Genomic DNA, 72089 nt, shown 5'->3' with positions numbered 1-72089 from the left:
GAAGCTCAATGAGGCTACACGAAAAGACCATTTCCCCCTTCCATTCATGGATCAAATGTTGGAAAGACTCACAGGGCATGCTTATTATTGTTTTCTCGACGGTTATTCAGGATATAACCAAATAGTGGTTAATCCCAGAGATCAAGAAAAAACCTCTTTCACTTGCCCATATGGAGTGTTTGCCTACAGGCGCATGCCATTTGGGCTATGTAATGCACCTGCGACGTTCCAACGCTGCATGCTTTCTATCTTTTCAGATATGATAGAAAAATTCATTGAAGTTTTTATGGATGATTTCTCGGTATTCGGAGATTCCTTTCCTAGTTGCCTACATCACCTCGCCTTGGTATTGAAAAGATGCCAAGAGACCAATCTGGTCTTGAATTGGGAGAAATGTCACTTTATGGTGACTGGAGGAATAGTCCTTGGTCACAAAGTTTCTAACCAAGGCATTGAGGTTGACAGAGCCAAAGTAGAACTTATTGAAAAACTGCCTCCACCTAGTGATGTCAGGGCAATTAGGAGCTTTTTGGGGCATGCTGATTTTTACAGAAGGTTTATTAAAGATTTTTCAAAAATAGCCAAGCCCTTAAGCAATCTCCTTGTATCTGATACACCATTTATCTTTGATGAAACATGCATGTTAGCCTTTGAAAATTTGAAAATGAGGTTGTCCTCTGCTCCTATCATTTCCCCACCTGATTGGAATTTACCGTTTGAATTGATGTGTGATGCATCTGATTTTGCAGTTGAGGCAGTGTTAGGACAGAGGAAAGACAACTTAGTCCATGTGATATACTATGCTAGCAAAGTCCTTAATGATACTCAAAGAAATTATACCACTACTGAAAAGGAGTTACTAGCAATAGTTTTTGCATTTGACAAATTTAGATCATACCTCATTGGTGCTAAAGTGATTGTTTTTACAGATCACACAGCACTTAAATATTTGTTTGCCAAGAAAGAATCAAAACCAAGACTAATAAGATGGATCTTATTGCTGCAGAAATTCAATATTGAAATCAGAGACAAGAAAGGAGTGGAGAACAAAGTGGCAGATCACCTATCCAGGATTCCTCATGATAAAGGTGGAACACCTGATACAAGTGTGAACGAGTTCTTCCCTGATGAGTAGTTGATGATAGTTCACAAAGCACCATGGTTCGCAGACATTGCCAACTTCAAGGCAACTGGGGCATTGCCTCCAGAGATCAATAAACATCAAAAAGGAAGCTCATGAATGATGCGAAGTACTTTGTCTGGGATGAGCCATATCTATTCAAGAAGTGTTCAGATGGAATCCTTAGAAGATGTGTTTCGGAAGAAGAAGGACGAGAGGTCCTATGGAATTGCCACGGCTCATGCTATGGAGGCCACTTTGGAGGGGATAAAACTGCAGCTAAGGTGTTGCAAAGCGGATTCTTTTGGCCCACCCTTTTCAAGGATGCCAAAGAACTAGTAAAAAGCTGCAACGAATGCCAAAGATCTGGAAACTTGCCCAAAAGAAATGAGATGCCACAAAATTTCATCTTGGAACTGGAATTGTTTGATGTGTGGGGAATTGATTTCATGGGACCATTCCCAACCTCATATGCAAACAAATACATCTTGGTAGCAGTCGATTATGTTTCCAAATGGGTAGAGGCTATTGCAACCCCAACGAATGATAACAGGGTAGTCATGAACTTCCTCAGGAAGAATATCTTTAGCCGGTTTGGAGTCCCACGAGCACTTATCAGTGATGGAGGGAGCCATTTTTGTAACAAACCACTAGAAGCTCTTCTCCTACGATATGGGGTAAAACACAAGTTAGCCACACCTTACCATCCCCAAACAAGTGGACAGACTGAGATATCCAACAGAGAGCTAAAGAGGATTCTGCAAAAGACTGTGGGCGCATCAAGAAAGGATTGGTCGAAGAAGCTGGATGATGCTCTTTAGGCATACAGAACAGCATTCAAAACACCACTTGGAATGTCCCCATATCAACTAGTGTATGGGAAAGCTTGTCATTTACCACTGGAGCTGGAACACAAAGCTCTCTGGGCTATCAAGATACTAAATTTTACAGCATTGCGGCTGGTGCAAAGAGGATCTTGCAACTGCAAGAGATGGAGGAATTCAGATCACAAGCCTATGAAAATACCAAGATGTATAAAGAGAAGGCAAAGAGAAGACATGACCTGCATCTTGCACCCAGGAGTTTCGAAAAGGGGCAGCAAGTACTCCTTTACAATTCCAAATTGAGACTATTCCCAGGAAAACTCAAATCAAGGTGGTCCGGACCTTTTCTTGTCACAAAAGTTTCGCCATATGGACACATCGAAATCATGGATGAAGGTTCAGAGAGGACTTTCACAGTGAATGGATAAAGATTCAAGCATTATCTGGGCAACATGGGGGAAAACCCCAGAGTAAATTACCATCTCAAGTAAAGGAGGAACCGTCGAGCTAGCGACGATAAAAGAGCGCTCTGTTGGGAGGCAACCCAACCTCAGGTAGTTTCCTTTTCATCTGTATTTCAATAAGGATCACAAGTTGTTTCCCCCTGTATTGTGAGGAGCTAAGTTTGGTGTTCTACACCAAAACAAGTCAAGAGTGAAAGTGTGATTCTAAGTTTGATGTTCCACCAAAGACATTAGTTAGAATTACACCCCACTCCCAAAACACATTGCTAGCTCCAACCAATCAAGGGAAACCACTTAGATGTAGTTAGACTTTAGTAATAATTGTTGTGTTAACAACAAGATACGAGGTTCTCTGCATATATGCAATGTTTTGTACTGGGCAAGGAACTAAGTTTGGTGTTCACACACCAAATTAAGTTCAAAAGCCACAAGCACACATGCAAGCTAACTATGTCTCAAGTGCTTTGGGAACAAGCAACTTCCAATAACTTTGCAGGAATCTTATGAGGAAATAGTGCACCTTCACCCAAGGAAGTGAAGTAGCAAGGACTAGGATGATGACAAAGAAGGAGGGCAACTAGAAATCATCACCCGAAGGTTGTATTGTCACTTAATTCCATTATACTCAGAATTGTTGAAAATTGGAAGTCCGAATGCACTTTTGATTAATAGTTACTCGTAGTTGGAACCTTTTTCAATTCTGTCTTTTAAGTTTTTGGTGTTGAAGAAAGTCTATGTTTGCTGGTCTCTATGTCACTGCATCCTTACCTTACTTACTTGTATGCCTGTCCCTTTAAATTAAATGAAAAGAGAATGAGTGTTTTTAAAGACCAGAGAGGAGCTCATACTATGGAGTAAGTTCATGAGTTTGTGGTATGGTCATAAGTTAGCTAAGTTGGTTCAACCATAAGGTGGGAAGACAACTATCTGTCAGGAATGCTATGCTTGAAACACACCCCATGAGACTAGCTAAATAAGAAGATCCTAATAAGAAAAAGGGAAAGAACAATCAAAGTTGAGGAATAAAAGAAAAAGAGTAAGCAATAAGGCTAGGCACCAATGGTTTTAATCTTGAGGCATGTGTCTGTGGTGTTCCTGTGTGAGGGATCTACTTGGATGAATAAGCTCTTAGGGGTGCCTTATCACTTGGTAACTTGGGTTAACTAACTCGGGATTATCAGCTGAAAGTCCACTATCAAGAGTAACCCTCACTACAGAGCATTTAGTAACCCAAAGAGGTGCTCGACACCAAGGTCTCAAGAAAAGAAAATAAATAAACTATATGCCTGTGGTGTGTATGTATGGGGGAAAGACTTGAGCAAGTAAGTCTTTAGGGGTGCTTCAACACCTAGCACCTTGAACCAACTGGTTCGGGAGTGTTGGCTGAAAGCTTATTTTAAAGAGTTGCCCCCTTACAGAACACTTAGCCTAAGAATACAAATAAGCCCTGAAATAACAACAAAAGGATGAATAAATAAAAGTTTCATGGGATGCAATCACAGTGAGTATTCTAGGACATGATAAAAGTCTGAAAGCCAGGAATGAACCTAAGTTGCTATGCATGAAACCACCATAAAACCAAGGACATGACTTCCACAAGAATGACTCATTTCTCTTGTCATTCCATTCATCATTCTCTTGTTCCAGTACTTACTTAGGGACAAGCAAGCTTTAAGTTTGGTGTTGTGATGCCAGGGCATTTTGGCCAGTTTCACTGACCTTTTCTTTACTGTTTTTAGGGTAGTTTCATGCATTTCCTTAGGAAATAAGCTAGTTTTGGGTAGATATTCACTTACATCTTGATTCAAGCATACATTGTGCACTTTACATGATTTCATGAGGATTTTGCATGAATTTAAGGACAAATTGGATGTTGCATTTCCCATGACTTGGACTAGAACTTTGATGCACTTTATTGCTTGATTTCAGGACAAAGGAAGCAAAGAAGAACCACATTAGTGGCTACGTTAGTTACACTAACGTTAACACTAACGTGGAATGGGAGTAACTTGCAAAGTTAATGAGAAAAGTGATTGCCAATAACGCTCTCGAAGCTATCATTTCCCACGATAAGAGTCATGTTAACTAAGTTAACGTGAACTCTAACGTGGAAAAAAGGAAATGGAGCCAACGTTAGTGACACTTAACATTATCACTAACGTTGGACCAAGCTCATGAGTGGCCACGTTAGTCACCACTTTAACTTAGTTAACGTGGACTCTAACGTTAAGAAGAAAGGGGGGAAGCTAACGTTAGTGATATTCAACATTATCACTAACGTTGGCCAAGTCACACTAGGCCACGTTAACTCCCACGTTAACCTAGTTAACGTGGAAGCTAACGTGAGGAAACAAGGTGGTCGACAACGTTAGTGCCACTAAACATTGTCACTAACGTTGGAAGGAACCCACACAAGCCCCAATGAGCCACGTTAACTCCCACATTAACTTAGTTAACGTGGAAGTTAACGTGAAGAAGGGAGGTGACGCCAACGCTAGTGACACCCAACATTATCACTAACATTGGAAGGAGTCCACACATGCCACCATGAGCCACGTTAACTCCCATGTTAACTTAGTTAACGTGGAAGCTAACGTGGATAAGGGAATGTTGAGCCAACGTTAGTGACACTCAACTTTGTCACTAACATTGGAGATGGCTAGCATGGCCACGTTAAAAGCCACGTTAACCTAGTTAACGTGGACTCTAACGTGGGAGCTAAGGGGCACATTAGAACGTTAGTGACAATGTTAAGTGTCACTAACGTTCTCGAAGGTTGGCAAGCCTCAATTAAAAGAGCCACGTTAACTAAGTTAACGTGGACTCTAACGTAAGGAAGGGGGAGGCTTCTCAATGTTATTGGGAAAGTTGAGTCCCAATAACGTGCGCGAAGGACAAAGAGGCAACGTTAGTGGCAACGTTTGTGCCACTAACGTTGAGGTTAACGTGGCTCTTACTTGGGTAAGGAACGTTAGTGAAAAAGTTGAATGTTACTAACGTTCTCGAACCCATATTTTCACTTAACGTTAACACCACTAACGTCCTGAGCAAAAGTCTCTGCCCACTTCACACTTTCTCTCTGCAAGTAAAGCCAAGCCCAATGAAGAAGATAACTGCTTCAAACTCAAGATCCAAAGGCCCAGACCCAAGACTTGAAGAACCAACTAGAAGAGTAGAAGAGTAGTATATATAGGAGTAGTTTTGAATTAATTAAGAGAGTTGGAAAATATAGGGAGCCTCTGGGCATAGAATTACTCTCTGTATTTACTTTCTCTGCACTTCTAGTTTTCATGATGTATTCTCCATCTTTGTTTTCATTTACCAGAGCTATGAACAACTAAACCCCTTTCATTGGGTTAGGGAGCTCTAATGTAATTTGATGGATCAATACAAGTTTTCATTATTCTTCTTCTATCTTTTCTCTTGATTTTACTTGAAAGCTTTCGATCTTCATCCAATTGGGTAGTTATCTTGGAAAAGAAGCTATTCATACTTGGATCTCTTCTGAACCTTGAAAGAGGAATGAAGAGATCAAGCTAGAAATGCTTTCTCATGCTGGACCAAATTGGGTTTGGATGGATATGTGACTATAATCCTCTCAACACTTGATTTGGGAAATGCATGTGGTATAATCAGTGACCATACTTCATCTCTTCTCATGAGCAATTGACCAAGGAATTGGCTATTGATCAAGATTTGAGAGATTGAATTACAAGAAATTGTAATTCAATCACTTAAGATTGCCAAGGAGATCAATGAGTGCATTGATTGAGGAAGAGATGAAAATAAAATTGATCTGGAGAATGAAACATCTCCTAAACCCAATGAACTCCCCATTTCTGATCTTACCCATTCTCTTTAATTTCTATTATTTACTCTTATGAGCAATTCCCCCATTCCCATTTACAATTCTGCAATTTACTTCAGTAATTCACTTTTAGTTCTTTAATTCTAGCATTTACTTTTTCTGTCATTTACCTTACCGCCATTTTATTTTCTGTAATTCTAAACTCAAATCCTGGATTCGCTCAACTAGAACATTCCTCTAATTAAAGTTGCTTGATCAATCAATCCTTGTGGGATTCGACCTCACTCTATTGTGAGTTTTTACTTGACGACAAATTCGGTACACTTGCCAAAGGAAATTTGTTAAGAGACAAGTTTTCCGTGCATCATGTCTCTGGCCTTTGGTGCCATAGATGGTTATGGAAAAACAAAAAGCAATGCTTTTACCACACCAAACTTAAAATGTTTGCTCGTCTCCGAGCAAGAGAAGAAAGAAAGTAGTAGAAGAAGAAGAAAATGGAGGAGATGGAGGTGCGTGAATGGTTCTGTCAAGGGGGTTTTAGGTGGTTATGATGTGTGAAAAGGAAGGAGTGATGGTTTGAATTTAATTGGGTGGGTGTAGGTGGGTTGTATGATGGTTTTGGAGGAGTAATGGAGGTGATTGGTGGAGGTTAATTGAGGAAGAATGTTATGAAAAGGTGTGAAGATGAGAGAAGAAGTGGTAAGGATCCTGTGGGGTCCACAGATCCAGTGGGGCCAAGGACTTAACATCCCTGCTCCAATTAGGCGTGTAAAACGCCCTTGCTATGCAATCCTGGCGTTTAATGCCATAATGCTGCCTGTTTCTGGCGTTAAACGCCCAAATGTAGCTTGTTTCTGGCGTTTAACGCTAGCTTGGTGCCTGTTTCTGGCGTTAAACGCCAGACAGATGCTTATTTCTAGCATTTAAACGCCAGACTGCTCTCCTCTAGGGTGTGCTGTTTTTTATTCTATTTTTCATTCTGTTTTTGATTTTTCAGTAGTTTTTGTGACTTCACATGATCATCAACCTAAAGAAAACATAAAATAACAATGGAAAATAAATAAATATAATTAGATAACATTGGGTTGCCTCCTAACAAGCGCTTCTTTAATGTCAATAGCTTGACAGTGAGCTCTCATGGAGCCTCACATATGTTCAGAGCATTGTTGGAACCTCCCAACACCAAACTTAGAGTTTGAATGTGGGGGTTCAACACCAAACTTAAAGTTTGGTTGTGGCCTCCCAACACCAAACTTAGAGTTTGACTGTGGGGGCTCTGGTTGATTCTGCAGTGAGAGAAGCTTTTCATGCTTCCTTTCCATGGTTACAGAAGGAGATCCTTGAGTTTTAAACACAAGGTTGTCCTCATTCAGTTGAAGGATTAATTCTCCTCTGTCCACATCAATCACAACTCTTGTTGTGGCTAGGAAGGGTCTTCCAAGGATGATGGATTCATCCTCATCCTTCCCAGTGTCTAGGATTATGAAATCAGCAGGGATGTAAAGGCCTTTAACCTTTACTAGCACGTCCTCTACTTGTCCATAAGCCTATTTTCTTGAGTTGTCTGCCATCTCTAATGAGATTCTGGCAGCTTGCACCTCAAAGATTCCCAGTTTCTCCAATACAGAGAGGGGCATGAGGTTTATCCCTGACCCAAGGTCACATAGAGCCTTCTCAAAGGTCATGGTGCCTATGGTACAAGGTATTAAGAACTTTCCAGGATCCTGTTTCTTCTGAGGCAATCTCAGTTGATCCAGATCACTCAGTTCATTGGTGAGCAAGGGAGGTTCATCTTCCCAAGTCTCATTACCAAATAATTTGGCATTCAACTTCATGATTGCACCAAGGTACTTGGCAACTTGCTCTTCAGTAACATCTTCATTTTCTTCAGAAGAAGAATATTCATCAGAGCTCATGAATCGCATAAGGAGGTTCAATGGAATCTCTATGGTCTCTAGATGAGCCTCAGATTCCTTTGGTTCCTCAGAGGGAAACTCCTTATTGATATCTGGACGTCCTAGGAGGTCTTCATTACTGGGGTTCACGTCCTCTCCCTCCCTTGCAGGTTCGGCCATGATGATCAATTCAATGGCCTTGCACTCTCATTTTGGATTTTCTTCTGTATTGCTTGGGAGAGTACTAGAAGGGGTTTCAGTGATCCTTTTACTCAGCTGGCCCACTTGTGCTTCCAGATTTCTAATGGAGGACCTTGTTTCATTCATGAAACTTACAGTGGCCTTAGATAGATCAGAGACTATATTTGCTAAGCTAGATAGATTCTGCTCAGAACTCTCTGTCTATTGTTGAATGGATGATGGAAAAGGCTTGCTATTGCTAAACCTGTTTCTTCCACCATTATTAAAGCCTTGTTGAGGCTTTTGTTGATTCTTCCATGAGAGATTTGGGTGATTTCTCCATGAGGGATTATAAGTGTTTCCATAGGGTTCACCCATGTAATTCACCTCTGCTATTGCAGGGTTCTCAAGATCATAAGCTTCTTCTTCAGAAGATGCCTCTTGAGTACTGTTGGATGCAGCTTGCATTCCATTCAGACTCTGAGAAATCGTATTGACTTGTTGAGTCAATATTTTGTTCTGAGCCAATATAGCATTCAGAGTATCAATTTCAAGAACTCTCTTCTTCTGAGGCGTCCCATTACTTACAGGATTCCTCTCAGAAGTTTACATAAACTGGTTATTTGCAACCATGTCAATGAGTTCTTGAGCTTCTGCAGGCGTTTTCTTTAGGTGAATGGATCCACCTGCAAAGTGGTCCAGTGACATCTTTGATAGCTCAGACAGACCATCATAGAATATATCCAGAATGGTCCATTCTGGAAGCATGTCTGAAGGACACTTTTTGGTCAGTTGCTTATATCTCTCCCAAGTTTCATAGAGGGATTCACCTTCTTTTTGTCTGAAGGTTTGAACATCCACTCTAAGCTTACTAAGCTTTTGAGGAGGAAAGAACTTGGCTAAGAAAGCCGTGACCAGCTTATCCCAAGAGTTCAGGCTATCTTTAGGTTGAGAGTCCAACCATACTCTAGCTTTGTCTCTTACAGCAAACGGGAAAAGCATAAGCCTGTAGACCTCGAGATCAACCCCATTGGTCTTAACAGTATCACAGATCTGCAAGAATTCAGTCAAGAACCGTAAAGGATCTTCAGATGGAACTCCATGAAATTTGCAGTTCTGTTGCATCAGAAAAACTAATTGAGGTTTAAGCTCAAAGTTGTTTGCTCCAATGGCAGGAATTGAGATGCTTCTTCCATGTAAATTGGAATTTGGTGCAGTAAAGTCACCAAGCATCTTCCTTGCATTGTTATTGTTTTCGGCCATGTTGTCTTCTTTTTAGAAAACTTCTGTCAGATTTTCTCCCGAGAGTTGTGCTTTAGCTTCCCTTAGCTTCCTCTTCAGAGTTCTTTCAAGTTCAGGATCAGCTTCAACAAGAATGTTCTTATCCTTGTTCCTGCTCATATGAAAAAGAAGAGAACAGAAAATAATAGGGATCCTCTTTGCCTCAGTAGAGAGGTTCCTTTTTATATGAGTAGAAGAACAAAAGAAGAGAAATTCGAGCACCAAGAGGAAGTGAGGGTTCGAATTTTGAGGTGAAGAGAAGTGTTAGTAAATAAATAAATAATTAGAAGGAGATGAGAGAGAGGGAATTTCGAAAATTAATTAAATTAAAAATAAAATTTAAAGTTAAATTTCAAAAATTAAAATTGAAATCAAATTAAATTAAAAATTAAAACAATTAGTTAATAAAAAGAAAGAATTTTGAAAAAGAGGGAAGGAATTTTCAAAAATTAGAAGGAGAGAGTTAGTTAGGTAGTTTTGAAAAAGATATGATTGAAACAAAAAGATAAGATTGATTGAAAAAGATTTGAAAATTATTTTTGAAAAAGATAAGAAGTTAGAAAAGATTTTGAAATTGATTTTGAAAAAGATATGATTGAGAGATATGATTGAAAATCATTTTGAAAAGGATTTGAAAAGGAAATTAAAAAGATTTGATTTTGAAAATTAAAGTTGATTACTTGACTAACAAGAAACTAAAAAGATATGATTTTAAAATTTAAAGATTGAACCTTTCTTACTAGGCAAGTAACAAACTTAACATTTTTGAATCAATCACATTAATTGTTAGTATTAATTTTGAAAATTTGAAATATAAATAAGAAAAAGATTTTTGAAAATTATTTTGGAATTTTTGAAAATTATGAAAGAAAAATGAAAAAGATTTGATTTTTGAAAAAGATTTGAAAAAGATGAAATTTTTAAAGTGAAAATTTGATTTGACTCATAAGAAACAACTAGATTTTAAAAATTTTTGAAAAAGTCAAGTCAAATTTTCGAAAATTTATGAGATAATAAGGGAAATATATTTTTTTTTATTTTTGAATTTTTAATGATGAAAGAGAAAAACACAAAATTGAAACAAATCATGAAAATTATGGATCAAAACACCTAATGCATGCAAGAACACTTTGAATGTCAAGATGAACACCAAGAACACTTTGAATATCAAGATGAACACCAAGAACTTATTTTTGAAAATTTTTAAGAAAAGAAAAACATGCAAGATACCAAACTTAAGATTTTTAATTTTTAGACACTAAGAATTCAAGAATGCATATGAAAAACAAGAAAAGACACAAAACAAGAAAATATAAAGATCAAACAAGAAGACTGGCCAAGAACAACTTGAAGATCATGAAGAATGCAATGCATGAAATTTTCGAAAATAATTTTTAGAAAATTAAAAAGATGCAATTGACACCAAACTTAAAACTTGACTCTAAACTCAAACAAGAAACACAAAAAATATTTTTGATTTTATGATTTTATAAATTTTTTTTATTTTTTGAAAATTAATTGGGAAAAACAAAAAAGAAAAAATTATAATTTTTTTTATTTTTCGAAAATAAGAAATAAAAAGCTTAAAATTAAAATAAAATTACCTAATCTGAGCAACAAGATGAACCGTCAGTTGTCCAAACTCGAACAATCCCCGGCAACGGCGCCAAAAACTTGGTGTGCGAAATCGTGATCATTCCTTCCTTGGTAACGGCGCTAAAAACTCAATACGCACGTTCATGTTCTTAATTCTGTTTCACAACTTCGTACAACTAACCAGCAAGTGCACTGGGTCGTCCAAGTAATAAACCTTACGTGAGTAAGGGTCGATCCCACGGAGATTGTCGGCTTGAAGCAAGCTATGGTCACCTTGTAAATCTCAGTCAGGCGGATTCAAATGTATTAAGAGATTATAGTATACTAAAAGATAATTAAAATAGGATAGAGATACTTATGTAATTCATTGGTGAGAATTTCAGATAAGCGTATAGAGATGCTTTCGACCCTCTGAACCTCTGCTTTCCTGCTGTCTTCATCCAATCCTTCCTACTCCTTTCCATGGCAAGCTGTATGTTGGGCATCACCGTTGTCAATGGCTACTTCCCGTCCTCTCAGTGAAAATGGTCCAAGATGCTCTGTCACGACACGGCTATTCATCTGTCAGTTCTCGATCATATTGGAATAGGATCCATTGATCCTTTTGCGTCTGTCACTACGCCCAGCACTCGCGAGTTTTAAGCTCGTCACAACCATCCCTTCCCAGATCCTACTCGGAATACCACAGACAAGGTTTAGACTTTTTGTATCTCAGGAATGGCCATCCATGGGTTCTAACTTATACCACGAAGACTCTAATATCTCGGACTCGGTCCCCTGTATTAGATATCCAAGAGATGTCCATTCAATCTAAGGTAGAACGGAAGTGGTTGTCAGTCACGCGTTCATAAGTTGAGAATGATGATGACTGTCACGATCATCACATCTATCATATTGAAGTGCGAATGAATATCTTAGAAGCGGAATAAGTTGAATTGAATAGAAAAACAGTAGTACTTTGCATTAATCTTTGAGGAACAGCAGAGCTCCACACCTTAATCTACGGTGTGTAGAAACTCTACCGTTGAAAATACATAAGTGATAAAGTTCAGGCATGGCTGAATGGCCAGCCCTCACAAAAGTCTAAGATAGCATAAAACTGATCAAAGATCTCTACAAAGATAGTAAAAAGTCCTATTTATACTAAACTAGTTACTAGGATTTGCAGAATTGAGTAAATGATGCAGAAATCCACTTCTGGGGCCCACTTGGTGTGTGCTTGGGCTGAGCATTGAGCTTTACATGTGTAGAGGTCTTTCTTGGAGTTGAATGCCAGTTTGTAACCTGTTTCTGGCGTTTAACTCCACTTTGTAACCTGTTTCTGGCGTTTGACTCCAGAATGCAGCATGGAACTGGCGTTCAACGCCAGTTTACATCCTTCTATCCTTAATCAAAGCATAGACTATTATATATTGCTGGAAAGCCCTGGATGTCTATTTTCCAACTCAATTGAGAGCGTGCCATTTGGAGTTCTGTAGCTCCAGAAAATCCACTTTGAGTGCAGGGAGGTCAGAATCCAACAGCATCTGCAGTCCTTCTTCAACCTCTGAATCTGATTTTTGCTCAAGTCCCTCAATTTCAGTCAGAAATTACCTAAAATCACAGAAAAACACACAAACTCAGTAAAATTCAGAAATGTAATTTTTAATTAAAAACTAATAAAAATATACAAAAATCTATGTAAAAACAATGCCAAAAAGTGTATAAATTATCCGCTCATCAGTTATCTAATTATATTTATTTATTTTCTATTGTTATTTTATGTTTTCTTTAGGTTGATGATCATGTGAAGTCACAAAAACTACTAAAAAATCAAAAACAGAATGAAAAATAGCATTAAAAACAGCACACCCTGGAGGAGAGCAGTCTGGCGTTTAAACGCCAGAAACAAGCATCTGTCTGGCGTTTAATGCCAGAAACAAGCACCAAGCTGGCGTTTAACGCCAGAACCAAGCATCTACCTGGCGTTAAATGCCAGAAACAAGCTACATTTGGGTGTTTAACGCCAGAAACAGGCAGCAGTCTGGCGTTAAACGCCAGGATTGCACAGCAAGGGCGTTTTACACGCCTAATTGGGGCTGGGATGTCAAGTCCTTGACCCCACTTGATCTGTGGACCCCACAGGATCCCCACAGGATCCCTACCACTTCTTCTCTCATCTTCACACCTTTTCATAACATTCTTCCTCAATTAACCTCCACCAATCACCTCCATTACTCCTCCAAAACCATCATACAACCCACCTACACCCACCCACTTAAATTCAAACCATCACTTCTTCCTTTTCACACATCATAACCACCTAAAACCCCTTTGACCGAACCATTCACACACCTCCATCTCCTCTATTTTCTTCTTCTTCTACTCATTTCTTTCTTCTTTTGCTAGAGGACGAGCAAACCTTCTAAGTTTGGTGTGGTAAAAACATTACTTTTTGTTTTTCCATAACCATCTATGGCACCTAAGGCCAGAGATATCCTCATTGAAGAGGACAAGCCCATCACTAAGAAAAGGATGGAGCAAACAAGAGATTATGGACCTCAACATGAGCATGAGGAGATTCCTCACCATGAAATCCCTGAGATGCTTCCCTCCACAAAACTATTGGGAACAAATCAACACTTCCCTAGGAGAATTAAGTTCCAACATGGGACAACTAAGGGTGGAGCACCAAGAGCACTCCATCATCCTCCATGAAATTAGAGAAGATCAAAGAGCTATGAGGGAGGAGCAAGAAAGACAAGGAAGAGACATAGAGGAGCTCAAGAGCACCATTGGTTCTTCAAGAAGAGGAAGACGCCACCCTCACTAAGGTGGGCTCATTCCTTAATCTCCTTGTTTATTTATTTTCCTGTTTTTCGATTTTTAAGCTTTATGTTTATTTATATTTGTGTCTTATTACATGATCATTAGTGTCTAAGTGTGGTGCACGAATTGTGAATCACACTTTTCACACTCGTACCACTAACCAGCAAGTGCACTGGGTCGTCCAAGTAATACCTTACGTGAGTAAGGGTCGAATCCCACGGAGATTGTTGGTTTGAAGCAATCTATGGCTATCTTGCTATTCTTAGTCAGGAAGTCAATTATATTTATCAGTTGAGTTGCGAATAAACAAGAGACCATGTATTAAAGGTTAGTTGTTATGCAGTAATGGATAATATGTTGGAGTTTTGGAGATGCTTTGTCTTCAGAATCTCTGCTTTCCTCTGTCCTCTGATTCATGCACGCACGTCCTCCTATGGCAAGCTGTGTGTAGGTGGATCACCGTTGTCAATGGCTACCATCCATCCTTCCAGTGAAAAGGGTCCAGGTGCGCTGTCACCGCACGGCTAATCATCTGCAGGTTCTCAGTCGTACCGGAATAGGATTTACTATCCTTTTGCATCTGTCACTACGCCCATCACTCGCGAGTTTGAAGTCCGTCACAGCCATCCAATCCCAGAATCCTACTCGGAATACCACAAACAAGGTTTAGACTTTCCAGATTCTCATGAATGCCGCCATCAATCTAGCTTATACCACGGAGATTCTGATTAGGGAATCTAAGAGATATTCATTCAATCTTCTCCATAGTTAGGCGCGAATGGATATCTTAGATAGGAACACGCATGTTTGAATGGAAAACAGAAATACTTGCATTAATTCATCGAGACATAGCAGAGCTCCTCACCCCCAACAATAGAGTTTAGAGACTCATGCCGTCAAAGAGTATAAAGTTTTGATCTAAAAAATGTCATGGAATACAAAATAAATCTCTAAAAGTTGTTTAAATACTAAACTAGTAACCTAGATTTACAGAAAATGAGTAAACTATAACAGATTGTACAGAAATCCACTTCTGGGGCCCACTTGGTGTGTGCTGGGGCTGAGACTAAAGCTTCTCACGTGCCTGGGGCTGTTTTGGGCGTTCAACACCAGCTTTGGATCCTTTTCTGGCATTGAACTCTAACTTGCAACTTGTTTCTGGCACTAGACTCCAGAATTGGGCAGAGAGCTGGCGTTGAACGCCAATTTACGTCGTCTATCCTTGAGCAAAGTATGGACTATTATATATTGCAATTGGAAGCACGCCATTTTGAGTCCTGTTGCTCCAGAAAATCCATTTTGAGTGCAGGGAGGTCAGAATCCAACAGCATCAGCAGTCCTTTTCAGCCTGAATCAGATTTTTGCTCAGCTCCCTCAATTTCAGCCAGAAAATACCTGAAATTACAGAAAAACACACAAACTCATAGTAGAGTCCAGATATGTGGATTTTTCCTAGAAACTAATGAAAATAAACTAAAAACCAACTAAAACATACTAAAATCTATATGAAATTAACCCCAAAAAGCGTCTAAAATATCCGCTCATCACAATACCAAACTTGAACTGTTGCTTGTCCTCAAGCAACTAGACAAATAAAATAGAAGACTAATAAGTCAAGAAGCAATAATATCTCAGAGTTTTTGAGTGAAGCTCAGATTCTAATTAGATAAGCGGGACTAGTAGCTTTTTGTTTCCGAACAGTTTTGGCATCTCACTTTATCCATTGAAGCTCAGAGTGATTGGCATCTATAGGAACTTAGAATTCAGATAGTGTTATTGATTCTCCTATTTCAGTATGATGATTCTTGAACACAGCTACGTTATGAGTCTTGGCCGTGGCCCTAAGCACTTTGTTTTCCAGTATTACCACCGGATACATAAATGCCACAGACACATAATTGGGTGAACCCTTTTAGATTGTGACTCAGCTTTGCTAAAGTCCCCAATTAGAGGTGTCCAGGGTTCTTAAGCACACTCTTCTTTTTGCTTTGGACCTTGACTTTAACCGCTCAGTCTCAAGTTTTCACTTGACACCTTCACGCCACAAGCACATGGCTAGGGACAGCTTGGTTTAGCCGCTTAGGCCAAGATTTTATTCCTTTAGGCCCTCCTATCCACTGATGCTCAAAGCCTTGGGATCCTTTCTATTACCCTTGCCTTTTGGTTTTAAGAGCTTTGGCTTTTTCTGCTTGCTTTCTCTTTCTCTCTTTTTTTTTTCTACAAGCTTTATTCTTTGCTGCTTTTTCTTGCTTCAAGAATCATTTTTATGATTTTTCAGATTATCAATAACATGTCTCATGTTCATCATTCTTTCAAGAGCCAACATATTTAACAGTCTTAAACAACAAATTCAAAAGACATATGCACTGTTCAAGCATTCATTCAGAAGACAGAAAGCATTGCCACCACATGTTACTAATTAGAATTTTTTCTTAGTAAAAACTCAAAGTTTATTGCCTCTTATTCAAAAGATCTACTATTTTATTCATGTTTGCTGATGATGAGAAAAATAGACTATAACTTAATTGGAGGTAAAATCAAAATAGACACTAATTACTACTATCACAGAGTTAAAGTAGAAATTAGAATTTAACAACCTTTGTTCTGGGAAGTGGATGTTCCTCGGATCTGTGGGGTGCTTGGTCCTTCAAGAGATAACTTCTGGCGCTTCAATTCCCTCAAGTTACGCCCTTGCTCTTCCTGTTCTTTAATCAAATAGCAAAGAATTTGACTTTGTTCCTTCTGATCCTTTATTATTTGTTCCATAGCTTCTTGCATCTTGGTAACTGATGTTTCAAGATACTCCCAATATTCAGATTGAGAGATTTCTGGGAGAAATTCCTGTGTTTTCTTCTTGATGGGGTCATCCTGTGCTTGTTGTTTTTCCATTGATGCTTTGGTGATTGGTTTCTCAATTGAGATATACTCAGTTATTCCCATCCTTACTCCAGCGTCCTTGCAGAACAGATAAATCAAGCTTGGGTAAGCCAACCTGGCCTCTTTAGAATTTTTATTAGCAATTTTGTAGAATTCAGTTGAAATCAGTTGATGAACTTCCACTTCTTTTCCCATCATGATGCAATGGATCATCACTGCTCTTTTAACAGTGACTTCAGAAAGGTTGCTGGTGGGCAGCAGAGAATGCCCAATGAAGTCCAGCCATTCTCTGGCAACTGGTTTGAGATCTTCTCTTTTGAGTTGATTTGGGACACCCTTCGTGCTGGTGGTCCACCTGGCTCCAGGGATACATATATCCTCTAGAATCTTATCCAGGCCCTTGTCTGTTCTCATCATTCTCCTGTTGAAAGAGTCTGGATCATCTTTCAGCTGGGGTAGCTTTAAGATCTCCCTGATCTTGTCAGGGTTGGTATGAACAATCTTTCCTCTGACCACGGTCCGATATTCATAGAAAGCAGTTCTAGATAGTTTTTGCTTGTCTGTCTGCCACATGTTAGCATAGAACTCCTGGACCATATTCCTTCCCACTTTCGTCTCAGGATTAGCTAGGACCTCCCAGTTCCTGATTCGAATTTGCTCCTGGATCTCCGGATATTCGTCTTCTTTCAGATCGAATCTAACTTCCGGGATCACTGATCTTAGACCCATTATTTTGTAATAATGGTCTGAATGTTCTTTAGATAAGAACTTCCCTTGATTCCAAAGTGGTTTGGGAACGCTCTCTTTCTTGCCTCTTGAAGTGGGTTGTTTTCCCTTAGGAGCCATGATCTTAGTGATCACGGATAAACACACCAAACTTAGAGGTTTGCTTGTCCTCAAGCAAAAGAAAAGAAAGGAGAGGGATAGAAGGAGAGCTAGGTGCAATTGTTGATGGAGGGGGGGGAGGCCGAACCCATATTTAAAGGGAGGGGGTGGGTTCGAAAATTTAGAAAAGATATGATAAAAAAGATTGATTTGGAAAAGATAAGATAGAAGATATGATAAGAGAGGATATAGTTTAAAATTTAAAAGATATGAAAAATTTTTGAAAAAGATAAATCTAGATTTTGAAAATTTAAAATTAGAATGAAAAATATGAAGAAGAAACGAATTTACCTCCTTCCCATCATCCTGGCGTTTGAACGCCCAAACGCTGCCTGTTTTGGGCGTTCAACGCCCAAATGCTGCTCTCCTGGGCGTTCAACGCCCAGTTGTTGCCCTTTTCTGGCATTGAACGCCAGATAGCTATCCTTACTGGCGTTCAGCACCCACTGGATGCCTCTTTTGGGCGCTGAACGCCCAAAACAGGCTCTTACTGGCGTTTTCTTACCAGTGAGCTCTTTTTCTCTATTTTGTGTAGATTCCTTTTGTAACCCTGTGAACTTATGCAATTGATTTTTTTACCTTGTTATTAATGAACTTTATATAAATAAATAAAAATAAAAATAGGGCAAAATGCTTAGAGGATTGATGCCCCATGGCTGGGTTGCCTCCCAGCAAGCGCTTCTTTATTGTCTTTAGCTGGACCTTGCTGAGCTTTTAATCTAGCTTCAGCCTTGAGCACTCTTGCTCAACGTTGCCTTCAAGATAGTGCTTGATTCTCTGTCCATTGACAATGAACTTCTTATCAGAATCAATATCTTGAAGCTCCACATAACCATATGGTGATACACTTGTAATCACATATGGTCCCCTCCACCGGGATTTCAGTTTCTCGGGGAATAGCCTGAGTCTAGAGTTAAACAGCAGAACCTTCTGTCCTGGTTCAAAGATTCTAGATGACAGCTTTCTATCATGCCACTTTTTTTGATTTCTCTTTATAAAGCTTAGCATTTTCGAAAGCAGTGAATCTGAATTCCTCTAGCTCATTTAGCTGGAGCAATCTTTTTTCTCCTGCTAATTTGGCATCAAAGTTTAGGAATCTGGTTGCCCAGTAGGCTTTATGTTCCAGTTCCACGGGCAGGTGACATGCCTTACCATACACAGGTTGGTATGGAGAGGTCCCTATAGGGGTCTTGAATGCTGTTCTGTAAGCCCACAGAGCATCATCCAAGCTCCGTGCCCAATCCTTTCTACGGGTACTTACTGTCCATCCTAGGATTCTCTTTAATTCTCTGTTAGAGACTTCAGCTTGCCCATTAGTTTGTGGATGATATGGAGTAGCTACCTTGTGGCGAATCCCATACCGAACCATGGCAGAGTAAAGCTGTTTGTTGCAGAAGTGAGTGCCCCATCACTGATCAGTACTCTAGGGACACCAAACCTGCTAAAGATATGTTTCTGGAGGAACTTCAGCATTGTTTTAGTATCATTGGTGGGTGTGGCAATGGCCTCAACCCATTTTGATACATAGTCAACTGCCACCAGAATATAAGTTTTTGAGAATGATGGTGGGAAAGGTCTCATGAAGTCAATTCCCCATACGTCAAACAACTCAATCTCCAAGATTCCTTGTTGAGGCATGGCGTAACCATGGGGCAGATTACCAGCTCTTTGGCAACTGTCAGAGTTACGTACAAACTCTCGGGAATCTCTATAGAGTGTGGGCCAATAGAAGCCACATTGGAGGACCTTGGTGGCTGTTCGCTCACCCCCGAAATGGCCTCTATATTGAGATCCATGGCAATGCCATAGGATCTTCTGCGCTTTTTCTCTAGGAACACACCTACAGATTATTCCGTCTGCACATCTCTTAAAGAGATAGGGTTCATCCCATAAGTAGTACTTTGCATCAGTGATTAATTTTTTCTTTTCTTGTCTGTTGTACTCCTTGGGTATGAACCTTGCAGCTTTATAGTTTGCAATATCGGCAAGCCATGGTGTTTCCTGGATGGCAAATAAATCCTCATCCGGAAAAGTCTCAGAGATCTCAAGAGAGGGGAGGGACGTCCCTTCTACTGGCTCTATCCGGGACAGATGATCAACCACTTGGTTCTCTGTCCTTTTTCTGTCTCTTATTTCTATATCAAACTCTTGCAGAAGCAACACCCATCTGATGAGCCTGGGTTTTGAATCCTGCTTTGTGAGTAGATATTTAAGAGCAGCATGGTCAGTATACACAATCACTTTTGATCCTACTAAGTATGATCTGAACTTGTCAATGGCATAAACCACTGCAAGTAATTCTTTTTCTGTGGTTGTGTAATTTTTCTGGGCATCATTTAAAACGCGACTAGCATAATAAATGACATGCAGAAGCTTGTCATGCCTCTGTCCCAATACTGCACCAATGGCATGATTAGTGGCATCACACATTAGCTCAAATGGTAATGTCCAGTCTGGTGCAAAAATAACTGGTGCTGTGACTAGCTTAGCTTTCAGCGTTTCAAACGCCTGCAGACACTCTGTGTCAAACACAAATGGCGTGTTAGCAGCTAGCAGATTTCTTAGAGGTTTTGCGATTTTTGAAAAATCCTTTATAAACCTCTTATAGAATTCTGCATGCCCCAGAAAGCTTCTGATTGCCTTAACATTGGCAGGTGGTGGTAATTTTTCAATTACCTCTATTTTTGCTTGATCCACCTCTATTCCCTTGTTTGAGATTTTATGCCCAAGGACAATCCCTTCAGTCACCATGAAGTGACATTTTTCCCAGTTTAAGACTAGGTTGGTCTCTTGGCATCTCTTCAGGACAAGTTTCAGGTGATCAAGACAGGAGCTGAATGAGTCTCCATATACTGAGAAGTCATCCATGAAGACTTCCAGAAATTTTTCCACCATATCAGGGAAAATAGAGAGCATGCATCTCTGGAAGGTTGCAGGCGCATTACACAGCCAAAATGGCATCCTTCTATAAGCAAACACTCCAGATGGACATGTGAATGCTGTTTTCTCTTGATCCTGGGGATCTACTGCAATCTGGTTATAGCCTGAGTAGCCATCCAAAAATCAGTAATAATCATGACTTGCCAGTCTTTCTAGCATCTGGTCTATGAATGGTAAAGGAAAATAATCCTTTCTGGTGGCTGTATTGAGCCCTCTGTAGTCAATACACATGCGCCACCCTATAACTGTTCTTGTAGGAACCAGTTCATTTTTTTCATTATGAATCACTGTCATGCCTCCCTTTTTTGGGACGACTTGGACAGGGCTCACCCAGGAGCTATCAGAAATAGGATAATAATCCCAGCCTCTAGTAATTTGGTGACCTCTTTCTGCACTACTTCTTTCATGGCTGGATTTAGCCGCCTCTGTGGTTGAACCACTGGTTTAGCATTATCTTCCAATAAGATTTTGTGCATGCATCTAGCTGGGCTTATGCCCTTAAGGTCACCTATGGACCACCCAAGAGCTGTTTTGTGTGTCCTTAGCACTTGAATAAGTGCTTCCTCTTCTTGTGGATTTAAAGCAGAGCTTATGATCATTAGAAAAGTGTCACCTTCTCCCAGAAATACATATTTCAGGGATGGTGGTAATGGTTTGAGCTCGGGTTTAGGAGGTTTTTCCTCTTCCAGAGGAAATTTCAGAGGCTCTTTCATCTCGTCTGAATCCTCCAAATCAGGCTGAACATCTTTAAAGATGTCTTCCAACTCTGATTCGAGACTCTCAGCCATGTTGATCTCTTCTACCAAAGAGTCAATAAGATCAACTTTCATGTAGTCTTTTGATGTGTCTGGATGCTGCATGGCTTTGACAGCATTCAACTTAAACTCATCATCATTGACTCTCAGGGTTATTTCTCCTTGTTGGACATCAATGAGGGTTCGTCCAGTTGCTAAGAAGGGTCTTCCTAGAATGAGAGTAGCACTCTTGTGCTCCTCCATTTCCAGCACTACAAAGTCAGTGGGAAAGGCGAATGGCCCAACTCTGACAATCATGTCTTCAATCATGCCTGATGGGTATTTAATGGAGCCATCAGCAAGTTGGAGACATATCCGGGTTGGTTTAACTTCTTCAGTCAAGCCAAGCTTTCTGATAGTGGATGCAGGTATTAGGTTGATGCTTGCCCCAAGATCGCATAAAGCTAGCTTGGTGCAATTACCTTCTAATATGCATGGTATCAGAAAACTCCCAAGGTCTTTAAGCTTTTCAGGAAAGCTTTTTAGAATGACTGCACTGCATTCTTCAGTGAGGAGAACTCTTTCTGTTTCTCTCCAATCCTTTTTATGACTCAGGATCTCTTTCATGAACTTGTCATAAGAAGGTATTTGCTCAAGTGCCTCTGCAAATGGAATCTTTATTTCAAGAGTCCTGAGATAATCTGCAAAGTGAGCAAATTGCTTATCCTGCTCCTCTTTCCGGAGTTTTTGAGGATAAGGTATCTTGGCTTTATATTCCTCAACCTTAGTTGCTGTAGGTTTATTGCCTACAGAAGTGGTTGAAGAAGACTTTTTAGAGGGGTTGTCATCAGTACTTGTGTGTGTCTGATCCCTCACTGGTAATTGAGTGCTAGAGTTAGAAGCTGGAGTGACGTTAGACGCCAACTCCTTGTTTGTTCCTGGCGTCTGAACGCCAGAACTGTGCCCATTTTGGGCGTTCAACGCCAGATCCTGCCCATTTTGGGCGTTCAATGCCAGATCCTTGCTTGTTTCTGGCGTTGAATGCCAGTCCTTGCTTGTTACTGGCGTTGAACGCCAGTCTTGGGCATGGTCTGGGCGTTCAGCGCCAGCCTTCCACCAGATTGCTGGCGTTTTAATGCCAGAATTACTTTTCCCTGGGCTCTTACTGTCCTCAGGTGAATTTTGGGTGGTTTGCTCATTCCTTGGCTCTTTGCTGCCTTGAGGTGGGGTATTTAATGTTTTCCCACTTCTTAATTGAACTGCTTGGCATTCTTCTGTTATTTGTCTTGACAGCTGCTGCTTTGTTTACTTCAATTGTTCTTCCATATTTATATTAGCCATCCTTGTCTCTTGTAGTTTATCCTTGAATTCGGCTAACTGCTTTGTTAGAAAGTCCAATTGCTGATTGAATTCAGCAGCTTCTTTTATAGGGCTGAGTTCAGCAGTTACTATTTTAACCTCTTCTTTCATGGAAGGGTCACTGCTTAGGTACAGATGCTGATTCCTGGCAACTGTATCAATGAGCTCTTGAGCATCTTCAATTGTCTTTATCATGTGGATAGATCCACCAGCTGAGTAATCTAGAGACATCTGAGCTCCTTCTGCAAGCCCATAATAGAAGATGTCTAACTGAACCCACTCTGAAAACATTTCAGAGGGGCATTTTCGTAGCATCTCTCTGTATCTCTCCCAGGCATCATAAAGAAATTCCTTATCTCCTTGTTTAAATCCTTGGATGTCCAGCCTTAGCTGTGTCATCCGTTTTGGGGGAAAGTATTGATTCAGGAATTTTTCTGTCAGCTATTTCCATGTCCTTATGCTGGCCTTAGGTTGGTTATTTAACCACCTCTTAGCTTGATCTTTTACAGCAAATGGAAATAGTAATAGTCTGTAGACATCCTGATCTATTTCCTTATCATGTACTGTGTCAGTAATTTGTAAAAATTGTGCCAGAAACTTTGTAGGTTCTTCCTGTGGAAGACCGGAATACTGGCAACTTTGCTGCACCATGATAATGAGCTGAGGATTCAACTCAAAGCTACTGACTCCAATGGAGGGTATGCAGATACTACTCCCATATGAAGCAGTAGAGGGGTTAGCATATGACCCTAGAGTCCTCCTGGACTGTTCATTTCCACATAGATCCATAATGGAGAAAGGGAGATGATGTCAAATAAAAAATTTATTTTTATTTATTTATTTATTTATTTAATTCAAAAATGAAATAAATTAAAATAAAATAAACAAAAATGGTTGAAATTTTTCGAAAAAATGAGGAGAGAGAAAGTGGTTAGGAAGTTTTAAAAAGGATATGATGATTTTTGAAAAAGGTTTTAAATTTTTAAAAAAATCTGAATTTTTAAAGGTAAATTTCGAAAATTTGCTTTAAAATAGAGAGAAAAGATATTTTTGAATTTAAAGAGGAGAGAGAAAAACAATAAGATGGCACAAGATTTAGGATTTTTAGATCTGATGCTCCTTGCTTTTGAAAATTTTGGAGGGAAAACACCAAGGAACACCAAACTTAAAATTTTTTAGAAGATTAAACTAAAATTTTCGAAAACCAAAAGGGAAATCAACAAGAAAACACGAAACTTAAAGTTTGGCACAAAATTTAATAGAGAAATTATTATTTTTGAAAAAGATTTTTAAAAAGAGTATACCAAACTGCCACGGACCTAGACCAACGCTCTAGCCAATTGGGCAGTAAATGTAACACTTGTTTTGAAGAAGTCTAAAATTTTAACCAAGAACAATAATAAGGGACTCTAAACCAAAAATAAAAATTTTCCTAATCTAAGCAACAAAATAAACCGTCAGTTGTTCAAACACGAACAATCCCCGGCAACGGCACCAAAAACTTGGTGCACGAATTGTGAATCACACTTTTCACACTCGTACCACTAATCAGCAAGTGCACAGGGTCGTCTAAGTAATACCTTACGTGAGTAAGGGTCGAATCCCACAGAGATTGTTGGTTTGAAGCAATCTATGGCTATCTTGCATTTCTTAGTCAGGAAGTCAATTATATTTATCAGTTGAGTTGCGAATAAACAAGAGAGCATGGATTAAAGGTTACTTGTTATACAGTAATGGATAATATGTTGGAGTTTTGGAGATGCTTTGTCTTCAGAATCTCTGCTTTCCTCTGTCCTCTGATTCATGCACGCACGTCCTCCTATGGCAAGCTGTGTGTAGGTGGATCACCGTTGTCAATGGCTACCATCCATCCTTCCAGTGAAAAGGGTCCAGGTGCGCTGTCACTGCACGGCTAATCATCTGCAGGTTCTCAGTCGTACCGGAATAGGATTTACTATCCTTTTGCGTCTGTCACTACGCCCAGCACTCGTGAGTTTGAAGTCCGTCACAGCCATCCAATCCCAGAATCCTACTCGAAATACCACAGACAAGGTTTTGACTTTCCGGATTCTCATGAATGCCGCCATCAATCTAGCTTATACCACGGAGATTCTGATTAGGGAATCTAAGAGATATTCATTCAATCTTCTCCATAGTTAGGCGCGAATGGATATCTTAGATAGGAACACGCATGTTTGAATGGAAAACAGAAATACTTGCATTAATTCATCGAGACACAGCAGAGCTCCTCACCCCCAACAATGGAGTTTAGAGACTCATGCCGTCAAAGAGTATAAAGTTTTGATCTAAAAAATCTCTAAAAGTTGTTTAAATACTAAACTAGTAACCTAGGTTTACAGAAAATGAGTAAACTATAACAGATAGTGCAGAAATCCACTTCTGGGGCCCACTTGGTATGTGCTGGGGCTGAGACTAAAGCTTCTCACGTGCCTGGGGCTGTTTTGGGCATTCAACGCCAGCTTTGGATATTTTTCTGGCGTTGAACTCCAACTTGCAACTTGTTTTTGGCGCTGGACACCAGAATTGGGCAGAGAGGTGGTGTTGAACGCCAGTTTACGTTGTCTATCCTTGAGCAAAGTATGGAATATTATATATTGCTGGAAAGCCCTGGATGTCTACTTTTCAACGCAATTAAAAGCACGCCATTTGGAGTCTTGTAGCTCCAGAAAATTCATTTTGAGTGCAGGGAGGTCAGAATCCAACAGCATCAGCAGTCCTTTTTCAGCCTGAATCAGATTTTTGCTCAGCTCCCTCAATTTCAATCAGAAAATACCTGAAATTACAGAAAAACACACAAACTCATAGTAAAGTCTAGAAATGTGGATTTTTCCTAGAAACTAATGAAAATAAACTAAAAACCAACTAAAACATACTAAAATCTATATGAAATTAACCCCAAAAAGCGTATAAAATATCCGCTCATCAAAGTATCTATGCCTTAAAGTTATGAATATGAATCCATCACCTCTCTTGAATGGAAAATGTTTTAAAAACAAAAGAACAAGAAGTACATGGTTTCGAATTCATCCTTGAAACTAGTTTAATTATTTTGATGTGGTGGCAATACTTTTTATTTTCTGAATGTATGCTTGAACAGTGCATATATCTTTTGAATTTGATGTTTATGAATGTTAAATATGTTGGCTCTTGAAGAATAAGGAAAAAGGAGAAATGTTATTTGATAATCTAAAAAATTATAAAAATGATTCTTGAAGCAAGAAAAATCAGTGAATACAAAAGCTTGCAGAAAAAAAAATGGCAAAAAAAAAAGAGAGAAAAAGAAAAAGGCAAGAGCAAAAAGCCAATAGCCCTTAAAACCAAAAGGCAAGGGTAATAAAAAGGATCCAAGACTTTGAGCATCAGTGGATAAGAGGGCTTAAAGGAATAAAATCCTGGCCTAAGCGGCTAAAACAAGCTGTCCCTAACCATGTGCTTGTGGCGTGAAGGTGTCAAGTGAAAACTTGAGACTGAGCGGTTAAAGTCAAGGTCCAAAGCAAAAAGAAGAGTGTACTTAAGAACCCTGGACACCTCTAATTGGGAACTTTAGCAAAGCTGAGTCACAATCCGAAAAGGTTCACCCAGTTATGTGTCTGTGGCATTTATGTATCCGGTGGTAATACTGGAAAACAAAGTGCTTAGGGCCACGGCCAAGACTCATAAAGTAGATGTGTTCAAGAATCAACATATTGAACTAGGAGAATCAATAACACTATCTGAATTCTAAGTTCCTATAGATGCCAATCATTCTGAACCTCAATGGATAAAGTGAGATACCAAAACTATTCAAGAGGCAAAAAGCTACAAGTCCCGCTCATCTGATTGGAGCTAAGTTTCATTGATATTTTGGAATTTATAGTATATTCTCTTCTTTTTATCCTATTTGATTTTCATTTGCTTGGGGACAAGCAACAATTTAAGTTTGGTGTTGTGATGAGCGGATAATTTATACGCTTTTTGGCATTGTTTTTACATAGTTTTCAGTATGACTTAGTTACTTTTTAGTATATTTTTATTAGTTTTTAAATAAAAATTACATTTTTGGACTTTACTATGAGTTTGTGTGTTTTTCTGTGATTTCAGGTATTTTCTGGCTGAAATTGAGGGACCTGAGCAAAAATCAGATTTAGAGGTTGAAGAAGGACTGCAGATGTTGTTGGATTCTGACCTCCCTGTATTCAAAGTAGATTTTCTGGAGCTACAGAACTCGAAATGGCACGCTCTCAATTGCGTTGGAAAGTAGACATATAGGGATTTCCATCAATATATAATAGTCCATACTTTGATTAAGGATAGACGACGTAAACTGGCGTTGAACGCCTGTTCCATGCTGCATTCTGGAGTCAAACACCAGAAACAGGTTACACACTGGCGTTCAACTCCAAGAAAGACCTCTACATGTGTAAAGCTCAATGCTCAGCCCAAGCACACACCAAGTGGGCCCCAGAAGTGGATTTCTGCATCATTTACTCATTTTTGTAAACCCTAGTAACTAGTTTAGTATAAATAGGACTTTTTGCTATCTTTGTAAGGGATCTCTGAATGTTTAGTTCTTAGACTTTCATGGGGGCTGGCCATTCGACCATGCCTGGACCATTATCACTTATGTATTTTCAAACGGTAGAGTTTCTACCCACCATAGATTAAGGTGTGGAGCTCTGCTGTTCCTCATGAATTAATACAAAGTACTACTGTTTTTCTATTCAATTCAAGCTTATTCCTATTCTAAGATATCCTTTCACTCATCATCATTCTCACTTATGAATGCGTGCCTGACAAACACTTTTGTTCTACATGCAAACAAGCTAGAATGAATATCTCTTAGATATCTAATACAGGGGACCGAGTCCGAGATATTAGAATTTTCGTGGTATAAGTTAGAACCCATGGATGGCCATTCTTTAGATGTGGAAAGTCTAAACCTTGTCTGTGGTATTCCGAGTAGGATCTGGGAAGGGATGGCTGTGACGAGCTTCAAACTCGCGAGTGCTGGGCGTAGTGACAGACGCAAAAGGATAGTAATTCCTATTCCAGTATGATCGAGAACTGACAGATGATTACCCATGCAGTGACAGCATTGGACCATTTTCACAGAGAGGATGGGATGTAGCCATTGACAACGGTGATGCCCTACATAAAGCTTGCCATGGAAAGGAGTAGGAATGGTTGGATGAAGACAGCAGGAAAGCAGAGGTTCAGAAGAATGAAAGCATCTCTATACGCTTATCTGAAATTCTCACTAATAAATTACATAAGTATCTCTATCCTAGTTTATGTTTTATTTATCTTTTAATTATTAAAACTCTATATCCATTTGAATCCGCCTGACTGAGATTTACAAGGTGACCATAGCTTGCTTCAAGCCGACAATCTCCATGGGATCGACCCTTACTCACGTAAGGTTTATTACTTGGACGACCCAGTGCACTTGCTGGTCAGTTGTGCGAAGTTGTGACAAAGAATTAAGATTATGAACGTGCATATAAAGTTTTCGGCGCCGTTACCAAGGAATGGAACCGTCACGATTTCTGCGCACCACCGGTGAAGTTGTATGAGTTCTAATTTCACGCACTAGACAACAACAACAATGTCAATGCCAACGTTTCCTTTAATGCTCATGCTAGGAGAACTCTTGGATCATACACTACTCCTAATCTTGGGAATTGTGGGAGTAACGTTGTAACATTGCCAACAATTTCTATCTAAAGCCACAACTTATCTCATTGGTGCAATAGAATTATCAATTTAGAGTGAGCCCTCAACAGGATCCTAATCAACACATTTCCAGTTTCATCCAAATATGTAACATAGTTAAAACTAATAGAGTGCCTACCGAAGCCTACAGGTTGATGTTGTTCCCATTTTCTGTGAGATATGGAGCTAAACAATGGCTTGAAACTCAACCAAAGGAGAACATAGCAACATGGGAGGATTTGGTTAGCAAGTTCCTAACCAAATTTTTTCCACCACAAAGGTTGATCAAGCTAAGAACGGATGTCCAAACATTCAGACAACAAGATGGAGAATCTCTTTATGAAGTTTGGGAGAGATACAAGGAAATGCTTATAAGATGCCCCCTGACATGTTTGCGGATTAGGTGCAACTTCAAATTTTCTATGATAGAATCAATCCCAATTCAAGGAATTCATTAGACAATTTATCTAGAGGATCTTTACACATGAAGACTACTGGTGAAGCTTCAGAATTAATAGAGATTATTGCTAACAATCAATATTTGTATTCCTCTAAAAGAAGCATGAAGAGAGGGATCATGGAGCTGGATAAATTGGACACCATTTTGGCACAAAAAAAACTCTCTGTCCCAACAAATTAGTACACTCATTAAGCAACTTGGACATACGCAAGTCTCAGCAGTAGGAATACATGGCCTTTCCTATGACATGGGTGGATGAGCCTCTTTTAGTGAAGGTTGTGAACTATTCTATCTTAACCAGTCCCTTGTGGAATAAGTGAACTACATGGAAAACTCCTCCACACCACTACAAAATGACCATTTCTCAAAAACCTACAACCATGGATAGAGGAACCACCCCAATTTTGGATAGGACAACCAAGGGCAGAAAAATAACAATTTCGGTAACTTCAATAACCATCACCCATAACAACCACCTCAACCACCTCAAAACCCTCAGAAACCTTCTCCACTTAAAAATTTGTCTTGGAAAAGCTTTCCCAATACATAACCACATTTGTCCAATCAACCACAAACTTCATGCAGGAAACCAGAGCTAACTTCAAGAACCAAGAAGTATCCATAAGATATTTAGAAGTGCAAGTGGGCCAACTTGCTAAATAATTTGCTGAGAAACCTATGAATACCTTTTTCAGTGACACTATCACAAACCCAAGAGAGGAGTGCAAAGCCATCACCTTGAGAAACGGTAAGGTTTTAAGTGAAGGAACCCCAAGAAAAAATAAACAACTTGAAGAAGTCATGGAGGATGCCCTTCATCAAGAAGACCATGTCCCTGCACCTTTAACTGAAATCCCACAAGAAAAACTAGTAGAGAAGCCAAAAGTGGCAGAATACAAACCAAGAAGTTCCAATCCTCAAAGGCTACAAAAGGATAACAAAGACAAGCAATTCTCTAAGTTCTTGAAAGTATTTAGAAAGCTAAAAATCAACATTCTTTTATTGAGGCTTTAGAGCAAATGCCACTCTATGCAAAGTTCATGAAGGAGTTATTGGCTAAGAAGAGGAATTAGAAGGAAGATAAAATCGCGGTCCTTACCAAGAAGTACAGTGCAGTTATCTAGAAGAATTTATCTCAAAAGTTGAAGGATCTTGGAAGTTTCCTAATTCCATGCATAATTGGTGAGATCACCATTGAGAGAGCCCTCTATGACTTGGGGGCTAGCATTAATTTGATTCTACTCTTCTTGATAAAAAAAAGATGCAAATTGAGGAGGTGAAGCCAATAAGAATTTCTCTCCAACTAGTTGATTATTCACTGAAATTCCCTCATGGAGTGGTTGAGAATTTGTTGGTGAAGGTGAAAAAATTTATATTCCTTGCTGATTTTGTTATTTTAGACATGGAGGAGGACCCTAATGCTTCAATAATATTGGGAAGACTATTTTTAGCCACTGAAAAAGCATTAATTGATGTATAAAAGGGTAAACTAACCTTAAGAGTCCATGATGAACAAATGGTATTTAATATATTCAAAGCCATGCAACATCCAAGTGACTCTGATGATTGCATGAAGATTGACTTGATTGACCCCTTAGTGCATGAAATTCGTGAAGAAGAACCACTCTCCAGTGAATTGGAAGGCTCTCAACTCCCATGCATAAAAGAGGGAGAAGAAATGAAACCGAAGAAGGGAGCTATGCAAGCTCTTTCAAACCCATGCGTGCAATCCCCTGGGAAGGAGAACTTGGAAGCACCACCCAAACTTGAATGAAAGACCCTCCCTCTAACTCTCAAATATGCCTTTCTTGGTTCAAATGACACTTTTCTAGTGATCATGAGTTCTTCATTGAGTGAGTTGGAGGAAGAAGAATTGATCAAAGTGTTCCAATCTCCCAAGATAGCTCTAGGATGGACTATCAATGACCTTAAGGGGATATGTTCAACCATGTGCATGCACAAGATTCTACATGAAGAAAATTCAAAACCAGCAGTCCAAGGACAAAGAAGACTTAACCCAATGTGAAGAAAGTAGTGCAAAAAGAAGTGATGAAGTTGTGGGATGCTGGGATTATTTATCCAATCTCTGACAGCCCTTGGGTAATCCCAGTTCAGGTGGTTTCTAAGAAAGGGGGAGTCACAATGGTAGCCAATGAAAAGAACGAGCTTATCCCAACAAGAACTGTCACTGGATGACGAATGTGTATTGATTATAAGAGGTTGAATAATTCTACAAGGTAGGACCAGTTTCCATTGCCCTTCATTGACCAAATGCTTGAAAGACTAGCTGGGCATGCCTTCTACCTTCCTAGATGGTTATTCTAGATATAATCAAATCACAGTGGATCCTCAAGATAAAGAGAAAATGGCATTCACATGCGCATTTGGTGTATTTTCTTCTCGGAACATGCCTTTTGGATTGTGCAATGCTCCTGTCACATTTCAAAGGTATATGCTATCTATTTTTTTAGATACGGCTGAAAAGTTCATCGAAGTTTTTTTTTGGATGATTTCTCTGTGTTTGGTGATTCTTTTGTTAATTGATGAGCAAAAACTAAAGCTCACGAATACCAGCAAGTGCACCGGTTTGTTCGAGTAATACCATGGTGAGTGAATATCATTCCCACAAGGATTAATAGATTAAGCACGTAAATATCAAATTAAACTACTAATTAGATAAATAAAACTTAGAATTGTTTAGTGTTAAAATCTTGATGACTTATAAGAAAAGTAACAGCTTGAAGGAACTTGAAGGACATGGCTTTAAATTGCTTGAGGCAGTACGTGTGATTGTTGGAGGAAAATATATATGATGGAGAAGTCAAGGGCTTTGGGGATGCTTATTTCTTTAGAAGAATTAAACTTTATTTTCTCTATTCAAAGCAAGCAAGGATCGTTCACGACGAATCTTAATTAACCAATTTTCAATTCCTTGGCTCCTCGGTTTCTCCTTAATTAATCAACAACCAATGTCTCATTCAATTGACTAACAGAAAAGGTTAAGTCTAAAAACCAATTCAATTCCACATAAGATTCAAGAGTAGTCCACAGGTCAGATTATATGTCACGTATCCAAACTAGTCCTCTCCAATTGAATCTTATGCGAAAACATAATTTTCGAAAATTGTCCTAATCCGAATTATATGTCACGTATTCAAAACTAGGGTAATAAAAAATTGTGCGTTGTGTCACACGCTTTGAAAACGCTATGTCTAGTAAATTTAGAAAGCCACGTGGAAGAGTTTTCAAGCACAATTTGGATATAAGCTCTGTCGAGTCACTATTAATCCTTTAGGGATGAAGAACAAAATATTCAATAAAAAATGGATCAATGCGAGCTTTAAAATAGAAGGAAACTTAGATTAATAATTCATAGAAAATAAAAATAGAGCCTCTAACCATTTGACAAGGAATTAGTGACTCATAGAGAATAAAAAAACTCAAAGGTGAACAGTCTACGGAGGAAGCCGGATGCCCTCCTCTTTGAATCTAATTCACTTATTATACATAGGTTTTTCTAATTCCAATTCAAATCATAATCTCATCTTAATCAGTATAATTAAGATAATCTCTAACTAATTTAAATATTAAATTTCAAAATAGAATTAAAAGGAATTTAAAATTAATTAATTACAGAATCTTCGTTAATTTTCATTTCAAAATCAAATCTTCAAGCTTGGGCTTGTGATGAATCAACGCTGGACAAGGCAATTATGGGCTAGTGTGGCATGCCCAATCTTCCTCATAGCACACCTGAAGCGGACAACACTAACAGGAGTTGAATTGGGTTAAGACGTGGCACACTCAAGTCTTGGCGTGGCATGCCCTCTTCTTGAGTTTCTCCCAGGAGAGTGACTTTGACAAGTCATGGCACGCTTGAGGCTTGGCATGGCACGCCCCTCCTTGGTGGTGCTGAGGCGTGGCATGCCTGAGGCTTGGCATGGCATGCCCTTGTTAAAAGTGTTAGAGTGTGGCATGCCCTTGAGGTTGTGTGGTATGCCAAGTCATCTGTTCCATGGCGTGGCATGCATGTGACATGCCCTGGCTCCTCCTCATGTGGGTGTGCAACGCCCCTGCCCAGGTGTGTCACGCCAAGCTTAATGATGTTGGGGTGTGGCACGTCCCCTTCTCTTCTCTTCCAGGGCACGACATGCCCTGCTTCTTGCATTGGTGCATGGCTTGCATGGCTTCACCCCCCCCCCCCGCACGTGCTTGGCTCTCCATTCTTTATGCTAAGCTTGCTCCTTGATCAACCTTCAATTTGCTACTTGATTTACCTCGCTTTTGATCATTATTCCTTGAAAACACTTAGCAAACACCTTAGTAGCACAAGATACTTAAAAGTGACAAGATTAGAAGATAAAAATGTAATTAAACCTAGGAAAACAATGAATTAAAGAAAGAAAAACAACTAATGAGGCGAGTGTATCACAACATCAAACTTAAAACTTTACTTGTACTCAAGCAAAAAGAAAAGAAAAGAAAGGAATTGAATGAATGAAGAAGAATTGAATCTTCTTAAAACTCATGTCCCTCTTAAGAGTGGGGTTTAGCAAACCATATGATTATAATCATATTCTCGTCTTTCTTAATGAATCTTGAGGTCTTGAGAGTGAAGAATCCTTTAGAACTGAGGCTTGGATGATTTTATGAGACCTTTTCTTTTAAGCTTTGAGTGATCCTTGAATCCTTTATTTATAACAGAGAAAGCTTTTCGATTGACAACTCTAAGTATTCCGTCTCTAGGCAACTCTTGATAGTGGGCTTTTGATTGAAAATCCCAAGTCAATTGGCCCAAGTTACTTGGTGATAAAGCACCCCTCAAATCTAGTTACCCAAGCCTCTCCTTGACACAGTCGCACCACAAGCATATAGCTAAAGACTTTAAATTCCTAGGCATTGATGTCCAGAGCCTCTTTGGACTTCTAAATGTTGTCTCAAGAAAACTCTTGATTGTGGGCTTTCAATTGATAATCCCAGACCAGTTGGCCCAAGTTATCGAGTGATGAAGCACCCCTCGGATCTAATTACTCGAGCCCTATCCTTAGACAATCAACACCACAGACATATAACTAGGCTCTTTAACCATTGATGCTCAGAGCTTTGCAACTTTGATTTTCTTTTAATCTTTTCATTTTTCTTTTTTCTCTTTCCGGTTTCTTTTCTCTCTTTTTCTTTTTATTCTTAATTCAACTCAAAGATATTCTATTTTATTTGTTTTGATATCTCATAATACTTTTTTAAGCCTCTACTCATGAAGAATCATCCTCTCCTTTCCTCCAAGATTATTAACCTTTTAACCACATTCCATAGAATATAATCACACAGTTATGGACCACCACTTTTCACAAGAGGGATTTTATCCATTAGATTTAATATTTCCTCCACCAAGCAACTCTTTCTTCATGAAGTTTAGAAAGCTCGAAGGGTAAGCATAGTAGCAAGTATGGATAACGCAAAGACAAGAGACATGCATGATGTACGAGTAGATGTATGAAAGAAAAGTCCAAAGAAAAGAATGATGCAAATACTAGCAAAATTAAATTGAAAGAACTAAGATTGACTAACCACGGGTAGGTTGTCTCCCAACAAGCACTCTTTTATCGTCACTACCTTAATGTTTCTTCCGCTAGGTTGGGGCTTGGGAAGCTTGAGGAGCTTCACATCGTACCTCAGTACCATCCATGTTGATGCATGCATCCATTACCCTCATGCCAATTCTCTTCTTGATGCAAGTTGCCGATTCTTCTATCAAAGTTTAAGCTTCCTCTACTGTTTGTTTCTTTAATAAGCCCTAAGCCCATCCATCAAGTATTACTTTGTAGTCCACAAAGACACCATCATAGAAGAAAAAAATTTGGAATCCCTTGGGTATGTCACGTTGAAGATTCTTCTGGAGTATCTTCTTGTATCATTCCTAGGAGTCATGAAGTCTTTCACCCTCTTGTTGAATGAAGTCTATGGCCTCCTAATAAATCCATATTTTACGATTATTTTTGGCTTGAAAAGAATGGATTTTATCAATTTACCCTGGATTTATTCCTTGAAATTGCATGTTTTTGTGAATCTCTCCCTAATTATGCTTAATTATGAAAACCATGTTTTTTATGCTTAAATTTGCCAAATTTAATCCACTTTTCTCCCATTCGATGTCTTGATGTGTTTATTTGAATAATTTAAGGTTTAGAAGGCAAGAATGACTTGATAAAATGGAGAAAAAGCATGCAAAAATGGAGAACTCATGAAGAAATGAAGATTGGATTATTTCTGGGTTGAGCATATGCATGCCTTATGCATACACATATTTTCCTATTTGTACGTACGTGGTGCACGAATTGTGAATCACACTTTTCACAACTCGTACCACTGACCAGCAAGTGCACTGGGTCGTCCAAGTAATACCTCACGTGAGTAAGGGTCGAATCCCACAGAGATTGTTGGTTTGAAGCAATCTATGGTTATCTTGTAAATCTTAGTCAGGAAGTTAATTATGTTTATCAGTTGAATTGCGAATAACCAAGAGAGCATAAATTAAAGGTTACTTGTTGTGCAGTAATGGAGAATATGTTGGAGTTTTGGAGATGCTTTGTCTTCTAAATCTCTGCTTTCCTCTGTCTTCTTGTTCACGCACGCACGTCCTCCTATGGCAAGCTGTGTGTTGGTGGATCACCGTTGTCAATGGCTACCTTCCATCCTTCCAGTGAAAACTACGCTCACGTGCTCTGTCACAGCACGGCTAATCACCGGTTGGTTCTTGATCTGGTTGGAATAGGATTTACTATCCTTTTGCGTCTGTCACTAACGCCTAGCCTTCAGGAGTTTGAAGCTCGTCACAGTCATTCAATCCTTGAATCCTACTTGGAATACCACAGACAAGGTTTAGACTTTCCGGATTCTCATGAATGCCGCCATCAGTTCTAGCTTATACCACGGAGATTCTGATTAAGGAATCTAAGAGATACTCATTCAATCGGATATAGAACGGAGGTGGTTGTCAGGCACACGTTCGTGATTTGAGGAAGGTGATGAGTGTCACAGATCATCACCTCCATCACAGTTAAGCGCGAATGAACATCTTAGATAGGAACAAGCGTGTTTGAATGGAAAACAGAAATACTTGCATTAATTCATCGAGACACAGCAGAGCTCCTCACCCCCAACAATGGGGTTTAGAGACTCATTCCGTCAGAGAATACAAAGTTTAGATCTAAAATGTCATGAGCTACAAAATAAGTCTCTAAAAGTTGTTTAAATACTAAACTAGTAGCCTAGGGTTACAAAATATGAGTAAACTATGATGGATGATGCAGAGATCCACTTCTGGGGCCCACTTGGTGTGTGCTGGGCTGAGACTTAAGTCATTCACGTGCAGAGGCCATTTGTGGAGTTGAACGCCAGTTTTTGTGCCAGTTTGGGCGTTCAACTCCAGCTTTTGATCCTATTCTGGCGCTGGACGCCAGAATTGGGCAGAGAACTGGCGTTGAACGCCAGTTTACGTCGTCTATCCTTGTGCAAAGTATGAACTATTATATATTGATGGAAAGCCCTGGATGTCTACTTTCCAACGCAATTGGAAGCATGCCATTTCGAGTTCTGTAGCTCCAGAAATTCCACTTTGAGTGCAGGGAGGTCAGAATCCAACAACATCAGCAGTCCTTTTTCAGCCTGAATCAGATTTTTGCTCAGCTCCTTCAATTTCAGCCAGAAAAATACCTGAAATTACAGAAAAACACACAACTCATAGTAAAGTCCAGAAATATAAATTTTTCCTAAAAACTAATGAGAATAGACTAAAAACCAACTAAAACATACTCAAAACTATATGAAATTAACCCCAAAAAGCGTATAAAATATGCGCTCATCAGTACGCATGGGTCTTGTGTACGCATCATTCAAAATTCACACGTACGCATGGTAGATGTGTACGCATGACCCCAATCTCGAACCGCACTTAAAATGGCACATGACTCACGATTTCAGGCCAATTTTGGGCCCAATCCAACTCATTTCTAGAGCATTTGAAGCATGGATCATGAAGGGATCAATCAACTAGTATAGTTTTAATCTTAGATTATAGTTTAGGTGATTCTAGAGAGAGAAGCTCCAACTTCTCTCTAGTATTTTAGGATTTTTAGGATTTCTTAGTTTAATTTCTCCTTAGTTTTAGGTTTTAACCTTATTTTAGTTTAGTCTTCTTTATGTTTTCTTGTTTTATTATCTTATTTTGCCTAATTTCTCTTGTTAATTTCTCTATTTTGCTACTCTTTAGTTTTGAACTCTTGTTGAATTTTCAATTATTCTCTTTATTTTTCTTTATTGATGCTTGTTTGAGTTGTTATTATTATTTTTCTTGCATTGAGTAGTTGTAAATTTTATTAATTTATGCAATTGATAATACTTTTTTTATGCCATCCTCTGGCGATTGGTTTGAGATCCTCTCTCTTGAGTTGATTTGGGACACCCTTTGTGTTGGTGGTCCACCTGGCTCCAGGGATACATATGTCCTCTAGAATCTTATCCAGGTCAGTGTCTGCTCTCATCATCCTCCTGTTGAAGGAGTCTGGATCATCCTTTAGTTGAGGTAGCTTTAAGATCTCCCTGATCTTGTCAGGGGTAGTATGAACAATCTTCCCTCTGACCATGGTCCGAAATTCATAGAAGGCAGTTCCAGATAGTTTTTGCTTGTCAGTCTGCCACATATTAGCATAGAACTCCTGGACCATGTTCCTTCCTACTTTCGTTTCAGGATTAGCTAGGACTTCCCAGTTCCTGATTCGAATTTGCTCCTGGATCTTCGGATATTCATCTTCTTTCAGATCGAATCTAACTTCCGGGATCACTGATCTCAGACCCATTACTTTAAGATAATGGTCTGAATGTTCTTTAGATAAGAACTTCCCTTGATTCCAAAGTGGTTTTGGAACGCTCTCTTTCTTGCCTCTTGGAGTGGGTTGTTTTCCTTTGGGAGCCATGATCTTAGTGATCTCGGATAAACACACCAAACTTAGAGGTTTGCTTGTCCTCAAGCAAAAGAAAAGAAAGGAGAGGGATAGAAGGAGAGCTAGGTGCAATTGTGGATGGAGGAGGGGGGGCCGAACCCAATTTTAAAGGGATGGGGGTGGGTTTTCGAAAAATTGGAAAAGATAAGATAAAAAGATTGAGTTGAAAAAGATAATATAGAAGATAGAGTTTAATTTTGAAAAGATATGATAGATTTTTGAAAAAGATAACTCTGAATTTTGAAAAAGATAATATGGAGATTTGAAAAAGATATGGATTAGTTGAAAATATTTTTGAGTGAAAAAGATAGATTTGTTTTCAGAAAAGATTTTGAAAAGAGTTGGATTGAATTTGGAAAGATGGATTTTTAGAAATTAAGGATTTTAGAAATCAGGGTTCTTGACATGTTCATGTAAAAATCATGCATTGAAGCATAAAATTTGAAATTAAAATGGAAATACATGTGGGAAAATGGATTTGGCTCCTCCCTGTCTTCCTGGCATTTGAACGCCCAAACACTGCCTGTTTTGGGCGTTCAGCGCCCAAATGCTGATCTCCTGGGCGTTCAGCGCCCAGTTGCTGCCATTACTGGCGTTCAACGCCCAGTGGTTGCCTGTTTCTGGCGTTGAACACCCAGATTGCTGCCCTTACTGGCGTTCAGCGCCCAGTGGATGCCCATTTTGGGCGCTGAACGCCCAAAATGCCCCTTTACTGGCGTTTTCTTGCCATTGAGCTCCCTATCTCTGTTTTGTGTGCAGATTCCTTCTGTAACCCTGTAAACTTATGAAAATGATTCTGTACCTTAGTGTCAATGAACTTTATATAAACAAATAAAAATAGAAATAGAAATAGGGCAAAATGCTCAGAGGATTGTTGCCCCATGGCTGGGTTGCCTCCCAGCAAGCGCTTCTTTATTGTCTTTAGCTGGACCTGGCTGAGCTTTTAATCTAGCTTCAGCCTTGAGCATTCTTGCTCAATGTTGCCTTCAAGATAATGCTTGATTCTCTGTCCATTGACAATGAACTTCTTATCAGAATCAATATCTTGAAGCTCCACATAACCATATGGTGACACACTTGTAATCACGTATGGTCCCCTCCACCGGGATTTCAGTTTCCCGGGGAATAGCCTGAGTCTAGAGTTAAACAACAGGACCTTCTGTCCTGGTTTAAAGATTCTAGATGACAGCTTTTTGTCATGCCACTTCTTTGATTTTTCTTTATAAAGCTTGGCATTTTCGAAAGCTGTGAATCTGAATTCCTCTAGCTCATTTAGCTGGAGCAATCATTTTTCTCCTGCTAGTTTGGCATCAAGGTTTAGGAATCTGGTTGCCCAGTAGGCCTTATGTTCCAGTTCCACGGGCAGGTGACATGCCTTACCATACACGAGTTGGTATGGAGAGGTCCCTATAGGGGTCTTGAATGCTGTCCTGTAAGCCCACAGAGCATCATCCAAGCTCCGTGCCCAATCCTTTCTACGGGTATTTACTGTCCGTTCCAGGATTCTCTTCAATTCTCTATTAGAGACTTCAGCTTGCCCATTGGTTTGTGGATGATATGGAGTGGCCACCTTGTGGCGAATTCCATACCGAACCATGGCAGAGTAAAGCTGTTTATTGCAGAAGTGAGTGCCTCCATCACTGATTAGTACTCTAGGGACACCAAATCTGCTAAAGATATGTTTCTGGAGGAATTTCAGCACTGTCTTAGTATTATTGGTGGGTGTGGCAATGGCCTCAACCCATTTTGATACATAATCAACTGCCACCAGAATATAAGTGTTTGAATATGATGGTGGGAAGGGTCCCATGAAGTCAATTCCCCATACGTCAAACAACTCAACCTCTAAGATTCCTTGTTGAGGCATGGCGTAACCATGAGGCAGATTACCAGCTCTTTGGCAACTGTCACAATTACGTACAAACTCTCGGGAATCTTTATAGAGTGTGGGCCAATAGAAGCCACATTGGAGGACCTTGGTGGCTGTTCGCTCACCTCCGAAATGGCCTCCATATTGAGATCCGTGGCAATGCCACAGGATCCTCTGTGCTTCTTCTCTAGGCACACACCTACGGATAATTCCGTCTGCACATCTCTTAAAGAGATAAGGTTCATCCCACAAGCAGTACTTTGCATCAGTAATTAATTTCTTCTTTTGTATTCTGTTGTACTCCTTGGGTATGAACCTTGCAGCTTTATAGTTTGCAATATCGGCAAACCATGGGGCTTCCTGAATGGCGAATAAATGCTCATCAGGAAACGTCTCAGAGATCTCAAGAGAAGGGAGGGACGTCCCTTCCACTGGCTCTATCCGGGACAGATGATCAGCTACTTGGTTCTCTGTTCCTTTTCTGTCTCTTATTTCTATATCAAACTCTTGCAGAAGCAATACCCATCTGATGAGCCTGGGTTTTGAATCCTGCTTTGTGAGTAGATATTTAAGAGCAGCATGGTCAGTATACACAATCACTTTTGATCCTACTAAGTATGCTCTGAACTTGTCAATGGCGTAAACCACTGCAAGTAGTTCTTTTTCTGTGGTTGTGTAATTTTTCTGGGCATCATTTAGAACGCGACTGGCATAATAAATGACATGCAGAAGCTTGTCATGCCTCTGTCCCAATACTGCACCAATGGCATGATCACTGGCATCACACATTAGCTCAAATGGTAATGTCCAGTCTGGTGCAGAAATGACTGGTGCTGTGACCAGCTTAGCTTTCAGCGTTTCAAACGCCTGCAGGCACTTTGTGTCAAACACAAATGGCGTGTCAGCAGCTAGCAGATTGCTTAGAGGTTTTGCGATTTTTGAAAAATCCTTCATAAACCTCTTATAGAATCCTGCATGCCCCAGAAAGCTTCTGATTGCCTTAACATTGGCAGGTGGTGGTAATTTTTCAATTACCTCTATTTTTGCTTGATCCACCTCTATTCCCTTGTTTGAGATTTTATGCCTAAGAACAATTCCTTCAGTCACCATGAAGTGACACTTTTCCCAGTTTAAAACTAGGTTGGTCTCTTGGCATCTTTTCAGAACAAGTTTCAGGTGATCAAGACAGGAGCTGAATGAGTCTCCATATACTGAGAAGTCATCCATGAAGACTTCCAGAAATTTTTCCACCATGTCAGAGAAAATAGAGAGCATGCATCTCTGGAAGGTTGCAAGCGCATTACATAGCCCAAATGGCATCCTTCTATAAGCAAACACTCCAGATGGACATGTGAATGCTGTTTTCTCTTGATCCTGGGGATCCACTGCAATCTGGTTGTAGCCTGAGTAGCCATCCAGAAAGCAGTAATAATCATGACCTGCTAGTCTTTCTAGCATCTGGTCTATGAATGGTAAAGGAAAATGATCCTTTCTGGTGGCTGTATTGAGCCTTCTGTAGTCAATACACATGCGCCACCCTGTAACTGTTCTTGTGGGAACCAGTTCATTTTTTTCATTATGAATCACTGTCATGCCTCCTTTTTTTGGGACGACTTGAACAAGGCTCACCCAGGGGCTATCAGAAATGGGATAAATAATCCCAGCCTCTAGTAATTTGGTGACCTCTTTCTGCACCACTTCCTTCATGGCTGGATTTAGCCGCCACTGTGGTTGAACCACTGGTTTGGCATTATCTTCCAATAGGATTTTGTGCATACATCTAGTTGGGCTTATGCCCTTAAGGTCACCTATGGACCACCCAAGAGCTGTCTTGTGTGTCCTTAGCACTTGAATAAGTGCTTCCTCTTCCTGTGAATTTAAAGCAGAGCTTATGATCACTGGAAAAGTGTCACCTTCTCCCAGAAATGCATATTTCAAGGATGGTGGTAATGGCTTGAGCTCGGGTTTAGGAGGTTTTTCCTCTTTTAGAAGAAATTTCAGAGGCTCTTTTATGTCCTCTGTATCCTCTAAATCAGGTTGAACATCTTTAAAGATGTCTTCCAACTCTGATTCGAGACTCTCAGCCATGTTGATCTCTTCTACCAAGGAGTCAATGAGATCAACTTTCATGCAGTCTGTTGATGTGTCTGGGTGCTGCATGGCTTTGACAGCGTTCAATTTGAACTCATCATCATTGACTCTCAGGGTTATTTCCCCCTGTTGGACGTCAATAAGGGATCGTCCAGTTGCTAGGAAGGGTCTTCCTAGAATGAGAGTAGCACTCTTGTGTTCCTCCATTTTCAGCACAACAAAGTCAGTGGGAAAGGAGAATGGCCCAACCCTGACAATCATGTCTTCAATCACACCTGATGGGTATTTAGTGGAGCCATCAGCAAGTTGAAGACATATCCGGGTTGGTTTAACTTCTTCAGTTAAACCAAGCTTTCTGATAGTGGATGCAGGTATTAGGTTGATGCTTGCCCCAAGATCGCATAAAGCTGTCTTGGTGCAATCACCTTCTAATATGCATGGTATCAGAAAACTCCCAGGGTCTTTAAGCTTTTCAGGAAAGCTTTTCAGAATGACTGCACTGCATTCTTCAGTGAGGAGAACTCTTTCTGTTTCTCTCCACTCCTTTTTATGACTCAAGATTTCTTTCATGAACTTGGCATAAGAAGGTATTTGCTCAAGTGCCTCTGCAAATGGAATCTTTATTTCAAGAGTCCTTAGATAATCTGCAAAGCGAGCAAATTGCTTATCCTGCTCTTCCTTCCGGAGTTTTTGAGGATAAGGTATCTTGGCTTTATATTCCTCAACCTTAGTGGTTAAAGAAGCCTTTTTAGAGGGGTTGTTATCAGCACTTGTGTGTGTCTGATCCCTCACTGGCAATTGAGTGCCAGAGTCAGAAGCTGGAGCGACGTTAGACGCCAGCTCACTGTCTGTTCCTGGCGCCTGAACGCCAGAAATGTGCCCATTTTGGGCGTTCAACGCTGGATTCGGCCCCATTTGGGCGTTCAACGCCAGATTCTTGCCCATTTCTGGCGTTGAACGCCAATTCTGCCTTGTTTCTGGCGTTGAACGCCAGTTTTGGGCATGGTCTGGGCGTTCAGCGCCAGCCTCCCACCCATTTTCTGGCGTTTTAGCGCCAGAATTATTTTTCCCTGGGCTCTTACTGTCCTCAGGTGAATCTTTGGTGGGTTGCTCATTTCTTGAATTTTTGATGCCTTGAGGTGGGGTTTTTAATGTTTTCCCACTCCTTAATTGAACTGTTTGGCATTCTTCTGCTATTTGCCTTGATAGCTGCTGCTTTGTTTGCTTAAACTGTTCGTCCATATGTATATTACCACCTCTTAGCTTGATCTTTTACAGCAAATGGAAACAGTAATAGTCTGTAGACATCCTGATCTATTTCCTTATCATGTACTGTGTCAGCAATTTGTAAAAATTGTGCCAGAAACTCTGTAGGTTCTTCCTGTGGAAGACCGGAATATTGGCAGCTTTGCTACACCATGATAATGAGCTGAGGATTCAACTCAAAGCTACTGACTCCAATGGAGGGTATGCAGATGCTACTCCCATATGAAGCAGTAGAGGGGTTAGAATATGACCCCAGAGTCCTCCTGAACTGTTCATTTCCACTTATGTCCATGATAGATAAAGGGATATAACTTGGATTGATTTACCTTTTTATCTATTTATTTATTTATTTATTATTATATTTTTATTATTATTTTTTTTTATGAAAGAGAAAAACACAAAAAAAGACACAAGATTTAAAATTTTTAGATCTAATGCTCCTTGTTTTCGGAAATTTTGGAGGGAAAACACCAAGGAACACCAAACTTAAAATTTTTAGAAAACCACCAAAATTTTCGAAAACCAAAGGGAAATCAACAAGAAAACACCAAACTTAAAGTTTGGCACAAAATTTAATAGAGAAAATATTATTTATGGAAAAGAAGGTTTTGAAAAGAATATAAAAGACTTTAACCCAATTACCAAGAACACAGATTAACGCTCTAGCCAAATGAGTTATGGAAATTTTCGAAAATTTTAAGAAAAATCAACAAGAAAACACCAAACTTAAAGTTTGGCACAGGATTTAATAGAAAAATTATTTTTGAAAAAGGTTTTTAAAAAATATGATAGCCAATTACCATGAACATAAACACCACGTTCTAACTAACAGAGCTATAAATTTAAAGTGTTTTAACAAGGGATAAATAATAAAAGACTCTAAACCAAAAAGAAAGATTTTTTTCCTAATCTAAGCAACAAAATAATCCGTCAGTTGTTCAAACACGAACAATCCCCGGCAACGGCGCCAAAAACTTGGTGCACGAATTGTGAATCACACTTTTCACAACTCGTACCACTGACCAGCAAGTGCACTGGGTCGTCCAAGTAATACCTCACGTGAGTAAGGGTCGAATCCCACAGAGATTGTTGGTTTGAAGCAATCTATGGTTATCTTGTAAATCTTAGTCAGGAAGTTAATTATGTTTATCAGTTGAATTGCGAATAACCAAGAGAGCATAAATTAAAGGTTACTTGTTGTGCAGTAATGGAGAATATGTTGGAGTTTTGGAGATGCTTTGTCTTCTAAATCTCTGCTTTCCTCTGTCTTCTTGTTCACGCACGCACATCCTCCTATGGCAAGCTGTGTGTTGGTGGATCACTGTTGTCAATGGATACCTTCCATCCTTCCAGTGAAAACTACGCTCACGTGCTCTGTCACAGCACGGCTAATCACCGGTTGGTTCTCGATCCGGTTGGAATAGGATTTACTATCCTTTTGCGTCTGTCACTAACGCCCAGCCTTCAGGAGTTTGAAGCTCGTCACAGTCATTCAATCCTTGAATCCTACTTGGAATACCACAGACAAGGTTTAGACTTTCCGGATTCTCATGAATGCCGCCATCAGTTCTAGCTTATACCACGGAGATTCTGATTAAGGAATCTAAGAGATACTCATTCAATCGGATATAGAACGGAGGTGGTTGTCAGGCACACGTTCGTGATTTGAGGAAGGTGATGAGTGTCACAGATCATCACCTCCATCACAGTTAAGCGCGAATGAACATCTTAGATAGGAACAAGCGTGTTTGAATGGAAAACAGAAATACTTGCATTAATTCATCGAGACACAGCAGAGCTTCTCACCCCCAACAATGGGGTTTAGAGACTCATTCCGTCAGAGAATACAAAGTTTAGATCTAAAATGTCATGAGCTACAAAATAAGTCTCTAAAAGTTGTTTAAATACTAAACTAGTAGCCTAGGGTTACAAAATATGAGTAAACTATGATGGATGATGCAGAGATCCACTTCTGGGGCCCACTTGGTGTGTGCTGGGCTGAGACTTAAGTCATTCACGTGCAGAGGCCATTTGTGGAGTTGAACGCCAGTTTTTGTGCCAGTTTGGGCGTTCAACTCCAGCTTTTGATCCTATTCTGGCGCTGGACGCCAGAATTGGGCAGAGAACTGGCGTTGAACGCCAGTTTACGTCGTCTATCCTTGTGCAAAGTATGAACTATTATATATTGATGGAAAGCCCTGGATGTCTACCTTCCAACGCAATTGGAAGCATGCCATTTCGAGTTCTGTAGCTCCAGAAATTCCACTTTGAGTGCAGGGAGGTCAGAATCCAACAGCATCAGCAGTCCTTTTTCAGCCTGAATCAGATTTTTGCTCAGCTCCTTCAATTTCAGCCAGAAAAATACCTGAAATTACAGAAAAACACACAACTCATAGTAAAGTCCAGAAATATGAATTTTTCCTAAAAACTAATGAGAATAGACTAAAAACCAACTAAAACATACTCAAAACTATATGAAATTAACCCCAAAAAGCGTATAAAATATCCGCTCATCAGTACGCATGGGTCTTGTGTACGCATCATTCAAAATTCACACGTACGCATGGTAGATGTGTACGCATGACCCCAATCTCGAACCTCACTTAAAATGGCACATGACTCACGATTTCAGGCCAATTTTGGGCCCAATCCAACTCATTTCTGGAGCATTTGAAGCATGGATCATGAAGGGATCAATCAACTAGTATAGTTTTAATCTTAGATTATAGTTTAGGTGATTCTAGAGAGAGAAGCTCCAACTTCTCTCTAGTATTTTAGGATTTTTAGGATTTCTTAGTTTAATTTCTCCTTAGTTTTAGGTTTTAATCTTATTTTAGTTTAGTCTTCTTTATGTTTTCTTGTTTTATTATCTTATTTTGCCTAATTTCTCTTGTTAATTTCTCTATTTTGCTACTCTTTAGTTTTGAACTCTTGTTGAATTTTCAATTATTCTCTTTATTTTTCTTTATTGATGCTTGTTTGAGTTGTTATTATTATTTTTCTTGCATTGAGTAGTTGTAAATTTTATTAATTTATGCAATTGATAATACTTTTTTTATGCCTACCAAGTGTTTGATAAAATGTCTCTTTTAATTTTTGAGTAGAATTTTGCATTCTTGGCTTGGGGTGGTAACTTAGATGACCTTGAGTTACTAATATCCAACTTGATTGATAATTTAGAGATTTTAGTTAATCTTTTGCTAATTCAATCAGAAAGTTGATTAGGACTTATGGATTAAAATTAATTAAGCCTGATTGACTTTCCTCACTGTTTAAAAAGTTGACAAATTGGGTTTGCTCTTTGTAATTATCATGTTATGGTTAGTGACGAGAATAGTGATCCTTAACCATTATCTCTTACCAAGATCTTTCTTAGTTAATTTCCTTAATTACTTTTAGTTTAAGTCCCTTTGTCTTTTGCTTATTACATTGCTTCTTTAATTTCTTATTATTTAAGTTCTTGGTTATTGATCTTCAAACCCCCTTTTTCTCATAACCAATGATATACACACCTCACTGCAATTCCTTTGAGGGACAACCCGGGATTTAAAACTCCTGGTTATTTAATTTGAGTTATGACAATTTTTCTAAACTTTGATTTGGGCCATTTGTTGGTTTGGAACTATACTTGCAACGAAATTTGATTTTAATAACTTGTAAAATTTATAACTGACATTTAGCCTGCATCACCTCCTTCCATGCTTGTCCCTATGTGACCTTCTCTTATATGGGCTTTTCATTATTCTCTATTTCCACGGGTTGATGATCTTCAAGAATGTCAGTGAGTAACCCTTCTTTGATGGTTTCTTCCACTAACACATCAATTATATCAACTTTCATGCAATTCTCCATCTCACTAGGATATTGCATGGTCTTGAAGACATTGAAGCTCAATTTTTCATCATGGACCCTTAGTGTTAACTCTCCCTTTTGAATATTTATGAGTGCGCATCCAGTGGCTAGGAAAGGTCTCCCTAGAATGATAGAGGCACCAATACTCTCTTCCATGTCAAGAATAACAAAATCTGCAGGGAAGATAAAATCTCCTACTTTAACTATCATATTCTCCACCACTCCATGAGGGAGCTTTATTGACTGGTCAGCTAGTTGGGGAGATATTCTTATGGGTTTGACTTCCTCTATTTACATTTTCTTCATCATGGATAGTGGCATTAGGTTGATGCTTGCTCCTAGGTCACATAGTACTTTCCTAATAGTGATGTCTCTAATAGTGCATGGGATTTGGAAACTCCCTAGATCCTTTAATTTCTGAGGTAACTTCCTTTCAATAATGACACTACATTCCTTAGTGAGGACTACAGTTTCATCTTCCTTGAGAGTCTTCTTGGTTAGTAAGTCCTTCATAAATTTTGCATAAAAAGGCATTTGTTCCAAGGCCTCTGCTAATGGAATGTTGATTTGTAATTTCTTAAATATCTCCATAGAACTTGAAATATTATTGTTGTTGAGCCTCTTTTTGCACCCTTTGTGGGAATGGAATCCTAGGAGCATATGTCCTTTCCCTATTGACTTCTCTTGGGGCTTGAGGTGGGGGAGTGTGAACTTTTTCTTGGTGCTTGTTCTCTTTCTTTGATGGCTCTTCATCTCCCTTGCTTATTGTGAGTTCCTTGCTAACTACCTTTTCACTCATCAGATTAATGACCTTGTACTCCTCTTTAGAATTAGGAATTGTATCACTTGGTAAGGCATTTGGGGGTCTTTTTGCCATTTGTTTTGCTATTTGTCCCACTTGTACTTCCAAATTTTTTATTGAGGCCTCCTGATTCTTGAAATTAGCCTTTGTCTCCATCATAAACTCCTTAGTTTGTTGAGCGAACGTGAATGTTGACTTAGCCAAATTTTCCAAGGAAACTTCAGCAGAGGACTTTTGATGGCCTTTTGCTTGTGTTGACGATGCTCCTTGTTGGTATGGAGTATTGAAATTCCTCTGTCCTTTATTTTTCCAACCAAAATATGAATGGTTCCTCCAACCTGGATTATATGTTTTAGAGAAAGGATCATTTTATGGATTCTTTGAGAAGTTGCCTATGAAATTTACTTGCTCCTAGGAAGCTTGGTCATTGTTGATTAGTTCACATTCTTTATCTTGATGGCCTCCTCCATACAAGTTACATGTAGTGGCTTGTGCCCTTATGGCTGAAACTTGCATACTACCAATTTACTTAGTAAGTGAACTAAGTTGTTGAGACATGGCTTTATTCTGAGCCAGTAGAGTATCGAAAGTGTCTAGCTCCATAACCCGTTTCTTTATTGTCCTTTCACTGCTATATATGTAGTGGTTATTAGACACTGTCTCTATTAATTCTAAAGCCTCTTTGGTTGTCTTCTGATGCAAGGATCCTCCAGTTGAGGAATCAATTAAGGTCTTAGAGGCTTGAGACATTCCATCATAGAATGTTTGGAGTTGTAGCCACTCAGGAAATGCATGATAAGGGCATTTTTTTAAAGTATCTCCTTATATATTTTTCATGCTTCATAAAGAGACTTTTCCTCCTTCTGAGTGAATGTATAAATTTCATTCTTCAATCTTGCTAGCTTTTGAGGGGGGAAGTACTTTGTCAGGAACTTGTTCACCATGTTATCCTAAGTTGCTATACTCCCCAAGGGTTGAGTGGAGCCATTGTTTGGCTCTATTCCTTAGGTCGAATGGGAACAACCTCAACCTTATAGCTTCTTGAGAAACCACATTGCTCTTGACCGAGTCACATATTTGCAAGAAACTAGATATGTGCACATTCGGATCCTCTTGCAGATTGCCATTGAATTGGTCATGCTGTGCCAACTGGATGAGGTAAGGCTTCAACTCAAAATCATTAGCCTCAATAGCAGGCCTTACTATGTTGCTCCCACAACTATCATTAATCCTCGGATATGTGTATATTAAGGCTTGTACCCTCCTATGTTGCTCCCACAGCTATCATTAAAGGCTTCATCACCCACTAATGACACTCGAGTGGTGATGAAATTCCTCCAAAAATACATATTCATCAGATTCAGAGTCCCAACGGCATTGATTAGTGATAGAAGCAGTCATTTATGTAATAAGCAACTCGACTCCATCCTACACCGTTATGGCGCTCGCCACAGAGTGGCAACTCCCTATCATCCATAGATAAATGGACAAGCTGAAGTCTCTAACAGGGAGCTCAAAAGAATTTTGGAAAGAACAGTGAGAACCTCCAGGAAGAACTGGGCAAGAAAGCATGATGATGCACTTTGGGCGTATAGAACAGCTTTCAAGACCCCTATTAGGATGTCACCCTACCAACTGGTCTATGGCAAAGAATGTCATTTACCGGTGGAACTCGAACACAGGGCCTACTAGAAAACCCGATTCCTCAACTTCGATGCCAAGGCTACCGGAGAAAAAAGGCTACTCCAGCTAAATAAGTTGGATGAATTCGACAAGCTGTATTTAACAATTCTAACCTTTACAAGGAGAGGGCCAAGAAATTGCACGATAAAAAGATCTCTTCGAGAGTCTTCGAGCCTGGCCAGAAGGTTTTACTCTTCAATTCCAAACTCAAGCTCTTCCCTGGAAAGCTGAAGTCATGATAGACGGGACCTTTTGAGGTCACTAATGTATCACCTTATGGTCATATAGAGCTCCAAGACAAACACTCTGATAAAAGATTTACAGTGAATAGACAGAGAGTCAAGCATTACCTAGGGGATAATCTTGAGCAAGATATGTCTATATTGCTGCTGACATGATAGCAGTCAAGTCAAGCTATTGACGATAAAGAAGCGCTTCTTGGGAGGAAACCCAACCATAAGTAGTGTATTACTATTTTATTTTTTTATTTATTCTCATTCAAATTCATTTTCAGTTCATTTCCTATTAATTTTCATAGTTTTCTTTTGCTTTTTAATGTTTGTGATCATGCGCATCACTTAGAATAGAGACAGAGATATTGAGAATTGAAAACGAAACACCCTGGGGAGAACCCCTTGCTAGCGTTGAACACCAGGCAAGGAGGAAGCTGGGTGTTCAATGCCTAATAAGGAGAGAAGAACTGGTGTTGAACGCCAGAGAAGGATCACTCTAGGCATCCAACTCCCATTAAGAAGAATTCCTGGCATTGAATGTAACAACCCCATTTTTTGAGTACGCAAGATCTTTTCTGAAGGCACGGATTTCTCCGGAAGATCACTAAAGGGAACACCTCTGATGTATCATCAAGCATCTCAATCCTCATTATCATTATGTCATCCTTAAGCCAGAAGCTCCTCTGAGGCAAGCTCGATAACGCAATCACGAAGAACCTAGTTTTTAAACTGTATCGGTTAGGAATTTTTATTCTAGTTTTCGTAAATAGTCTTTGTTTGATGAACTGGACTTGATTCATGAGAGAAGAGAGATAATAGTATAATATTATCATTATATTATTATTAGAAGATGCTTGAATGATATTATAAGGTTACCTGGTTTGTTTTAGTTAAAAACAGGAAATCGGTTTAACCGGGTTCACAGTTTACTGGTGCAGCTTAGCACCAACACTCTCTAATGACTTTAGCAATGCTAATGCCTCATCATACATGTTCTATTCTCATATTAAATATGTTACTAGTGTCATTTATACTAGTAGAATAGAAAAGAATTTTTAGAGATATTTTTAAGAATGTTCCGATACATCTAGTTTTAGTAGTTATACACTTGAGATATTTTAATATTATTTTAATCCACGTCCAAGCAAACAAATCTCAACTCACCCCACACCCCCAGGACCTCCAAGGCTATCTCATTTGATCCTTGTGGCCAAAAATAGATAGAGAGAAAAAGAGAGAAAAGTTCCTAGTTCCAAATCTTCAAAGCTTGATTTCTTCAAAACTAAAACTCAAATCAAAATTCCAATCCAATCAAAATGATCATCCCTTCTTTCTCTACATAACCATATAACATATCAAGGCAGGAAATAAGATAAGATGGCTGTCTCCCTCCCTCTTCAATTCAGTTTTCAAGGAAAACCATGCTAAACATGTGTTTTCTTGATGTTCTTCCTTAGATCACTTGCTTAGCTTGACTTGTGAGCCAAGAATATTTAATTCCTAACATGTTGACTAAGGTTTGGTCAGTTGAGATTTTATGGATTCAAAGTTGTTCTTGATGTATTTTAGGAGGAAAACGTGCAAAAAGAACACCTAAAAGCATAACCAGATTTGAGGCAGCAAATCAAGGTAGGGTTTGGTAAAATTTTAATCTTGATTAATTGTGTTTGAGTTGTGTGATTATGATATGGTTTGGTTATGCTTGAAATTGATTGTTTAAATGAGTGATTCTTGTTGAAATTTTGGTGAAAATTTGATAAAATTTGATGATATTCAAGCTATGAATGCATGTTCTTGTGGCTGCTGGAATTTTAAACCCTAACCTTTAAATTGGGGTTTATTTTGTGTTGAAATCAAGTGAAAAAGATGGGGTTTTAGTGGCTGCTAATTTATTATGAATTATGGTAAAAATCGGTTACTGAAAAGATTGAAAACCAGGTAAAAACAAAGAAAGAATCTAAAGAGTTTACGAAGAATATGAAGAACACTTTTAGTGTGGTGAAGAACAATCAAGAACACCTTTTTGATCCATAAAAGGGGAAAGAAGTAAATATTTTGGTGTTTGGAGGGTTATTTTGTAATTTCTAAAAATTAGGGTGGTTAAAGTAGAAATATTAAAAGTTACAGGTGGTAAAAAGTAAATTTTAAAGATTAAAAGGTAAAAAGGGGTAATTTTTGAAAATATATTAATAAAATATTAAATAATAATAAAATATTAAATAATAATATTTTATTATAAATAATAAAATATTACAGAAAAGGCATTTTTTCGTAAAAGCTTTAGAAAGACAACTTTAAGCATAGAATCTCATAGTTACCTTCATAAAACACTTAGGGAGTGGTAATAATATATTAGTGAGGCAAAGATAAAGGAAAGTTAAAAATTTAAAGAAGAGATGAAAATCGAGGAACAAGTCTGTAAAGTTTTAATGACAGAATCGAATAGAGATTAGCGAACGAACTAGGAGCAACATAGTTAGTTCTTAAGTTACACCTAGGGTTAGGTATAATATGAAAAGTTAAATTGTTTCAGTATAGACTTAATGGACCTATATTTGGGACAGGATAACTATTCATACCGAAATTTACATAAGTTATAAATACATACGTTAAACAGAGAAAGCAGAGCAAAGTAAAGAGACAAAGAGAAAAGAGTACTCAGAGCAGAATAATGAGACAAAGAGAAAAAGGAAACAGAGTGGAGTAAAGAGACAAAGAGAAAGGGGAACCAGAGCAAAGTAAAGAGATAAAGTGAAAAGAGTAATCAGAGTTGAATAAAGAGACAAAAAGTAAAGATGTAATTAAGAGAAGAATGAAGGAGTGATGCTTAAGCAGTAGTAACAACAAAGATAATGTATCAATTAAAGAATATGTTTATAAAGAAAGTTATTGGTCTACCACAAAAGAGCAGAGTGATATTAGTTTGATTTCTGCCACAGTAGAGTAGAAAGTTCTTTGTCTACCACATTCGAGCAGATATTGCCTATTTGCTTGATTTCTGCCACAGTAGAGCAGAAAGTTCTTAGTCTGCCACAGTAGAGCAAATATTGCCTGTTTGTTTGATCTTGCCACAGTAGAGCAGATACTGCCATAGTAGAGCAGAGGCTACCACAGAAGAGTAGCTATTTATTTGTACACGGGTTAGAAAATTATTTCTGGAATAACGTGGATTCATGATTGGATAATGTTGGGATTCGGGTAGACAACCGACACATGAGCTCATGGCCTACATAGGACAGACATGCATCACACTTGGTTGTGCATTGATGCCAGGGCATTTTGGCCAGTTTCACTGACCTTTTCTTTACTGTTTTTAGGTTAGTTTCATGCATTTCTTTAGGAAATAAGCTAGTTTTGGGTAAATATTCACTTATGCCTTGACTCAAGCATACATTGTGAATTTTACATAATTTCATGAGGATTTTGCATAAGTTTAGTGACAAATATTATGTTGCATTACTCATGACTTGGACTAGAGCTTTGATGCACTTTGTTGCTTTATTTCAGGACCAAAAGGAAGCAAGAAAAGGGGAGGTAACTTGCAAGATTAATGAGAAAAGTGATTGCCAATAACACTCTCAAAAAGCCATCAATGCCCACGTTAGAGAGTCACGTTAACCAAGTTAACGTGAACTCTAACGTGGAGAAAAGAAGTTGAGCCAACGTTAGTGACACTCAACATTGTCACTAACGTTGGCAATTACTCATAAGTGGCCACGTTAACCTAGTTAACGTGGCCTCTAACGTTAAAGGGGGAGAGAGAAGCCAACGTTAGTGACACTCAACATTGTCACTAACGTTGGCCTATGGTGCAAAGTACCACGTTAACTCCCACGTTAACTTGGTTAACGTGGGAACTAACGTAGAGGATGAAGAGTTGTCGACAACGTTAGTGACACTCAACATTGTCACTAACGTTGAAGCAACCACACAACCCCCAAGAGTCACGTTAACTTCCACGTTAACTTGGTTAACGTGGAAGCTAACGATGAGAAATGAAGGATGAGCCAACGTTAGTGACACTCAACATTGTCACTAACGTTGGGATGGCTAAAAGATGGCCACGTTAGAAGCCACGTTAACCTAGTTAACGTGGACTCCAACGTGAGACCTAGGGGCACATTGGAACGTTAGTGACAATGTTGAATGTCACTAATGTTCTCGAAGGATGGCAAAGGCCACGTTAGAAGCCACGTTAACCTAGTTAACGTAAACTTTAACGTGAAGCAAGAAGGGGCACACTGGAACGTTAGTGACAATGTTGAGTGTCACTAATGTTCTCGAAGGTTGACAAGGCAACGTTAAAAGCCACGTTAACCTAGTTAACGTGGGTTTTAACGTGAGGCAAAGGGGTGCATTGGAACGTTAGTGACAATGTTAAGTGTCACTAACGTTCCCGAACTTAGACTTTCACTAAATGATTAACACTCCTTACGCCCTGAGCTTAAGTCTCTGCCCACTTCGCACTTTCTCTCTGCAAGTAAAGCCAAGCCCAAATAAAGAAAGAAACTGCTTCAAACTCAAGATCCAAAGGCCCAAGACTTGAAGAGTAAACTAGAAGCTGAGAAGAGTAGTATATATAGGAGTAGCTTTGAATTGTAAAAAAAGGGCTGGAAGCTGGGAAATAGGAGAACTACTCTCTGTATTTTACTTTCTTTGTAATTTCTAGTTTTATGATGTATTCTCCATCTTTGTTTTCATTTTCAAGAGCTATGAACAACTAAACCCCTTTCATTGGGTTAGGGAGCTCTGTTGTAATTTGATGGATCAATACTAATCTTCATTATTCTTCTTCTATCTTTCCTCTTGATTTTACTTGAAAGCTTTCGATCTTCATCCAATTGAGTAGTTATCTTGGAAGAGAAGCTATTCAAACTTGGATCTCTTTTGAACCTTGGAAGAGGAATGAAGAGATCAAGCTAGAAATGCTTTCTCATGCTGGACCAAATTGGGTTTGGATGGGTATGTGACTATAACCCTCTCAATACTTGGTTTGGGAAATGCATGTGGTATAATCAGTGACCATACTTCATCTCTTCTCATGAGCAATTGACCAAGGAATTGGCTATTGATCAAGATTTGAGAGATTGAATTGCAAGAAATTGTAATTCAATCACTTAAGATTGCCAAGGAGATCAATGAGTGCATTGATTGAGGAAGAGATGAAAATGAACTTGATCCGGAGAATTGCAACATCTCCTAAGCCCAATGAACTCCCCATCTCTGATCTTACCCATTCTCTTTAATTTTTGCCATTTACTTTTATGAGCAAATCCCCCACTCCCATTTACAATTCTGCAATTTATTTTCAGTCATTTACTTCCAGTCCTTTAATTCTAGCATTTACTTTTCTGTTATTTACATTCCCGCCATTTTATTTTCTGTAACTCTCAACCCAAATCCTAGATTCGCTCAACTAGAACATTCTTCTAATTAAAGTTGCTTGATCAATCAATTCCTGTGGGATTCGACCTCACTCTATTGTGAGTTTTTACTTGACGACAACTTTGGTACACTTGCCGAAGGGAGATTTGTTGAGAGACAAGTTTTCCGTGCATCAAGTTTATGGCACCGTTGCCGGGGATTGATTGTGCATCAACAATGATTAGATTGGAAGATCACTAGATTGAGCATTTTATTTTGTGAATTTCATTTTCTGTTTGAGTGATTTACTTTTTGTTTTAGTTAAACTTCTTCCCTTCTTCCCCTACTCTTTTGTTTTTCTTTGTTATTTTCAATTCTGTTTGCTAACCCACTAACTGTTTGATATATTGCATCACCCACAACTAACAGCAATTCTGACACAAATACTGTCTGCACCTATTTTCTCTGCTTGTACTTGTTGGTTGTATGACAGGGAGAAGAAGCGGGGCTTCAACTTCCTTTGATTCTGAACCGGAGAGAACCTTCCTTAGACTAAGGAGGGAGGCAAAAGAAAAACGAGTAGTTGGTGCTGAAGAAGAGGAGGAACAGTTTGAGGAATACTTTGAACCAAACATGGAAGAAAACATGGAAAATCATCATGAAGAAGAGACTCACAACCATGGCAGAGGAGGTGGAGCAAATCATGCTGGGGAGGATAGAAGAGTTTTGGGCTCTTACATTAATCCAAACCCAGGCAATTGTGGAAGTAGCATCCAAAAGCCAACAATCCATGCCAACAACTTTGAACTTAAACCACAGCTCATCACCCTTGTTCAGAACAACTGTTCGTTTGGAGGAGGTGTTCAAGAAGACCCCAATCAACATTTGACCACCTTCCTGAGAATATGTGACACAGTGAAATCTAATGGTGTTCATCCTGACGCCTATAGACTGCTCTTATTTCCCTTCTCACTCAGAGACAAGGCAGCCAAGTGGCTGGAATCCTTCCCAAGGGAGAGCTTGACAACTTGGGAGGATGTGGTGAACAAATTCTTAGCAAGATTCTACCCTCCTCAATGAATCAATAGGCTGAGAGCTGAGGTTCAAACCTTCAAGCAACAAGATGGTGAGACTCTGTATGAAGCATGGGAGAGGTTCAAAGACTTAACAAGGAGGTGTCCACCTTACATGTTCAATGAATGGGTCCAGCTGCACATTTTCTATGAAGGGCTCTCTTATGAGTCAAAGAAGGCAGTAGACCATTCATCTGGAGGATCCTTGAACAAGAAGAAGACCATTGAGGAAGCCATAGATGTTATTGAAATAGTAGCAGAAAATGACTACTTCTATGAAAGAGGGAACACAAGAGGAGTGATGGAGCTAAACAATGTAGATGCTCTGTTGGCCCAAAACAAGCTCATTACCCAGCAGCTGGCTGACCTCACCAAGAAGATGGAGAGGAACCAAGTAGCAGCAATCTCCACTTCATCAACAACACAAGAAGGAGTAAACGAAGAAGCAGAGGGGAGTCAAGAGCAAGCCAACTACATTGGGAATTCACCAAGGAAAAACTATGACCCATACTCCAAGACTTACAATCCTGGATGGAGAAATTACCCGAACTTTGGGTGGGGAAGTGAGCAAGATCAAAACCCAGACCAGAGACGTTACAACTCCAACAACAATGCAGCTCACCAGCAATTCACCCAGAGGACATCTCAACACCCCCAAAACAACACTTCTCCACATACTTATCAAAACCAAAACAGCACAGCTACTCCGAACCACTCATCAATTGATGACAAGCTCTCTAAGATTGAAGCCTTACTTGAAGGAATATGCCAAGAGATTCAAGAAAATAAGGTGTTCAAAGAGGAGGTGCGAGCCAATATTAAGAACCAGGGAGAGACCATTAGGAAGCTGGAATTCCAGGTGGGATATTTAGCTGAGAAGATTCCCAAACCTACTGATAGCTTCCCAAGTGACACGGAGAAAAACCCCAAGGGAGAAGCAAAGAAAGTAACATGGGAAGATTGCAAAATGGTCACTACAAGTGATCAAGAGATTGAAGACAAGCAAGGCAAAATGCGCAAACAACCTGAAGACAACTCAACAAAGGAGGAGGATAGAAAGCACAAAGAACCAGAAATCTCACAACAAGAGCTGCTGAAGCTCTATGCACCATTCCCTCAACTGCTAAATGGTGCTGTGGGAAAAAGAATATACTCAAGGTTCCTAGACTTGTTTGCATCTCTGCATGTGAACATACCATTCATCAAGGCAATTCAACAAATGCCTGCATTCATCAAGTATATGAAGGAACTTCTTCCGAGAAAAAGCTCACTCAAGGGAGGGCAGACTATAGTGATGAACAAGGAATGTAGTGCCCTTATTCAACCTGAGTTGCCTACAAAAAGAAGAGACCCAGGAAGTTTTCATATCCCTTGTGCCATAGGTGAGACTATGTTCGATAGAGCACTATGTGATTTGGGGGCCAGCATCAACTTACTGCCTTTATCCCTGGTGAAGAGGCTGCAGATTAATGAGATAATGCCCACAGATGTAATCATCATACTGGCTGACAAAACTCAAAAACAAGCAATAGGAGTGGTGGAAAATGTGTTGCTAAAGGTTGGGAAGTACTTTCTCCCAACAGATTTTGTCATTCTGGACATGGAAGAGAGTCACACTCACCCAATCATATTGGGAAGACCATTCCTAGCTACGGCCAGAGCACTTATCGATGTAGAGAAAGGGGAGCTAATATCGAGAATTCATGATGAACGACTCAGCTTCAATGTCTTCAACTTCTCACAAGAAACAGATCAAGAGGACAAGGAACTAAGCACAAACGATAAGGAGACACTGAAGGAGGAAACAAGCACTGAAGCACAGCCAGTTCATTCTGAAACCCCCTCAATTGATAAACAAGGAAAACAGCAATTGCCACAGCTCAAAGAAAAGTTGGAGGAACCCAAACCTCTAGAGGCAGGTGAAGACAGCATCACAACTCCTTGGAGAAAAGAGGTCACCAAGGGGAAGGCAACCTCAAAAGAAACAAAGAAGAAGGTACCAAGGAGATGGAAGAACAAGAAGATCCCTACGGAAGATTTCTCTCCAAGGGATAGAGTTGTCTCATCTTACTTCCCAGATATTCCTCCTAATCTCCCTACTGTACCATCTCAATTACCTAAGGTCTTCACTATCAACAGAGTTCTTTTCCTGGAACATGTGGAGATCATTGATCCAACCAATGGATACAAGTCCACAGCAAGAGGGGAGAACTTTAAGCACTACCAACCACCATGATGAAAGAAAAACGTCAAGCTAGTGACGCTAAAGAAGCGCTTCATGGGAGGCAACCCATGTTTTATATGCTTTCAGATGATAATGAATAAGTCAATCTTTATGATTTCAACCCAAACTTGACAAACACTTGGTGAATTCTTTATCATGCAGTATATAGTGAAGAATAAGTTTGGTGTTCAAAGCAAACCAAGATGCATGCTGGTCTTGGGAGCTTGAACAAAACTTTTCATCACATTGCTTCAAACTAAGTTTGGTGTCACCCCATGGTGCCACCAAAATGTATATAAGGAACCACCAATAGTTAGTTAGTTGGTTGGAATTCATAAACAAACAATCAAATCCTTTCTTTCATTTTATTCTAGCCGTAGAGTTTTAATGTTTTTTATATTAATTTCGTTATTTCAAATCTTTATAAGAAAGGAAAAGAAGCATAAAAAGGGATGGATTGGACAATTAAATGGGGGAGATTTCACCACTTAAAGAAGAGGGGTTACACACTTGTTCTAAAGAGGGAATACGTTGGAAAATGTTGCCATGCAACATTGAAAAAAAAGGACCCCTAGAAGACCGAGCAATCCCCATCATAAAGTGATGATCCTTGTCTTCTAGCCATGCATAACCCCAACCGTCCATCAAGTGACCACTTTATCAATCTACACCCTCCATTCTCTCACAACTTCTCTATATAAACAACCCTTGTCCATACCACCCTTCATTGTCATCACACACCTTCACCACTCTTCATTTCGGTACAATACACCCCCTATCCGATTATAAACATTCCTCCCCTCACTCTCCTCATTGCCATAAAACCCTAAACAACCAAAAGTCTCCACAACCTTACCACCTTCACATATTAAATCATTCATGGCATCTTCAAGTTCTAAGAGAAGGGAGGGGAAGGAACCCATGGAAGAACACCCATATGATGAGAAGAGATTTAGAAGCTTGCATCATGCATTGCAATACGGGTGGATGGTTGATAAGGAAATCATTTATGAGCTGGGATTTCAAGTTAAGAAGATTGAATGCCCCGAAATCACAGAGAAGGTAGAAAGGAGAAGATGGGAGCTCCTCACTGACCCGGTCACTAAAGTGAATGCAAATCTCATAAGAGAATTTTATGCAAATGCAGTCAGGTATGATAAGAAAGATGAGTCATATACAAGCTTTGTGAGAGGAACAATGGTGGATTTTGGTCCCATGAGTGTAATGAGGGCATTGAAGCTACGGTCTATACCATTTGAAGAAGAAAGTTACCACTCAAGATTGGACAACAACCCCAATTATGACCAGCTTTTACTAGACCTTTGTGTACCAGGAGCTGACTGGGAAAGGGGTGCAGGAAATAAACCAAAGTTCATTAAGAGAACAGATCTCACTCCTGAAGCTAAGGGGTGGTTCGAGCTAGTGAGGAGGTCTATTCTCCCAGCTGCAAACAACTCGGAGGTGAATCTCGAGAGAGCAACAATGTTGCATTGTATACTCAAGGGAGGAAAAATCAAAGTTCATGAGATCATAGCTCAAGGAATTAGAAAGATGGCAGAGAAAAGTGACTCAAGAGGAACATTAGGTTACCCCAGCACTATTTACCGAATATGCAAGAAAGCTAGGGTAGTTTTTGAAGATGAGGACCCCGTTTGGATAAAGGAAGGCATTCCAATAACGGTCCGAAGGATGAATGCTGCAGCACTCTCCCTGCCTCAATGGAAGCAAAGAAAGAGGACGGCCCCTCAAGTGGTTGACGGACAAGTCTTAGAGGGACAAGCACCACAGACCTTGGATATGCACCAATTACAGGAAGCCATTGATGGCTTATCTAGACAATATTTGGAAAGCCAAGGAGCACAGAAAGAGCTTCAACTACAGATGATGGGGCAGCAAGATGAGTGGCAAAGGCAAATGATGGAACAGCAACTAAGCCAAGGACAACAATGGGGAGAAGCATTCAACAGGATGGAACAAAGGCAAAACGAGCAACAAGAATCCATCCAGAGGCTAATCAACATCCAAGCACATCAAGGGGCACACATACATGAGATGCATCGAAGACAAATAGAATAGGCAGAACTATTGGACGAGCAAAGGGCATTCGCAGAAAGAGTTTACATGAGTCAAACAGGACATCAGATAAATACTCAAGCCAGGCTCGGCTACTTAGTGGGACAGCTGCCAATATTGCATCCAAGAATAGCCAAGTATGATGAAATGAAGGATGAATTAGCACGAAAGGAAAGACAAAGGGTGGAAAAGAGTCATGAGTCAGTGAGGAAGGCACTTGAGGATTGGAAGCAAGCAAGATTGGCATGGATGTGAGGAAATGCAAGAGGAAACAAGGAGGACAAGCAAGGAAAAGAGCGTGGACATCCACAACAGTAAAAGGTGGTGGAGTTCCTTCTTTGATCCATCTTTCTCTGTGTTTTAAATAAGGAAGATCTTGTATGAAATAGAACTTGCTTCCATGTTATGTTTGAACCTTTTTCAAATCATGTTATTTTTTTTAGTTTTTGGTATTGAAGAGAGTCTATGTGCACTGGTCTTTATGTCACTGTACCATCACTTAACCTACTTGTAAACTTGTCCCTTTTAAATCAAATAAAAAGAGAATGATTATGTTTGTAAAAGACCAGAGTGGAGTTTATATTGTGGAAGTGCATTCATGAATCTTTGGGGTAGTCATAAGTTAGCTAAGTTGGTTCAACCACAAGGCTAGGAGGACAACTATCTATCCTGAATACTTTGCTTTGGATATACTCATGAGACTAAGTTAATAACAAGATCCTAAGAAGAGAAAAGGGAAAGAACAATGGAAGTGAAAAACAAAAGAAAAAGAGTAAGCAATAAGACTAGGCATCAATGGTTTTAAGCTTGAGGCAAGTGTCTGTGGTGCTCCTGTGTGAGGGATCTACTTGGATGAATAAGCTCTTAGGGGTGCCTTATCACTTGGTAACTTGGGTTAACTAACTCGGGATTATCAGCTGAAAGTCCACTATCAAGAGTAACCTTCACTACAGAATACTTAGTAACCCAAAGAGGTGCTGGACACCAAGGTCTCAAGAAAAGAAAATAAATAAACTAAATGCCTGTAGTGTGTATGTATGGGGGATAGGCTTGAGGGAGTAAGTCCTTAGGGGTGTCTCAACACCTAGCACCTTGAACCAACTGGTTCGGGACTGTTGGCTGAAAGCTTATCTTAAAGAATTGCCCCCTTACAGAGCACTTAGCCTAAATAACACAAACAACCCTTGTAATAACAATAAAAAGATCAATGAATAAAAGTCTCATGGAATATGAACAAAGTGGGTGTTTTAGGACAGAATATAGGTTTGAAAGCCAGTAATGGAATGAACCTAAGTTGCTATGCATGAAACCACCATAAAATCAGTAATATGACTTCCACAAGGATGACTCATTCCTCTGGATATTCCATTCATCATTCTCTTGTTCGAGTACTTGCTTAGGTACAAGCAAGCTTTAAGTTTGGTGTTGTGATGCCAGGGCATTTTGGCCAGTTTCACTGACCTTTTCTTTACTGTTTTTAGGTTAGTTTCATGCATTTCTTTAGGAAATAAGCTAGTTTTGGGTAAATATTCACTTATGCCTTGACTCAAGCATACATTGTGCATTTTACATAATTTCATGAGAATTTTGCATAAGTTTAGTGACAAATATTATGTTGCATTACTCATGACTTGGACTAGAGCTTTGATGCACTTTGTTGCTTGATTTCAGGACCAAAAGGAAGCAAGAAAAGGGGAGGTAACTTGCAAGATTAATGAGAAAAGTGATTGCCAATAACACTCTCAAAAAGCCATCAATGCCCACGTTAGAGAGTCACGTTAACCAAGTTAACGTGAACTCTAACGTGGAGAAAAGAAGTTGAGCCAACATTAGTGACACTCAACATTGTCAATAACGTTGGCAATTACTCATAAGTGGCCACGTTAGAAGCCACGTTAACTAGTTAACGTGGCCTCTAACGTTAAAGGGGGAGAGAGAAGCCAACGTTAGTGACACTCAACATTGTCACTAACGTTGGCCTATGGTGCAAAGTACCACGTTAACTCCCACGTTAACTTGGTTAACGTGGGAACTAACGTAGAGGATGAAGAGTTGTCGACAACGTTAGTGACACTCAACATTGTCACTAACGTTGAAGCAACCACACAACCCCCAAGAGTCACGTTAACTTCCACGTTAACTTGGTTAACGTGGAAGCTAACGATGATAAATGAAGGATGAGCCAACGTTAGTGACACTCAACATTGTCACTAACGTTGGGATGGCTAAAAGATGGCCACGTTAGAAGCCACGTTAACCTAGTTAACGTGGACTCCAACGTGAGACCTAGGGGCACATTAGAACGTTAGTGACAATGTTGAATGTCACTAACGTTCTCGAAGGATGGCAAAGGCCACGTTAGAAGCCACGTTAACCTAGTTAACGTGAACTTTAACGTGAAGCAAGAAGGGGCACACTGGAACGTTAGTGACAATGTTGAGTGTCACTAACGTTCTCGAAGGTTGACAAGGCAACGTTAAAAGCCACGTTAACCTAGTTAACGTGGGTTTTAACGTGAGGCAAAGGGGTGCATTGGAACGTTAGTGACAATGTTAAGTGTCACTAACGTTCCCGAACTTAGACTTTCACTAAATGATTAACACTCCTTATGCCCTGAGCTTAAGTCTCTGCCCACTTCGCACTTTCTCTCTACAAGTAAAGCCAAGCCCAAATAAAGAAAGGAACTGCTTCAAAATCAAGATCCAAAGGCCCAAGACTTAAAGAGTAAACTAGAAGCTGAGAAGAGTAGTATATATAGGAGTAGATTTGAATTGTAAAAAAAGGGCTGGAAGCTGGGAAAAAGGAGAACTACTCTCTGTATTTTAGTTTCTTTGTAATTTCTAGTTTTATGATGTATTCTCCATCTTTGTTTTCATTTTCAAGAGCTATGAACAACTAAACCCCTTTCATTGGGTTAGGGAGCTCTGTTGTAATTTGATGGATCAATACTAATCTTCATTATTCTTCTTCTATCTTTCCTCTTGATTTTACTTGAAAGCTTTCGATCTTCATCCAATTGAGTAGTTATCTTGGAAGAGAAGCTATTCAAACTTGGATCTCTTTTGAACCTTGGAAGAGGAATGAAGAGATCAAGCTAGAAATGCTTACTCATGTTGGACCAAATTGGGTTTGGATGGGTATGTGACTATAACCCTCTCAATACTTGGTTTGGGAAATGCATGTGGTATAATCAGTGACCATACTTCATCTCTTCTCATGAGCAATTGACCAAGGAATTGGCTATTGATCAAGATTTGAGAGATTGAATTGCAAGAAATTGTAATTCAATCACTTAAGATTGCCAAGGAGATCAATGAGTGCATTGATTGAGGAAGAGATGAAAATGAACTTGATCCAGAGAATTGCAACATCTCCTAAGCCCAATGAACTCCCCATCTCTGATCTTACCCATTCTCTTTAATTTCTGCCATTTATTTTTATGAGCAAATCCCCCATTCCCATTTACAATTCTGCAATTTATTTTCAGTCATTTACTTCCAGTCCTTTAATTCTAGCATTTACTTTTCTGTTATTTACATTCCCGCCATTTTATTTTCTGCAACTCTCAACCCAAATCCTGGATTCGCTCAACTAGAACATTCTTCTAATTAAAGTTGCTTGATCAATCAATCCCTGTGGGATTCGACCTCACTCTATTGTGAGTTTTTACTTGACGACAACTTTGGTACACTTGCCGAAGGGAGATTTGTTGAGAGACAAGTTTTCTGTGCATCATGCATTTCCTCTGTTATGATCGTTCTATGAATCTATGCTTTTTTTGTTTGTATTCTATTCTCTGTGTTTGTGTTATTTTCTTGTATTCTTCTATTTGTGTTCTACTTTCTGTTTTCTCTAATTATCTATTTTTTCTATTTACTGCTTCTCGGTATTTTACTTTTCGTCTGCTGAACAACATATAATTAATAAACTTAACTAATAACCCCGGCCCTACTAAGAACTCCCCAGTTCTTACCCCTTCTCTGTCCTTTCCCCCTTTGAGATGGAAGTAAGAGTTTCCGTAGTTCGTTGATGATCATTCTGCAAAGAGGATTCTGCTCTAGGTAGTTTTTTGAGTCTAGAGTAAACTCCGTTATCTATTTATATGTATATACTGTGAGACCAGCCAACGTCTGCACCCTGTTTGTATGCAAACTTTAACTAAATCTTGCGCACGAGACTCCTGTTATGTCACTACTTGATGAGGTACCAGAGAGATGTCATATGGCAATGTCTGATCGTGCAGAGGAGTAGTAGATGATGTTCTACCTTTTGATGACGTTCCACCAGACTTGAGTTTTGAAGACTTAGAACGTACTTTTCCTCGCATTAGTAGTTTAAAGGGACTAGGTAAGTATAGAGTCTAGGCTAGCCTGGGCGCCAGCTTAGGGACTTCTTGAACAAGTCAGGGCCTGGGATGTTGTATGTATATATATGTATATAGTTATTATCAAGCTATATCTAGGGGTGTTCTAACTAAAAGTCTATACTCTAATAAAGGCTGGATCACCGAATATTGTCAATTGCTTGTGATGTATTTATGTGTGGTTGTTTATTACTATTTTATCTGTTATCAGTTGTGACTTAATTATGAATGATTTTATTTTTTAATCCAAACATTTAAAAAAAAGGTACCTCGCAAAATAACTACGCTTTTAACAATGAATCAGGCTCATATAATAAATAATAGATAATAATTCGGAAGACAAGTTGGTAATGCTCAATTTCTAGTATGACCATGACGTACTAGAAATTGGGTCATTACAATTTGGTATCAGAGCAGTTCATTCCCAGTAGAGCCTGGGGAGTGGACTGACTATGCTTTACTGCATACTCTACTTGTGTGTCTCATGCCGTTAGGGAATCTTTAAGATACATTTGGCATGAATGTCTCTGAGTGCTCATTTTGGGAATGTTCGTGCTTAACTTGAGATATTAAGAATGATCACCTTAATATTGATTGTTTGGTGCAGATAAGATCTCAATGACTGTGAATAGGCATGGTTTAATCGAGCTTCGAACGACGAATCGATGCGAGGCACAACTATCTTCATAGCTATTATGATATCCATGGCTATGACTATGTGAGTTTTGGATGTTGTAAGGAACGTACCGATCTCTTCATCAGGATGGCTTAAAGGAAATAGATCGCTTGAAGATGGATTTTGCACATGGCTGAAATTTTGAGGGCAAAATTTTCTTTTAGGAGGGAAGAATATAACAACACCGTTTTTCGAGTACGCGAGATATTTTTTAAAGGCACAGATTTCTCCGAAAGATCAGTAAAGGGAATACCTCTACTGTATCATCAAGCATCTCAATCCTCATTGTCATTATGTCATCCTTAAGCTAGAACCACTTCTGAGGCAAGCTCGATAATGCAATCACGAAGAACCTAGTTTTTGAACCGTATCAGTTAGAAGTTTTGATTCTAGTTTTTGTAAATAGTCTCTGTTTGACGAACCGGACTCGATTCATGAGAGAAAAGAGATAATAGTATAATATTATGATTATATTAGTATTAGAAGATGCTTGAATGATATTATCAGGTTACCTAGTCTGTTTTAGTTAAAAATAGGAAATCGGTTTAATCGGGTTCACAATTTACTGGTGCAGCTTAGCACCAGCACTCTCTGATGACTTTAGCAATGCTAATGCCTCATCATACATGTTCTATTCTCATATTAAATATGTTACTACTGTCATTTATGCTAGTAGCTCAGAAAAGAATTTTTAGAGATGCTTTTACGAGCGTTCCGATACATCTAGTTTTAGTAGTTATACACCTGAGATATTTTAATATTATTTTAGTCCACCTCCAATCCAACAAATCACAACTCACCCTACACCCCCAAGACCTCCAAGGCTGTCTCATTTAAAATAGTTAGAGAGAAAAAGAGAGAAAAGTTCTTAGTTCTAAATCTTCAAAGCTTGATTTCTTCTTAACTAAAACTCAAATCAAAATTCCAATCTGACTAAAATGATCATCCCTTCTTTCTCTACATAACCATATAACATATCAAGGCTGGAAATAAGGTGAGATGGCTGTCTCCCTCCCTCTTCAATTTGGTTTTCAAGGAAATCCATGCTAAACATGTATTTTCTTGATGTACTTCCTTAGATCTCTTGCTTAGCTTGACTTGTGAGCCAAGAATCTTCAATTCCCAGCAAGGTTTAATGTGAGGAATCCCTTCCTAACATGTTGATTAAGGTTTGGTCAGTTGAGATTTTATGGATTCAAAGTTGTTCTTGATGTGTTTTAGGAGGAAAAAGTGCAAAAAGACACCTAAAAGCATAACCGGATTTAAGGCAACAAATCAAGGTAGTGTTTGGTAAAATTTTAATCTTGATTAATTGTGTTTAAGTTTTGTGATTATGATATGGTTTGGTTATGCTTGAAATTGATGGTTTAAATGAGTGATTCTTGTTGAAATTTTGGTGAAAATTTGATGAAATTTGATGATATTCAAGCTATTAATGCATGTTCTTGTGGCTACTAGAATTTCGAACCCTAACCTTTACATTGAGGTTTATTTTGTGTTGAAATCAAGTGAAAAAGATGGGGTTTTAGTGGCTGCTAATTTATTATGAATTATGGTAAAAATCGGTTACTGAAAAGATTGAAAAACGGGTGAAAACAAAGAAAGAATCTAAAAAATTTACGAAGAACATGAAGAACACTTTTAATGTGGTGAAGAACAATGAAGAACACCTTTTTGATCCATAAAAGGGCAAGGAAGTAAATATTTTGGTGTTTGGAGGGTTATTTTGTAATTTCCAAAATTTAGGATGGTTAAAGTAGAAATATTAAAAGTTACGGGTGGTAAACAGTGAATTTTAAAGGTTAAAAGATAAAAAGGGGTAATTTTTGAGAATATATTAATAAGATAATAACAAAATATTAAATAATAATATTGAATTAAAAATAATAAAATAATGCAGAAAAAGCAGTTTTTCGTAAAAGCTTTAGAAAGACAACATTAACCATAGAATCTCATAATTACCTTCAGAAAACACTTAGAGAGTGGTAATAACATATTAGTGAGGCAAAGATAAAGGAAAGATAAAAAGTTAAAGAAGAGATGAAAATCGAAGAAAAAGTGTGTAAAGTTTTAATGACAGAATCAAACAGAGATTAGCGAACGAACTAGGAGCAACATTGTTAGTTCTTAAGTTACACCTAGGGTTAGGTATAATATGAAGAGTTAAATTGTTTCAGTATAGACTTAATGAACCTATACTTGGGACAGAAAAACTATTCATACCGAAATTTATATAAGTTATAAATACGTACGTTAAACAGAGAAATTAGAGCAAAGTAAAGAGACAAAGAGAAAAGAGCACTCAGAACAGAATAAAGAGAAAAAGAGAAAGGAGAAACAGAGCAGAATAAGGAGACAAAAAGAAAGTGGGAAACAGAACAAAGTAAAGAGATAAAGAGAAAAGAGTAATCAGAGTTGAATAAAGAGACAAAAAGCAAAAAGGTAATTAAGAGAAGAATGAAGGAGTGATACTTACGCAGTAGTGACAGCAAAGATAATGTACCAATTAAAGAATATGTTTATAAAGAAAGTTATTGGTCTGCCACAGATGAGCAGAGTGATATTTGTTTGATTTCTGCCACAGTAGAGCAGAAAGTTCTTTGTCTGCCACAGTAGAGCAGATATTGCCTGTTTGTTTGAACTTTGCCACAGTAGAGCAGTCTATTTTCTGCCCACTTTCCTGCCACAGTAGAGCAGAGGCTACCACAGAAGAGTGGCTATTTATTTGTGCACGAGTAGGAAAATCATATCCGGAATAACGTGGATTCATGACTGGATAATGTCAGGATGTGGGTAGACAACCGACATATGAGATCATGGCCTGTATAGGACAGACATGCATCTTACTTGGTTGTGCATTTCCTCTGTTATGATTGTTGTATGAATGTATGCTTTCTTTGTTTGTATTCTATTATCTGTGTTTCTGTTATTTTCTTGTGTTCTTCTATTTGTGTTCTGCTTTCTGTTTTCTCTAATTATCTATTTTTTCTATTTACTGCTTCTCGGTATTTTACTTTTCGTCTGCTGAGCAACACATAATTAATGAACTTAACTAATAACCCTGGCCCTACTAAGAACTCCCCAGTTCTTACCCTTTTTCTCTCCCTTTCCCCTTCAGATGGAAGTAAGAGTACCCTTCCGTAGTTCGTTGATGATCGTTCTGCAAAGAGGATTCCACTCTAGGTAGTCTTCTGAGTCTAGAGTGAATTCTGTTATCTGTTTATATGTATATACGGTGAGACCAGCCAACGTCTGCACCCCATTGGTATGCAAACTTTAACTAAATCCTGTGTACGAGACTCCTGTTATGTGGCTACTCGATGAGGTACCAGAGAGACGTCATATGTTTGATCGTACAGAGGAGTAGTAGATGATGTTCTGCCTTTTGATGACGTTCCACCAGACTTGAGTTTTGAAGACTTAGAACGTACTTTCCCTCGCATTAGTAGTTTAGAGAGACTAGGTGAGTATAGAGTCTAGGCTAGCCTGGGCGCCAACTTAGGGACATCTTGAATAGGTTAGGGCCTGGGATGCTGTATGTATATAGTTATTATCTAGCTATATCTAGAGGTGCTCTAACTAAATTTCTAAACTCTAATAAAAACTAGATCATCGAATATTGTCAACTGCTTGTGATGTATTTATGTGTGGTTGTTTATTACTGTTTTATCTGTTATTAGTTGTGAATTAATTATGAATGATTCTATTTATTAATCCAAACATTTAAAAAAAAGGTACCTCGCAAAATAACTACGCTTTTAACAACGAATCAGGCTCATATAATAAATAATGGTTAATAATTAGGAAGACAAGTTGGTAGTACTCAATTTCTAGTATGTTCATGACGTACCAGAAATTGGGTCATTACAATTTGGTATTAGAGCAGTTCGTTCCAAGTTGAGCCTGGGGAGTAGACTGACTATACTTTACTGCATACTCTGCTTGTGTGTTTCATGCCGTTAGGGTATCTTTAAGATACATTTGGCATGAATGTCTCTGAGTGCTCATTTTGGGAATGTTCGTGCTTAACTTGAGATAATAAGATTGATCACCTTAATGTTGATTGTTTGGTGCAGATAAGACCTCAATGACTGTGAATAGGCATGGTTTAATCGAGTTCCGAATGACGAATCGATGCGAGGCATAGCTATCTTCATAGCTATTATGATCTCCTTGGCTATGACTATGTGAGATTTGGATGCTATAAGGAACGTACCGATCTCTTCGTCAGGATGGCTTAAGGAAAACAGATCGCTTGAAGATGGATTCTACACATGGCTGAAATTTTGAGGGCCAAATTTTCTTTTAGGAGGGAGGAATGTAACAACATCATTTTTCGAGTACGCGAGATCTTTTCTAAAGGCACGGATTTCTCCGAAAGATCAGTAAAGGGAATACCTCTGCTGTATCATCAAGAATCTCAATCCTCATTGTCATTATGTCATCGTTAAGCTAGAACCTCTTCTGAGGCAAGCTCAATAACGCAATCACGAAGAACCTAGTTTCTGAACCGTATCGGTTCAACCGGGTTCACAGTTTACTGGTGCAGCTTAGCACCAGCACTCTCTGATGACTTTAGCAATGCTAATGCCTCATAATACATGTTCTATTCTCATATTAAATATGTTACTAGTGTCAATTATGCTAGTAGCTCAGAAAAGAATTTTTAGAGATGTTTTTACGAGTGTTCCGATACATCTAGTTTTAGTAGTTATACACCTGACATATTTTAATATTATTTTAATCCACCTCCAAGCCAACTGGTGTGGGAAATCGTGATTCACACTTTTCACATCTCCGCACAATTAACTGGCAAGTGCACTGGGTCGTCCAAGTAATAAACCTTACGTGAGTAAGGGTCGATCCCACGGAGATTGTCGGCTTGAAGCAAGCTATGGTCATCTTGTAAATCTCAATCAGGCGGATTCAAATGGTTTTGAGGTTTTGATAATTAAAATGTAAATAAAACATAAAATCAAATAGAGTTACTTATGTAATTCATTGGCGGGAATTTCAGATAAGCGTCTGGAGATGATTTGTTGCTTCTGAACCTCTGCTTTCCTACTGCCATCTTCCAATCATGCGTGCTCCCTTCCATGGCAAGCTGTAAGATCCTCTCAGTGAAAATGGTTCTCTACGGTTTTTGCACGGCTAATCAACTGTCGGATTTCACGTCTCGGATGAAAAATACCAGGTACAGCTACCGCATGGCTAATCATCTGTCAGTTCCCGCTAGCGTCAGAATAGAATCCATTGACCCTTTTGCACACTGTCACTGTGCCCAACATTCGCAGGTTTGAAACTCGTCACAGTCATCCCTTTTCGGATCCTACTCGGAATACCACAGACAAGGTTTAGACTTTTCGGATCCCAGGAATGCTGCCAATGATTCTAGCCTATACCACGAAGATACTAATCTCGCGGACTCGATCCGTGTATTAGATATCCAGAGAATATACTCCAGGTGTCATCCAATGACTACATTGAACATCATGTAGACCGCTTTGTGGTTGTCAGGCTGATGCCAGGGCATTTTGGCCAGTTTCACTGACCTTTTCTTTATTGTTTTTAGGGTAGTTTCATGCATTTCCTTAGGAAATAAGCTAGTTTTGGGTAGATATTCACTTACATCTTGATTCAAGCATAGATTGTGCACTTTACATGATTTCATGAGGATTTTGCATGAATTTAAGGACAAATTGGATGTTGCATTTCCCATGACTTGGACTAGAACTTTGATGTACTTTATTGCTTGATTTCAGGACAAAGGAAGCAAAGAAGAACCACATTAGTGGCTACGTTAGTTACACTAACGTCAACACTAACGTAGAATGGGAGTAACTTGCAAAGTTAATGAGAAAAGTGATTGCCAATAACGCTCTCGAAGCCATCATTGCCCACGTTAAGAGTCACGTTAACTAAGTTAACGTGAACTCTAATGTGGAAGAAAGGAAATGGAGCCAACGTTAGTGACACTTAACATTATTACTAACGTTGGATCAAGCTCATAAGTGGCCACGTTAGTCACCATGTTAACTTAGTTAACGTGGCCTCTAACATTAAGAAGAAAAGGGGGAAGCCAACGTTAGTGACATTCAACATTATCACTAACGTTGGCCAAGTCACACTAGGCCACGTTAACTTCCACGTTAACCTAGTTAAGGTGGAACCTAACGTGAGGAAACAAGGTGGTCGACAACGTTAGTGACACTAAACATTGTCACTAACGTTGGAAGGAATCCACACAAGCCCCAATAAGCCACGTTAACTCCCACTTTAACTTAGTTAACGTGGAAGTTAACGTGAAGAAGGCAGGTGACGCCAACGTTAGTGACACCCAACATTGTCACTAACGTTGGAAGGAGCCCACACATGCCACCATGAGCCACGTTAACTCCCACGTTAACTTAGTTAACATGGAAGCTAACGTGGATCAGGGAATGTTGAGCCAACGTTAGTGACACTCAACTTTGTCACTAACGTTGGAGATGGCTAGCATGGCCATGTTAGAAGCCACGTTAACCTAGTTAACGTGGACTCTAACGTGGGAGCTAAGGGGGCACACTGGAACGTTAGT

General features: G+C 39.1%; 2 non-coding genes across 2 annotated transcripts; one reads left to right on the top strand and one right to left on the bottom strand.

Annotated features, from left to right (window-relative positions):
- Positions 1–48610: 48610 nt before the first annotated feature.
- Positions 48611–48719, top strand: LOC148574635 (small nucleolar RNA R71). The gene has a single exon (XR_015906438.1). It is a non-coding gene; the product is annotated as a small nucleolar RNA R71 (small nucleolar RNA).
- Positions 48720–56189: 7470 nt separating this feature from the next.
- Positions 56190–56293, bottom strand: LOC148574634 (small nucleolar RNA R71). The gene has a single exon (XR_015906600.1). It is a non-coding gene; the product is annotated as a small nucleolar RNA R71 (small nucleolar RNA).
- Positions 56294–72089: the final 15796 nt, after the last annotated feature.

Source organism: Arachis ipaensis, chromosome B2 (assembly GCF_059453495.1).
Source record: "Arachis ipaensis isolate K30076 ecotype BB chromosome B2, ASM5945349v1, whole genome shotgun sequence".
NCBI classification, from domain to species: domain Eukaryota; kingdom Viridiplantae; phylum Streptophyta; class Magnoliopsida; order Fabales; family Fabaceae; genus Arachis; species Arachis ipaensis.
Note: the sequence above shows the minus strand (reverse complement) of the source record. Positions and strands in the feature narration are given on the sequence as shown.